Source organism: Neoarius graeffei, chromosome 24 (genome assembly GCF_027579695.1).
Source record: "Neoarius graeffei isolate fNeoGra1 chromosome 24, fNeoGra1.pri, whole genome shotgun sequence".
NCBI classification, from domain to species: Eukaryota; Metazoa; Chordata; class Actinopteri; order Siluriformes; family Ariidae; genus Neoarius; species Neoarius graeffei.
Window position 1 is genome coordinate 31493283 of NC_083592.1, and position 72089 is coordinate 31565371.

The 72089-nt window shown below is 41.1% G+C and overlaps 1 long non-coding RNA gene across 1 annotated transcript; it reads left to right on the forward strand.

Moving 5' to 3' along the window:
• Positions 1 to 19111: 19111 nt before the first annotated feature.
• On the forward strand, positions 19112 to 22136 carry LOC132872301 (uncharacterized). The gene is made up of 3 exons (XR_009651420.1): positions 19112 to 19229; positions 21542 to 21587; positions 22055 to 22136. It is a non-coding gene; the product is annotated as an uncharacterized LOC132872301 (long non-coding RNA).
• Positions 22137 to 72089: the final 49953 nt, after the last annotated feature.

Genomic DNA, 72089 nt, shown 5'->3' on the forward strand with positions numbered 1-72089 from the left:
ACCTTTGTAATTGTTAAACGAGGATTAAAGTTCAACTTTCAAGACGTTTCAAGTGGATTTATTGCAAGGCACACGGACACTGAGAGTGGAAACAGTTACTTTGGGACAGAGACTTCGTCAGCGTAAGCTATAGCACTTTTCTCAAGGTCTCACTACGAACGAGCCTCTACACATGCTATGTATTTGACAGTGAAGATGCAATATGAGCATTTGGAAGAATTACAATATTATTTTTGAAGGCTAATGGAAGTGAGACTTTTATAATAAAATAGCATAGCAGGTGATGAAATGGGGTGGCATGGTGGTGATGAAATGGGGGCAGCATAATTTACATAACAGGTATTTAGTAGCTGGGCGGCATGGTAGTGTAGTGGTTAGCACTGTCGCCTCACAGCAAGAAGGTTCTGGGTTCGAGCCCAGTGGTCGACGGGGGCCTTTCTGTGTGGAGTTTGCATGTTCTCCTCGTGTCTGTGTGGGTTTCCTCTGGGTGCTCCGGTTTCCCCCACAGTCCAAAGACATGCAGGTTAGGTTAATTGGTGGCTCTAAATTGACTGTAGGTGTGAATGTGAGTGTGAATGGTTGTTTGTGTCTATGTGTCAGCCCTGCAATGATTTGGCGGCTTGTCCAGGGTGTACCCCACCTCTCGCTCATAGTCAGCTGGGATAGGCTCCAGCTTGCCCGTGACCCTGCACAGGATAAGCAGTTACGGATAATGGATGGATGGTGATGAAATGGTCTAAGGTACAATTCATTATATGTGCGCAAGAGCAAGATAATTGAAGTGCTCACATCTGACCATGAGTCATTCAAACACTTCTCATTATAAGAAAGACAAAAACACAAGAGGTGTTTGATTTGAAATATCCCACTGTTTCTGCTTCTCCACAGAGTAGTGCATAGAATTATATAAAAGGAAATAGAGAGTCGTTGGGGAAAAAAAACATAGCTATATCTTCTGGTATGGGAAAAGCAATCTCTGTCACTCTCAAGGGCATGTTGAAAATGGAAAGCCATTCTTAGACAGTGCAAGGAATTTAAAGTGTGCTTAGTGAATAAACTTCACTGGCATTGTGCTGTGAGCAGCACTGGTGTGGTTATGAATTCAATTCACTGACACTTTCTTTACTCTGAGGAGAAAATTTTATAAGTTATAACTGACAAAGGAGCCTATGGGCAGAGCTATGTGTCAGTGCACTGTATCTTATCAAATCAATCACAGCTTAATTTTGTGTCATTATTGGGTATTTTTTCCTTTGTGAAAATCAATGTTTCCACAACATTTTTGCATTTTGTCACTGTCTCATCTGAGTTGTGCATTTGAGGAATCACCAGAGTCCTCATGGATGAGTCTGAAGGGTGACTTACCATTACTTGAAAACTTTGCCAAGCAACTAAAATACATAAAAAAGTCTTACTTACAGTATTACTCTGTGTGTGTGTGTGTGTGTGTGTGTGTGTGTGTGTGTGTGTGTGTGTGTGTGTGTGTGTGTGTGTGTAGATTAAATGGGTCCCAGTGGAGCAGTTTCAGTTCAAACAGAGAGGATAGTGGTGCTAAAACCTCGAGGTCCTGATGAGCTAAGCACTGGCTGAAAGAAATAAAAAGCTTCTTTTCGGTTTACATGCAAGCTGGATGCTAGAAGACAAGAGGATTAGGCTGAGGATTAAATTTTCAGCAGTAACGCTGACATTAATAGCTTCACCAAAATTCTCATGTAACAGCAATAGTAATAGTTTTGCATGATGTACTTTTCATAATGCTAATGAGTAGCTCTTAGCTTTCACTGAAAGCAACACTGACAGCCTATCCTGGTGCTGTGAAACTCCTTTGATGCCAATGTGATAGCATGATGAGTCAAACACAGGACGATGCTCTCTGATCATGTACCTTCTTGCCTGTAAAAGACTGAGATGTGCATTTGGGACATTTTGGCATCTAATAGCCTTTTGTGCTCACACGGTCTTTGGCTTTTTACCGGATTTGTCTGGATTGCAAGGTCATAATGAGTTGTAGTAAAATCGAGCTAAAAGCCAATTACAACACCCTTGCAATACACTCCTTTGTTAGACATGCTCAATTAACATATCTTCCGGGGAAAGTATATTTCATTGTGTGTATACAGTAGTAATGCATGTTTATAATATCCAGACACACCAGGCATTTGGACATTAAATCACCTTAATCTTGGCAAGTAAACAGAAACTAAGCTCCAGACTCAGTGAGCAACTTGCAATGTGAATTGAAAAACCTTGACTGCACAAAGATTAAGGATTTACACATTTGATCTTGGACTTTAACTAAAGAAAATGTGTTGGATGAGATTTCATGCATATTTCTTCCAGATACCATGTGCTACCTTTTGGAAAATAAAGTACACTCTACTATAGGAAGCAATGAAAATTAGACAAATAAATAAATCAAGTCAATTTTATTTTTATAGCGCTTTTAACAATAGATATTGTCACAAAGCAGCTTTACAGAAATTTAAAGACTTTAAACATGAACTAATTTTATCCCTAATCTATCCCCAATGAGCAAGCCTGTGGCAATGGTGGCAAGGAAAAACTCCCTCAGATGACATGAGGAAGAAACCTCGAGTGGAACCAGACTCAAAAGGGAACCCATCCTCATTTGGGTGATAATAGGGATTAATATTCTGACACTAAATTCTATGCATGTTTATGTAAATTTTACATAAAAAATAAGCCAAACAAAAGTTTCTCATACAAACTGAGAAGCTGGTGTCATTATAAAAGACGTTGCCATTGGTTGGGAAGACTTCATGGTAGTAGCAATCATGGTGAAGCTGGAGGAGCTTCCTGAAGTTCTCAGGGACAACATTATTAACAACATTTGAATGGATAAAGCTACAAAGCCATAGCAGAGAACTTAAAGACTGTACCTCTGTCAGTAGAATTGATATTCCATACAAGAATGCATTATGTAATTTCAGACTAATGATAAAGGAGGTAAGCGAGAAACCAGCAGTCACTCAAAAAAGAGTTGCAGGACTTCCTGAAAGCAGCAGGAGCAACAACTACTTTGATAGTGATAAGCAATGAACTACAGCACAATCGTCTCTTTTCATACACTTCATGCAAAACTCCTCTGCTAAAAAAGAATTACAGATACATGTGTTTAAATGCTTTTAGACAAACAATTAGAACATTTTTGGAGTACTCTACAAGTCCATCAGAGGATTCTTGTTCTAAGGCCCTGTCCACACAGCAACGGATTCAGGTGAATCCGATACAATTGTTTATCGTTTAGGCTTGGCGTCCACACGGCACTGGCGTTTTGGGTGCCCCAAAACGCAATCTTTTGAGAACGGGTTCCAGAGTGGAAAGATCTGGCAACGTTGCCGTTACGAAGTCGTCTGGATGAGTAGAATGGATTTGTTTGCGATGACGTCACAACCACATGACTGTGAGTGCTTCACGCCGGGTAGAAGTGTAACGAACTCGATGCGAGTTGTCAACAAATCCTATAACTTGGTTCATGAAACGCGCTTACAAAATATTTTCACTGTGAATATTTATTGTGTAATGGTGCAAAGTGAGAGAGAGAGAGAGAGAGAGAGAGAGAGAGAGAGAGAAAATAGCCCTTAGGGCAGAGTCAATCCCGCCAGCAAAAATAGGGAAAAAAAGGAGCGATCTCACCTCTTCAGATGTTGGTTTAAGTCCTACAATACGTTCCTCAAAAAGGGCGTAGAAGAACAAATTAATCCATCAACGTGTAGCATTCAATTTATTCCGGACCATTAAAGACGCCGCCTTCCGCGTAGAATCATACGGCATCCTCGCCGCCATATTGGATAGGTCAAAGCGGAGAATAAAGATTAGCTGCGTTTAACTGTACAACAGGTTTACCGTCCAAACGAGATCACATTCACATAGGATTACCTTTCACAGGTGAGACTGGAAAAATACTTTTCATTGTATTTGGTCATTATAACGTAATTTTACGAACAGATTTTCCTGACTTTGTAGCTAATATGACGTCTCGCGCATAATAGTTTATGCGCATGCGTCCTTACTTCTTCTATTGTTCTGGTGTCTCCGAAGGGACCGTCTTACAGCGCCCCTAGAGGTGTGGCATGTGTATTGCATCGTTTTCAGCAAGCGTTGCGTTGCCATATGGACCTGATATCTTACTGATCGTTGCCCATGTGGACACGATATTTTTTTAAATAACATCTCCTTGCCGTTGTCGTGTGGATGTAGCCTAAAATAACTACTTCTTACCATAGACATCTTGAAGCTATTATTGCTAATAACGGCTTTGCAACATCCATTGGCTGATCCATCAGGGTTGTGGGGAAAGCTGGAGCCAATCCCAGCTGACACCGGGTGAGAGGCGGGGTACACCCTGGACAGGTTGCCAATCACAGGGCTAACACAGAGACAAACAACCATTCACATTTTAGAGTAATTTAGAGTAGCCCGTTGACCTAATCCACATAAATTGAGCAACTTCAAACCTGGGTGGCAGGGAGGTGCAGTGGTTCGCACTGTCATCACACAGTAAACAGGTTCTGGCAAGTCGGCAGAATGTGGAGTTTGCCTGTGTTTCCACAGGGTGCACCAGTTTCCTCCCAGAGTCATGCAAATTAGGTCTACTGGCTACTCTAAGCCCATGTTTACATTAGACCGTATCAGCGGATCATCAGATTAACGTTTTTAAAACGATTAGTGTGCACACAGCAACACCAATACACGATTTGCGTGCACACAGCAATACCAATACACGGATACGCTCGGCTCCGCAGGCATCCTGCGCTCCAAATCACTCCACCCTGAACAGCGAGTGCCCTCTGGAGGGTGCGCACTCCGGCCTTGCGCAGCTCACAGAGCACGCAAGTGAAGTGAACAAGCTGTGATTCGGGACTGAGCCGCTGTGTGTGTGTGATCCCAGCGCATATCACTTACCACTTGCAAGTGGAAGGATGGCAAGCCTAAAGACAATCATAACTACACAATGGGCAGTATTTGCATCAGTATTTGCAGTATTTTCATACTTTTATACTCTTTAATGAAAGGTGATACAAGGCGGAAGTCCGCACCGTTTTTCAGCAGTCGCGTCACATGACCAACGCCAGCGAATCAGGAAGGTGGATGTCACAGTGACGTTGTTCAATGAGACGCCAGCTAGAGCTCAGCACAGCGTATCCGCGTATTCTGAATGTTTACACAGCACCGGAGCTGACACGATCTGGATTGAATACGTGGACGCTGGCGGATTCCCGTTTCCCGGCGTTTCCAGGCGGTTTAATGTAAACGGACAGTGCATCCGCAAAGAAAACGAGACAGATACGGTCTAATGTAAACGTAGCCTAAATTGCCCATAGGTGTGAATCTGACTGTCTGTTTCTCTCTTTTAAATTATATTACACTAGCAGGCCCAGAGATTTTCACTTCTGCTGCATGCCCCCTCCCCTCTGCAAAAATTGTGTATTCCTCTCAAGGTGCTGTCTCCATTGTATTGTGAACAGCCACTCCATCCCCCACTGAGGTTGCTGCCTGTAATGACAAAGGGCAAACTGCTGTTTGAATGAACTCTGATCAGCCCAACATACTGTGTGTTGAGTTGTGTGTGTTGTACTAAGAGTAACCATTTTTAATTTTATATTTTATTTAGCCAACAAACAGATGTACACATTCACCTTATTTTGTCAGTTGATCCGAGAAACACTTTTTATTTGTCATAAAAACAAATATGTTATATTTGTTATATTTTAATAATGGCCTGTCATTTTAGGAAGGGACATACTAAATCCTTCATGAATGGTAATTTGGTTGTACTGTAAGTTACACCCCAATTTCAATGTCACTTTACTTTGCCAAACTCACAATGTCAGAGGACAGAGGACTGGAATTAGTGCCCCAAAAAACACAATTTCAGCTTGGAAAAACTACAAACAGATGGTATAACTTCAGGAAGAAAATAAATGTTTATTTCACACTAAGAAAAGCAGGCTCACTACATATGGAGGCTATACAAAGCACAGAAATGTAACATACAGTTGTCCCATCTAGCAGTTTCCACATTCCCATGGTGAGTCTTTCCTACATTTGCCACAGGTGTATTTGCGGCAGCGTACACAAAGTTCGGTGTTTCTGTTATTATTGCAGAGTATGCGCACCTGGCACTGTGTCTTTTTCTTCTGAGAAACTCTCATCTCATGATGCTGCTGTTTGTGTTCTTCCCCTTGTGCCTTTTCCTGCAAAAGCCTGTTTTGAAGTTCCAGCATGAACAATTGGCGACTTTCTTTGGATCCTGTACATGCTGTGTACAAGACGTGCATTTGTGACAGCCATGCCAAGCAGGTTGTAAAACACAGCCATGGGCCATCTCCGTGTTCCTGCAGTAGTTGCATGATTTCTGGTCCATGATATCAACGCCGCATTTGAAATGGTTGTAATCAACAACAGTGTTTGGTTTTTGTTTTTGGATGTCCACAATTTCCACTTTCTGATGCATGGTGCTCAGAAGACAAACAGATTTTTTTTTTTTTGCAAACACCGTCAGCAAGGCATTTCCAGATGTGAACACCTGTGAGGAGTACAACTGGCGCCCCGAGATTTCCTTTGCAGTTGCTAGTAGCTCCCGACGATTTTTGTTGATGGTGCCAAGCAGAGTTGTTTTTCGTTGAAGAAGCCTGTTAGCCAAAGACAGAGAGGTGAAGAAATTGTCCATAGTTACAGTCCTTCCCTGGTCCATAAATGGTTCTATCAATTTCAAAACAACATTCTCTGACAGCCTCTCTCCCGTCGGACGAGTGGTATCTTTTCCCAAGTAAGGGATGGCATTACACATGTATTTTGTGTCCAGATCTGCTGCAATCCAAAACTTGATTCCAAACTTGTCAGGCTTGGATGCAATGTACTGCAGAAAGGGACAACGAACCTTTGAAGGAAATAACTGCTCATCCACGGTAATGTGTTGCCCTGGACTGTAGGACGACACACAATTCTGAACAAATCGCTGCCAGATGTCTGAAATTGCTGCAAATTTGTCCATTTATATGCGCTCCTTGTGGGTGTCCTTGTTGTCGAAGCAAAGGCACCGCTTTATTTCAAGAAAGCGGTTACGGGGCATTATGGCTTTGATATCTGGGTTGCCGAACCTATTGGCCCACATGAGTCGCATGTGACCAATGTAGCCCTTGGCAGCCCTTCGAAAAAGGATTGCGAGGAATGCCATCAGCTCGAAGACACTCATCTGCCAGCTGGGATTTGTTCTATGGCCCTCCTGGACTGTGCAGTCTCTGATGGTCAACAACATGCTGATATCCAACAAACACAGGAAGCTTTGAAGGCGACTTGTGATTTTGCGTGTTGCAAACTCTGTTGGCCCTCCAGAGCCATTGAATGCTGTCTGTGGAGTTTCATGAGCAGAAAAGTCTCCAACTTTGTGGTGGAACCACACAGTGCCATCTTTCGCCTTCTCTGTGGATCCAGGTGTTATGCCCACATCTGCAACTTTTTGTTTTTTATTACAAGGGGGGTTGACATGCATTGTGTCTTCCTCCTCATCTGACGTGGCCTCTGTGTCTGAACTGTCCTGCTCAATCACATACTTGACCACCCATCTCCTGGTGCATCTTTGGAGGGGAGGATTTACTGGTGCAAGAGCAGTCGCATCCTCATCACTTGACGAATCGGTGACAACGTTTTCATTCTGAAATGCGAGGTCCACATCTCCACCATCAGATTCACAGTCCGACATGCTCTGTAGAATTGCTAAAGCCTCCTGAGCACTGATCCTTCTTGGTTGCCTTGGTTGTGACATTGTGAAGTCTGGGTCTGCGTGCCAGGCATTCCCTATTTATGGTTGTTTCTCGCCCACAACATTCACACCTTTTACGACACTCCCTTCCCCTCCCTTCCTTCATCAAATCTAAATTGTATGATGCCCATTGAGTCTTACAAAAGGGCATATCAGAGGCTATTTCTCAGGTAACACAATCTATCTTATGCCCTTGTCAAATGCCAGCATGGTTTTTGTTACAAATGTTATAGTGGAAAAATGGCAAATATTTTGGTTATGTGCCTTTGGTATGTGCCTTTTATGGCCAGTAATTCTTACAGAAGGGCACATCAGAGTTGCTGGCCTGCAGAATATCCTGTGTGTGGAGGTGGGGTGCTGGCAGGGACACAGCTCAATAATTAGGCTTCTTTACACAACAATGGGAGGCAGTTAGTGGTATGTTATGGCCCTTTTCCACTACCCTTTTTCAGCTCACTTCAGCCTGACACAGCTCGCGTTTCGACTACCTTAGAGCAGCACGACTCAGCTCGCTTCAGCCCTGCTTAGCACCCAAAACTCGCACGGTTTTGGAGGGGGGCTGAAGCGAGCCAAACCAAGCCGATTGGGGCTAGGGGCGTGAGCAGACACTCCCCTGTGCACTGATTGGTGAGGAGGAGTGTCCTCACATGCCCACACACGCCCCGCGAGCACGCTGGGATCTGTAAACACCGTAAACCCGGAAGAAGAAGAATTACGAATTACGAGAATTTCTGAAGCCTTATGCGCCTCGCCTCATCTGTATAGGCTCTTGCCAGTATCTGTTGGCGTTGTCGGTGACAACAAGCCACAGCACCAAGACCAGCAACACTAACGACTCCATGTCCTCCATGTTTATTGTTTGCTCTCCGGGTCGTGAGACTACCGCTTAAAAGGTCACTGATGTCACTGTTTGCGCCGCCTAACGATATCACGTGACGTCCACCCACTTTCGCTAACTCCACCCAATGTGTCCACCCACTTCCAGCCAGCACGGTTCAGTGCGGTTGTAGTCGAAATGCAACTCCAACAGCCCCACTCAGCTCGACTCAGCCCGACTCAGCACGACACGGCTCAGCCCAACTCAGCCGCGTTGGTAGTGGAAAAGCGGCATTAGACTTATTCACACATTTGGGGGGGATTTCATTGCAGACTAAAGTCTGCACTTTGGGCCTTCTAGTTTAATGGCATTTAGCAGACACTCTTATCCAGAGCAAACTGGGGAGCAGTTGGGGGTTAGGTGTCTTGCTCAAGAGCACTTCAGCCATTCCTGCTGGTCCAGGGACTCAAACCATTGACCTTTTGGTCCCAAAGCTACTTCTCTATCCAGGCTTGTAGTACTCGAGTCCAGGACTTGGACTCGAGTCCGACTCGTGCCCTAATTTTAAGTACTCGTGACTCAACTTGGACTTGAACACTGATGACTCGGACTTGTACTCGGACTCATGCATTAACTGCATTAGGACTCATAAATTGGAGACAAGGACTCGGATTTTTTCTTTATTTTTTGTAACATGCCATAATAATTTGGCACAAGATATTTATATCTACATAAGTTTTTGTACTAATTTTGTGCAAGAGTGTCACACTTGCGCGCCTTGGCACGTGCATCAGATAGACTCCTGGGAGTGCTCCGGACAGCGCATGTGCCAACCGAACTCTGGCGCATGCCGTAAACGACTCGCGCCTCCACAGGATTAAGGCGCAATCAGCAGGCTTATATAAAAACTATGAAAACACACTTACTTTGCGAAGTATTGAGTCGCGTTGCTGACACATTACCAAGCCTTATTTCCCTGTTTGGGTTCCTGATCCCTAATTTCCTGTTTCTCGTCTTTGATTCTGCCGAGTCTACGATAGCCTGTTTGTGACCTATTGCCTGTTTCACCATTTTACAATTTTCCCTGCCATTCTGGATTGCTTACCTGTCTTGTATTAATAAACACACCTTCTGCACTTACATCCGTCTCCCAACCATCTCTGACAGAATACTTCACACTCCCTGACAAAGAGAATGCACATTCACCTGTTCATACGTCATGTTCAGGAACAAACTAATGTTAATGGCACTAAAACAACCACCATCAAATGGTGCAGTTGGAGTCTTGTTCTTGGATTCGACTTAGATCAATAGTGGACTTGACTCAAATTGTTTTAATGACTTGAACTTGAACACTGGTGACTCGCGAATGGACTCAAACGCAAGGTTTAGTGACTCGACTGCAACACTGTCTCTAGCCATCAGGCCATGGCTTCAGCCCTGCAATACAGTGGTGCTTGAAAATTTGTGAACCCTTTTGAATTTTCTATATTTCTGCATAAATATGACCTAAAACATCATCAGAGTTTCACACAAGTCCTAAAAGTAGATAAAGAGAACCCAGTTAAACAAATGAGACAAAAATATTATACTTGGTCATTTATTTATTGAGGAAAATAATGCAATACTCTGTGTGCAGAATTATTAGGCAAGTGAGTATTTTGACCACAACATCCTTTTAATGCATGTTGTCCCACTCCAAGCTGTTTAGGCTTGAAAGCCTACTACCAATTAAGTATATCAGGTGCTGTGCATCTGTGTAATGAGAGGGGGTGTGGTCTAATGACATCAACACCCTATATCAGGTGTGCATAATTATTAGGCAACCTCTTTTCCTCTGGCAAAACGGGTCAGAAGAGAGATCTGACAGACTTTGAAAAGTCTAAAATTGTGAGATGTCTTGCAGACGGATGCAGCACTCTTGAAATTGCGAAGATGTTGAAACGTGATCACCGAACAATCAAGCGTTTCATTGCAAATAGTCAACAGGGTCGAAAGAAGCGTGTGGAAAAAAAAAGGCGCAAAATAACTGCACATGATCTGCGGAAAATCAAGCGTGACGCTAATAAGCAGCCATTAGCATCCAGTTCTGCCATATTCCAGAGTTGCAACATTCCTGGAGTGTCAAAGAGTACAAGGTGTGCAATACTGAGGGACATGGCCAAGGTAAGGAAGGCTGAAAAACGACCACCACTGAGTAAGGCACACAAGATAAAACGTCAAGACTGGGCCAAGAAATATCTTAAGACTGATTTTTCTAAGGTGCTGTGGTCTGATGAGATGAGAGTGACTCTTGATGGGCCAGATGGATGGGCCTGTGGCTGGATCAGTAATGGGCACAGAGCTCCACTCCGACTCAGACGCCAGCAAGGTGGAGGTGGAGTACTGCTATGGGCTGGTATCATCAAAGACGAGCTTGTTGGACCTTTTCGAGTTGAGGATGGACTCAAACTCAACTCCCAGACCTACTGCCAGTTCCTGGAAGAAACCTTCTTCAAGCAGTGGTATAGGAAAAAGTCAGCATCTTTCAAGAAGAACATGATTTTCATGCAGGATAATGCTCCATCTCATGCATCCAAATACTCCACTGCGTGGCTAGCCAGTAAAGGTCTGAAAGGTGAAAAAATAATGACATGGCCCCCTTGTTCACCTGACCTAAACCCCATAGAGAACCTGTGGTCCATTATAAAACGTGAGGTCTACAAAGAGGGAAAACAGTACACCTCTCTGAACAGCGTCTGGGAGGCCGTGGTTGCTGCTGCACACAATGTTGGTCGTGAACAGATAAAGAAATTGACAGAATCTATGGATGGAAGGCTTTTGAGTGTCCTCATGAAGAAGGGTGGCTATATTGGTCACTGATTTGTTTTTGTTTTGTGTTTGAACGTCAGATATGTTTATTTGCAAATCTGGAGTTGTCATATCAGTGTACCTGGTGAAAATAAATAAGTGAAATGGCTACATATTTGGTTTTTATTAAGTTGCCTAATAATTCTGCACAGTGAAAGTTACCTGAACACATACATATTCTCCTAAAATGGCCAAAACTAAAAACGCCCCACTCTAACTTCCATACATATTCAGCTTTGATATTTATGAGTCTTTTTGGTTGATTGAGAACATAGTTGTTGTTCAATAATAAAACTAATCCTCAAAAATACAACTTGCCTAATAATTCTGCACTCAGTGTATTATGTATCTGTGAGTGGCAAAAGTATGTGAACCTCTAGGATTAACAGTTAATTTGAAGGTGAAATTAGCGTCAGGTGTTTTCAATCAATGGGATGACAATCAGTTGTGAGTGGGCACCCTGTTTGTTTGTTTGTTTGTTTGTTTGTTTGTTTGTTTGTTTGTTTGTTTGTTTGTTTGCTTGCTTGTTTGTTTGTTTGTTTGTTTCACCAGGGGAAACATATCGCCTACTGGCGTTTTTCAATGTGCCCTGGGGGGAAAACCCCCAGACATAAACTATCAACATCAAATGAAATGATACAATAAATAAATAGATAACAAAAAAAACAAGTAATATTAAAAATAACATGCTTCAAACTATACATAAAGTCATGTTACAAAATAAATAGTACAATGATATAACGTTAACATATGACATAAAAACATAAAAAATTAAAATCAAAATAGGATTTGCATACAGTATAAATATTCGGCAATCAAGTTCATATAGTTGTTTGAAACTTGCTAGAGTTCTAGTTGCTTTCAGATAATGTGGTAATGTGTTCCAAAGTGATGATGATGATAGTTTATTTCAAACATGTAAACAAACAATGAATAAATAAGCAGATAACAAGAAAAACAAAACAGCATTTGCAACAAGAACACGTAAAAAGCCACTAAATTAGAAAATAAACCTTAAATAATATAGGCAATAATAATATATCAAAATCAAAACAAAAGAAAACAAGACAAAAATACAAACAAGGACGCACTAAGCAGTTTTGAGTTTACATGTCCGAAAAGGAGTGGGCTGAAGTAAAAACTTATTTAATCCCACCCCTCTACTTTAGTCAATATAAGTTGATTATTGAGCTTCCTTATTGATTATCGAGCTTCCTTATATATATATATATATATATATATATATATATATATATATATATATATATATATATATACACTGTATATTACTTATTACTTCAACTATTCAGATATCAATTCTCTATGACTATATCATATAATTAATTAATTATATGTGTATATCCATGTCTACACACAGGTTTACTACAAATACCACACTCACAATGGAGAACAAAATAAAAACAAAACAAATAGATGAAGACTCAAAAAAGAAAAAAAGAAAATTTACACAGTAAACAGCCAGTTATGATTAATCCCCTTCATCCTTATACCTTGTGAAAATCAAATTGTTGTACATCTTTTTAAAACGCTTCATGTCTGGACATCCCTTGAGCTCCTCATTTAAACTGTTCCACCGCTTCACCCCACAAACAGAAATACAAAAACTTTTCTTGGTTGTGCACACCCTATAATTTTTACATTTAAATAAACCCCTTAAATTATAACTCCCATCTCTTTCAGTGAACAGTTTTTGAATATTATGTGGTAGTTGATTATTGTTTGCTTTGAATAATATTTGTGCAGTTTGATAGTCCACCAGATCTGCAAATTTCAGTATTTCTGACTGTAAGAATAATGTATTTGTATGATTCCGATAACCAGCCTTGTGTATAATCCTTATTGCTCTTTTTTGGAGAATGAATAATGAATGTATTGTATTTTTGTAATTATTGCCCCATACCTCAGCACAGTAACTTAAATAAGGTGAAACCAGGGAACAGTAAAGAATCCGGAGTGAATTGTGATCTAGAAACTGTTTAACTTTGTTTAATATTGCAATACTTCTTGATACTTTGGATTGTATGTTTTTTATATATGGTTTCCAGCTGAGTTTTTCATCAATAGTTGTTCCAAGAAATTTGATTTCCTTAACTCTTTCTATAATAACCCCATCTATTTGAATATTTATTTGTGTGTTTGTTTTGTTGTTACCAAATAACATTACTTTGGATTTGTTTGCCCCAGAGGATGAAAAGGTTCGTCTTCTGTATTCCAATTTAGTCTTGGGCAACTGAAGACTGCCTTGTACCCAGAGGCGGGTATAATGAGTGTGTACATGTGACAGTTGAGTGAACATTGCTGTGATGTAAGAAGGAGTCAAACCGTTAAGAGCCTAATAGACAAGAATAGCTTTACTTTTCCTGTGAATTTCGGCCACTGGGAGCCATCCTAATGTATTTAGAAGGGTTGAGGTAGAGATATACCAGTCACAGCCTCGAATTACCCTGCCTGCTCTATTTTATAGTTTTTGAAGATTTTCAAAGTATCCCTCCCCCCCGGTCCCAAATTGTACTACAGTAATGTACGTGTGGTATAAATAGTGTTGTATATATTAATTGAAGTGCCTGTCTGTTAAGGTATGGTTTGAGGTAATTAATTATACCGATCACCTGTGCAAGTTTCTTGTATATGTATTCAAAACGTGCACTCCACTTGAGTAAGTTGTCAATGGTGACCTCCAGGTATTTAAAAGTGGTTTCTTGTTCTAATTTGGCCCCATCTAGTATAAGATTAAGCTTGGTATTTGCCACATTCATTCCTGCTGAACCTATAAGCATTGTTTTGCATTTGCTGGGATTCAAAGAAAGTTTGTCTGCGGCAAACTACTGAGAAATCTGGGTTCAGTCACTTTGTATTGCCTTCTCAAGTGTGTCAATACTTTGTGCTGTGAAATATAGAATATATAAATATAGTTTTATTTAAAGAACAGGAATCTATCAAAGTCTGATCTTCACAACACATGTTTGTGGAAGTGTATCATGGTACGAACAAAGGAGATTTTTGAGGACCTCAGAAAAAGCGTTGTTGATGCTCATCAGGCTGGAAAAGGTTACAAAACCATCTCTAAAGAGTTTGGACTCCACCAATCCACAGTCAGACAGATTGTGTACAAATGGAGGAAATTCAACACCACTGTTACCCTCCCCAGGAGTGGTCGACCAACAAAGATCACTCCAATAGCAAGGCGTGTAATAGTCAGCAAGGTCACAAAGGACCCCAGGGTAACTTCTAAGCAACTGAAGGCCTCTCTCACATTAGCTAATGTTAATGTTCATGAGTCCACCATCAGGAGAACACTGAACAACAATGGTGTACATGGCAGGGTTGCAAGGAGAAAGCCACTGTTCTCCAAAAAGAACATTGCTGCTTGTCTGCAGTTTGCTAAAGATCACGTGGACAAGCCAGAAGGCTATTGGAAAAATGTTTTGTGGATGGATGAGACCAAAATAGAACTTTTTGGTTTAAATGAGAAGCGTTATGTTTGGAGAAAGGAAAACACTGCATTCCAGCATAAAAACCTTATCCCATCTGTGAAACATGGTGGTGATAGTATCATGGTTTGGGCCTGTTTTGCTGCATCTGGGTCAGGATGGCTTGCCATCATTGATGAAACAATGAATTCAGAATTATACCAGCGAATTCTAAAGGAAAATGTCAGGACATCTGTCCATGAACTGAATCTCAAAAGAAGGTGGGTCATGCAGCAAGACAACGAACCTAAGCACACAAGTTGTTCTACTAAAGAACGGTTAAAGAAGAATAAAGTTAATGTTTTGGAATGGCCAAGTCAAAATCCTGACCTTAATCCAATCGAAATGTTGTGGAAGGACCTGAAGCGAGCAGTTCATGTGAGGAAACCCACCAACATCCCAGAGGTGAAGCTGTTCTGTATGGAGGAATGGGTTAAAATTCCTCCAAGCCGGTGTGCAGGACTGATCAACAGTTACCGGAAACATTTAGTTGCAGTTATTGCTGCATAAGGGAGTCACACCAGATACTGAAGCAAAGGTCCACATACTTTTGCCACTCACAGATATGTAATACTGGATCATTTTTCTCAATAAATACATGACCAAGCATAATATTTTGTCTCATTTCTTTAACTGGGTTCTCTTTATCTACTTTTAGGACTTGTGTGAAAATCTGATGATGTTTTCGGTCATATTTATGCAGAAATATAGAAAATTCTAAAGGGTTCACAAACTTTCAAGCACCACTGTAGACTGGTCACCCGTCCAGGGTGTATCCTGCCTCTTACCCAATGTCAGCTGGATTTGGCTCCAGCCCACCTGTGCTCTGCAATGGAGAACCAATGAACTTTGAATATCCTGCAGAACACCATTAAAACCAATATTCAAACATGGAAGTAATATGGCACAATTGTGACTAGAGGACACCATCCACCAAAAGTTAGTGACGGGATAAAGAGGGAATTAGTCAGAGAAGCCTCTGAGGATTTTTCAGGAGACACTCTGGTAAAGCAAGGCAAGGCAAGGCAAGGCAAGGCAAGTTTATTTATATAGCACATTTCATACACAATGGCAGTTCAATGTGCTTTACAGAAGTAAAAACAAAAACAGTAAACAATAGAGAAATAAAATTACATAAAATAATTTTATCTTTATTCTAAAATAATTAATTAAAAGAATTAAAAGAAAATAATAAGAATTAAACAATAGTAGAAATAAAATATTAAAATGCCAAAAAGAAAAAGGAGAAAAAGAAAGAGAAAGAGAAAAAAAAAACCTAGCAGAATAAAATAGAATAAAGTTAAAATAAATTTAAAACATGCAGAGAAAAAGATTATTAAAAAAAATATTAATTATTTAACAGAAAGCATCTGAAAACAGCTTGGTCTTTAACCTAGATTTGAAGCTGCCAACAGCAGGAGCATTTTTGATGTCCTCTGGCAGTTGGTTCCATAGCTGTACTGCATAGTAGCTAAAAGCTGCTTCACCACACTTTGTTTTAACAACAGGCATTTGCAAAAGCAGCATTACTTTGGTCTAAACACAAGCAATATTACAATGAGATAATAATGTTTGATCATGTTTGAAGTATTTCAGTAGTTTAAAATAGATCTAGGATTTTCTTGTGCATAGAATTGTCTGGAATTTGCTGCAGAAAACACTAAGTGTGGCAGCGGGGGCGTGGTCAAGCGCCGGTCTGTGACAGGAGGGTGGAGCCAGGGAAGGTGAGTGGCAGAATCGCGACACCTGAGGGTAATTAACCTGTGTTGGTGCTCCACCTTAATCCCGGGTTTCGGCACCACTGTAGCGCGTATCGAGTGTGGGTGAAGCACAGAGGACGGCAGGACAGTGCTTGGAGGCAGATAAATCTATTTATTTTCACAACTTTTCAGTCTGAATACTTCCATACACACACACACACTTGTCTGGTCCCGGGTTGCGCTCCCTCTCCTCTCTCTCTGCCTCCTTAAATAGGGAGCGGTTACTGGGAAAACACACGCACAAACACAGGTTAATTACCCTCAGGTGTCGCGATTCTGCCACTCACCTTCCCTGGCTCCACCCTCCTGTCACAGACCGGCGCTTGACCACGCCCCCGCTGCCACACTAAGCTTTCTCTAGGGAACAGTTTCCCAAACCTGGTCATGGAGCCCCACATGTCCTGCACGTATATTTAACAATTATTCCATGAAATCGAGTCGTACATGAGCTGATAGCTGCTCTAAGCCGTAATGAGATTGTCTGGAATAATTGTTTTATTCTATTCACATTCATTGGATTTTGAGAAACAGAGCATTTTTATTTTTATTTTTTGCAAATTCGATAAATAAAAACTTTATACAACCCGTCTGACAAAATCATTTCTGCTTAGGTGGACTTCTTAAAAACCTATCAATAGCTGCACAAATTAACTTTAGTGCTGTTTTTTTTTTTTTGTAGAAAGTACCATCTTGCTGTTGTGCCTAGGTATAGAATAGCATTAGACATTTATTTAATTCTTCCTTGGACATATCAGTTCTGAAATTTTCAAACTTCTTTGAGCTTTTGAACCAGTCTAAAAAAAAATCAACAAATTTTAATGCTTAAAGATGAAGAATGTAAACAAACCGGCAAAATGACAGGAGCAATTTGTGAAAAAATGCTATAATAATAATAATAATAATAATAATCTCATTATCTGTAGCCGCTTTATCCTGTTCTACAGGGTCGCAGGCAAGCTGGAGCCTATCCCAGCTGACTACAGGCGAAAGGCGGGGTACACCCTGGACAAGTCGCCAGGTCATCACGGGACTGACACATAGACACAGACAACCATTCACACTCACATTCACACCTACGGTCAATTTAGAGTCACCAGTTAACCTAACCTGCATGTCTTTGGACTGTGGGGGAAACCGGAGCACCCGGAGGAAACCCACGCGGACACGGGGAGAACATGCAAACTCCGCACAGAAAGGCCCTCGCCGTAATAATAGTAATAATAATAAAAATAATAATAATTCTTGAAAAATAAAAAAGATACGTTCTTACTATCAAATACTTTCATTCCATACTTTGTTGCTTTTTTGTATTTTTTGGGTTTTTCTTTTCGAGTCGAGTTTTTATTTCATCCTCGGTTGGTTCAGCAACACGCTCCGCCATTTTGTTTTTCTCTACTCACGGTATATGAGCCGATATCCTAGTAGTAGAGTCACCAATCAGAGCGCGCGACTGCTCATATCCAGTGAATGTGCATAGAATATTCGCTGTTCTTGACATGTAATACCTTGTTCTCTTGGGTCGTGTCCATGGTAAAGCAAGTCCCAGAGTTCTCCAGAAGATGGCGCTATCAACTCTGAACCAGATGCCGAGCTTTTGAGGTGATCACAAACCTCACAACCTCACTCATATCCAGAGGTGACACAGCGGTTGAATCCTGAATGTTTCCCTGCTGGACAAATTTAGTGCACTTGAAGCATTTTTTTTTTTTTGTGAGTGTAGGGCACTTAGCTAGGGATTGGGGAGCAATTTGGGAGTCAAGCGACGCTCATCTAGAGAAGTGACAGCGGGCTAATCCTAAATGTCAGAATACAGGACACATGGTGCACTGCGTAAGGCGGATAAACCGCTATCTTTACACTAGATAGGGCGCTTATAAAGGGAGCGGGCAGTGGTTTGGGTTTCAGCCAGCGTCTTTTTTACCGCACTGAGAGGACGCTGGAGGAAGACCTTACGCTTTTATTTTATTTTTATTTCTCTACATGTAAAAAAAATATATATGAACAGATGAACAGCGACAAATCCTCGTGTATATTTGTTGTCCTGGATGTTTATGATAAAAACTTCTTCAAAAGCAAATAGGATATATTTACATATAGGCTTTATGGCTTTATGTATTTTTATTTTTATTTTCCAAGTCCACTACATGTAGTGCCCTGAATGACTTTGTGTAGCCCTTCAAAGCCATTAAATGAAAGCTGTGGGAAATGAAGGAAGGCGTTTTAACCGGTGATGATGAGCAGCTCGTGTTCACTCCACTGGGGTGAGAGAGAGAGAGAGAGAGAGAGAGAGAGAAAGATGCTGGATGCTGTATTAGACCCGGTGGGCTTGTGTAGCTTCTCCACTCAGGGTCGTCACCCACCCATTTCATGCATTCACTAAGATATCAAGACATAGAGAGGACACTACAATAGGAAGTCCACTGTGGACTCTTAAAGCTCGGGATTTGGAGGAAAATGTGCGGCGTTGGACTCGCCATCAGGACGCTTCTTTACAATGATGGGACCGCGCACTCAGCCCCAGCCAGGTAACATCTCACACACAGGCAGTCGCATCCCTTACAGAGCTCTCAGCTCATGGAGCCAAAAGCTCCAGACTACACATAACCTTTCCTCATTTAACGGATGCTTATTATTTTTATCATTCGTTTCATTATTATTATTATTATTATTATTTAATCCAAATCGACCTACTGTTCAGACCTGCTCTAACTGCCAATTTGTTAGTTAAGAGTCTTGCTCAAGCTTGACCCAGCAGTGGCAGCTTGGGGTTTGAACTCATAACCTTTCAATCAGCAACCCAAAGTCTTAAGCTACCTGTCTTCTCCATGGATGTGTTGATAGACACTGAGATGTTTTGCTATGGTAGACTAAAGAGCAGTCGTGCATCACTGGCATCATGAAACAGCACAGTACCATTATTATTTATTCTCCGGCTGTGCAGGAACCTGAAATCCACTCTAGAAACAGAACAGTGTACGCTGAATGAGGGGAGTCTTGATATTTTCCTCGATTAGTTTTCACACAGAACACTTTCAAAGATCATTTCTTATCACTGTACACTGAAAGGACTGACAGTTTTTTTTTTTAAAGACATTGACTTGGCAATGCTCCTGTTTTTAGAGTTGTTGAAGTAGTTTTCAGAGAATATCCTGGTGTTTTCCTGGTGCCCACATGATGATATGACTGCATTGGACTCATATAGCCTATACTCTGAGAAATTTCCTTGTCACTGGCGTGGTATCATCAAACATGCAACTATGGATATTACATAAAAATGATAAACAGCCTATTATATACAGTATAAATTATGCAAATTAGTCAGGACTTGTTTCGTGCACCCTGGTTGTGCCTGTGAAGCCACTATGTTTATTTGATATCATTTTGCATTTCCAGTTAAGTATTTCCCCCATCTGGGATCACTCCTTCTCACTTATTTAGTACATCGGCGTTCTTTTACCTGCAAACATGACGATAGAATATGTTTTAAACAATATTAGATGGACACTGGGCATTAAGGACCATCAATGTAACATTTAAACCTTTATTCTAAAAGCTAATTACAACACATGCACCTTCCCACGTAGAGAATACACACTAAAGTTGTGCAAAATTATACAAGTAAAAGTAGAGTAGAGTTTGGATCCTTTATTTCTGAGAGTGTAGATTTAGTTCATTTAATTTTAGTCTAGATTTTAGTTCATAATACTCAGGGGCTTTTTTTCCCCCAAAAAATACAGACAGGGTAGAATAACAGACCTCTCGGAGACAGGATCTAAGCTCAGAGTTAGGCTGTCACGACTTATTTCAACGGGTGGGGAATCGACTTCTTTGCCACACCCCTGTAATTTGTTTCCCCAGTCAACTATGGATATTACATAAAAATGATAAACAGCCTATGATAAATACATTATGCAAATTAGTCAGGACTTGTTTCATGCACCCTGGTTGTGCCTGTGAAGCCATTATGTTTATTTGATATCATTTTGCATTTCCAATTAAGTATTTCCCCCATCTGGGATCACTCCTTCTCACTTATTAAGACACACTGCATCAGGATTACTGCTTCGAAATTAAAAATATAACCTCTGCAGCACTTCTCAAAGCTATCCAATCGACCTGTTTTTAAAATGAATACCATATATCTGAGTGTTGACACTCAAGTATTTTTGTTACTGTGTGTGCTAAGGCATAAACACAATCCACACAGTGCCCTCAGCAACACGTTGCTCTTTTGTTTACACCTCTGCCATTAAAGTCACTCAGCACCCACGCCTCACGATTGCGCACTGCACACACACATACACAGACACACACATTCACCTGAGGCCATTCAGAGGAGAACATGCAGAGAACATTCTAGATATTACAGAGGAACTATTTTTCTCTAGTGTACCCTTTTGCCCCAAGGACAACATAATAACAATGAGAATTAGTCCTCAGATGTTCTGTTTGGTCGTAAGGTGTAATTCTAGGCTATTCCCTGTAAACGCTCTATTAAATGTGCTTCCAGAAATGACCTGTAATTATGTAAAAGGCAGGCTGTCTGTAAAAGTGTACCTGAAGGTGCTGCTTAGGAGATACACCAGGATGCTGCTTGGACGTAATTGCTAGTGATTCACCAGCTTCACATTTGAAGAGGCAGAGATGGAAATTATCACACATGACGTGGTGTACCTTGAATGAAAACTGGTTTAACAGTTTGACTAAATGTGGGAAAAATAGATCTTGAAGAGATCTGCTCGGATTTTACATTATAATGTCAGGTATTCATTCATAAAACAATGTCTGAATGGACTGTCTTTTTATGGGAATAACTAATGCTTCTCTCTGTTTCCAGAGGCAAGTATGATTCCACTACAGCACCCAGCCAATCCTGATGACAGGTACGCAATTACAATTTTAATCCTTTGCATAGTTTCTATGTTCAAATATCAAGGTTTTTTGGGGGGGTGGGCAGACATCTGTGGAAGAACCAGCATTATTTATTTATTTATTTATTTATTTTTAATGGCAATATCATTAAACACTGGTATATATTAAATCTACCCCCCCCCCCCCCCCCCAGGTGCCTATGGGCATCCAATTGTTAACAGGAGTCAGTATACATCTTAGTTAGCAATGCACATCCGAGCGTGTTTTTTTTTCATGCAGGACACCAGAAGAGAGCAGGCTGCTCCAGCAACATATTTACAAATTCTGCACCTCATATATCACTGTCCGACACTGTCAGTTACAGCTGTGTAGAATTTGCCAGTTGTTCCCTTTGGCAGATACTTCACCCCTGCTGGAATAGCTTCTGTATGACTTTTATATTATCTGTCAATATGTTTTTCATGTATTTCTCTGTCAGGCCACCTGCTGAAACAGTTAAAAAGAACAACATATGTACCACTGGACTGATTCTGGACAGCTCAGCGCTGAAGATGGCTGATGTGGACTCGGAGGTTCCTCCTCTCCCACCGCGCTACCGCTTCAGAGACCTGCTTTTAGGGGATCAGTCGTTTCAGAATGATGACAGGTAAAAGTGTTTCTACAGATCACACACAGTGTCCTGTGTTTCGAAAGCATTTATGAGGCCTGGATAAACACAGGCATTCTTAACACGTTTCCTGGAGTTTGTGAGCGTGTGATGAAATAAATATTGAAGGGAATCCTGCAACAAGCTGTTATGTGGGTGCTTTTAATACACATTTTTGCAAGACTTCATAATATTTGGATAACATTATTCGACGAGGGCTTATATTGTGCCTTCATAGCAAATTAACATCAGTTGCATACAACCAAAGACCTCATGTGACTTTATCTTGAAAAACATTGAAGTAAATTTGTAATTTTTCATCCTTATCTTTGAAGCAATAAGTTTGTTTCCACTAACCTTGAAGCATCCGTTCCATATCTGTCATATGGATTTCATATTTCTTTATAAGGTACAGTGTCTTGCAAAAGTATTCATCCCCCTTGGTGTTTGTCCTGTTTTGTCGCATTGCAAGATGGAATTAAAATGGATTTTTGGGGGGTTAGCACCATTTGATTTACACAGTATGCCTACAGTTTTAAAGTTGAAAATTGTTGTTTTATTGTGACACAAACAATAATTTAGATGAAAAAACAGAAATCTGGAGTGTGCATAGGTATTCACCCCCTTTCATATGAAACCCCTAAATAATAGCAGGTCCAAACAATTCACTTCATAAGTCACATAATTAGTTGACTAAGATCCACCTGTGTGCAATCAAAGTGTCACATGATCTGTCACATGATGTCTGTATAAAGCAACCTGTTCTGGAAGGACCCTGACTCTGTAACACTACTAAGCAAGCAACATAAAAACCAAGGAGCGCTCCAAACAGGTCAGAGACAAAGTTGTGGAGAAGTATAGATCAGGGTTGGGTCATAAAAAATATCCCAAACTTTCAATATCCCAGGGAGTACCATTAAATCCATTATAGCAAAATGGAAAGAATGTGGCACCACTACAAACCTGACAAGAGAAGGCCACACACCAAAACTCACAGACTGGGCAAGGGGGGCATTAATCAGAGATGCAACAAAGACACCAAAGATAACACTGAAGGAGCTGCAAAGATCCACAGTGGAGATGGGAGTATCTGTCCATAGGACCACTTTAAGCCATACACTCCACAGAGCGGGGCTTTATGGAAGAGTGGCCAGAAAAAAAGCCATTGCTTAAGAAAACACATTTGGAGTTTGCCCAACAGCATGTGGCAGACTCCCCAAACACATGGAAGAAGACTCTCTGGTCAAATGAGACTAAATTTGAACTTTTTGGCCATCATGGGAAATGCCATGTGTGTTGCAAACCCAACACCCTGAGAACACCATTCCTACAGTGAAGCATGGTGGTGGCAGCATCATGCTATGAGGATATTTTTCAACTGCAGGGACAGGAAAGCTGGTCAGGACTGAAGGAAAGATGGATGGCACTAAATACAGGGCAATTCTGGAGGAAAACCTGTTTGAGTCAGCCAGAGGTTTGAGACTGGGACAAAGGTTCATGTTCCAGCAGGACAATGACCCTAAATATACTGCTAAAGCTACACTGGAGTGGTTTAAATGGAAACATTTAAATGTCTTGGAATGGCCTAATCAAAGCCCAGACCTCAATCCAATTGAGAATCTGTGGCATAACTTGAAGACTGCTGTACACCAACGCAACCCATCTAATTTGAAGGAGTTGGAGCAGTTTTGCCTTGAGGAATGGGCAAAAACCCCAGTGGCTAGATGTGCTAAGCTAATATAGACATACCCCAAGAGACTTGCAGCTGTAATTGTAGCAAAAGGTGGCTCTATGAAGTATTGACTTTGGGTGGGGGGTGAATACCTATGCACACTCCAGATTTCTGTTTTTTTTTAATTAATTATTGTTTGTGTCACAATAAAAAACAATGTACACCTTTAAAGTGTTAGACATGTTGTGTAAATCAAATGGTGCTAACCTTCCAAAAATCCATTTTAATTCCAGCTTGTAATGCGACAAAACAGAACAAACACCAAAGGGGATGAATACTTTTGCAAGACACTGTAAATACAGCAAATGCTCTTCCATCAAAGTTATGACAGCAGGTACTGTATTTTTTATATAGAAAGTTTTCAAAATTTTCTAATTGTGCTGTTAGTAAATACAATTGAATATCTTGTACTGCATTGCTCATGAATGTGCTTATGAGTTGGCTTTTGTATAAAGAATTGCACAATGACAAAGAACATTTCTTCTTGCAAGTATCAGGCACAGCTCTTGACACACATTCTGTTGATATTTTGTGCCGTTGAAGCTGATCACATGCTCGGTGTGCTCATTATGGAGAGAACTGTGTGCTGGGGGAGCTGTCCTCAGCTCTGGTGCTGAAACAACAGTTTTTTTTGAAAGAGTGAAACAGTACATGGTGTCAAGGCTGAATAGATTAGGGTTTAATGATCATTCAGAATTTGCTAAACGACTCAATCTTTTATGATAGAGTCAAGGCTATCTCCTGTGCAAATCTCTTTTTCTGACTTTTTTTTCACTTTTTCAATGACAGAAAGCTGCTGCCTATAATTATACGCTTTGCATTTCAAATGAATGTTCCACATTTCTTACCATGAGCTGACATCTTTTGTACAGTTTAGCTTGGAGAGAAAATTTGTACTTGATATTGATATTAGTTTCTGTTTATGCCTTTGACACTTGGTCAAAGTGTTGTGTGTGATCTGGTGGTATTACTGTTATGGCAAAGAGATACAATAATAGATAGTAGTCTTGCAGAATGAAACATCATTTTTCTGACTTAAAATTGCACATATTGCAGAAGGTGAAAGAGTTAGACATTAAGCAAAGCAAAGTAAAGCAAAGTCTCCAAAAAGTAATAGCAAGTACCTGCACAAAAGTTTAGCTAACACTGGAGTGGTGGTGCACCATTTTACTGTGTGGTGTTGCTTGCACCAACATGATCTGTATGGAAGCGTCATACAGGAAACCTTACCTGTGACCTTATCAGAAATGTCAACATCTGAAGTATGCAAAACAACATCTAGATAAACCAGGGTCATTATGGTGCTGTGGAACAATAAAGTAAAAAAAAAAGTAAGCTGACGTATGGAAACAAAAAAGAAGGAGCATTTGATGAAAACAACAACTTTCCAACTGTTAAAGGAACAGTCCACCGTACTTCCATAATGAAATATGCTCTTATCTGAATTGAGACGAGCTGCTCTGTACCTGTCCGAGCTTTGCGTGACCTCCCAGTCAGTCAGACGCAGTCAGACGCGCTGTCACTCCTGTTAGTAATGTAGCTAGGCTCAGTATGGCCAATGGTATTTTTTGGGGCTGTAGTTAGATGCGACCAAACTCTTCCGCGTTTTTCCTGTTTACATAGGTTTATATGACCAGTGATATGAAACAAGTTCAGTTACACAAATTGAAACGTAGCGATTTTCTATGCTATGGAAAGTCCGCACTATAATGACAGGCGTATTAACACCTTCTGCGTGCTTCGGCAGCGCATTGATACGGAGCTCAGATATCAATGCGCTGCCAAAGCACGCAGAAGGTGTTAGTACGCCTGTCATTATAGTGCGGACTTTCCATAGCATAGAAAATCGCTATGTTTCAATTTGTGTAACTGAACTTGTTTCATATCACTGGTCATATAAACCTATGTAAACAGGAAAAACGCGGAAGAGTTTGGTCGCATCTAACTACAGCCCCAAAAAATACCATTGGCCATACTGAGCCTAGCTACATTGCTAACAGGAGTGACAGCGCGTCTGACTGTGTCTGACTGACTGGGAGGTCGCGCAAAGCTCGGACAGGTACGGAGCAGCTCGTCTCAATTCAGATAAGAGCATATTTCATTATGGAAGTACGGTGGACTGTTACTTTAAGAATGGGGGTGGGTTTCTTAAAATTTGGCTCTGTAGTTCAGTCACTGGCACAGGAAACACTGAACAGGTAGATGGAAGAATGCATTCCAGGAAATATCCACAAATTCTGTAAGCAAATGTGAGAGTCAGTTAAAAACAAATTAAATTAAATAAAAAATAAAAACCTCCTGAAGATTGGCTTGTACATCAGGGTAGTGATCCAAAACATACCTCAGAATCCACCATAAACTACTTCAAGAAATGCAAGCTAAAGCCAGACTTGGAATTCTCCTCACAGTCCCCTTTCTTCATCACTGACATCCTTCATCATTGTACTGTAGATCTTAAACTAAGCATGGTGTGTATTCAAGCTGGCCCACGAATAGCTTCGAATGAGAAAAGTTCTGTAAGAAAGAGAACATGGAAATGTTGTAGAATAGAAAGGGTCCTCGCTGGCTCCAAAAAGTGTTTGCAAGCTGTTTGCCAAAGAACGTAGTTTGTAGAGCATCCAAGTCTTTGCCACCATTACTATTATATCATTTTCTGTTTATCATCAATTATAATGTAACTATGCATTAACATTAAAAAAGTTTAATGCCTTGGACAGACTGATATATTAAAATCCATTCCAGTTGCTTTACTTTCAAAAGCTCAAAAAAACAAAACAAAAAAACAACTGACTGGACACATTAATTGGGTTAATCCTGTAAATGATGAATGTAAACAATGTGCATCCAAATTAAATAAAGAAATGAATAAATGAATAAATAAGCCAACAATGTATTCAACCAATCAGACACTGTTATTTTACATTGGGCCAGTTCACCAATATCACAGTCAAAATTCCATTCTCTATATACTCACCGGCCACTTTATTAAGAACTTGTTCTCGATTCTAAGATTCCTGTTCTTGGCTGATAGGAATGGAACCCAATGTGGTCTTCTACTGTTGTATACTGAGATGCTTTTTTATTCACCATGGCTGTAAAGAGTTGCTATGAGTTAGTATATCCTTCCTGGCAAAAAAGCTCAAACCAATCTGGCCATTTTCCTCTGACTTCTTTTATCAACAAGGCGTTTCCACCCATAGAACTCTCACTCACTCTGTGTTTTTATGTTTTTCGCACTATTCTGTGTAAACTCTAGAGACTGTTGTGTGTGAAAACCCCAGGAAATCAGCAGTTTCTGAAATACTAAAACCAACACCCATGCCACAGTGAAAGAAAGTCACACTTTGAGATCACAATTTTTCCATTCTGATGTTTGACATGGGGCGGCACGGTGGTGTAGTGGTTAGCACCGTCGCCTCACAGCAAGAGGGTCCTGGGTTCGAGCCCAGTGGCCAGCAAGGGCCTTTCTGTGCGGAGTTTGCATGTTCTCCCCGTGTCTGCGTGGGTTTCCTCCGAGTGCTCTGGTTTCCCCCACAGTCCAAAGACATGCAGGTTAGGTTAATTGGTGACTCTAAATTGACCGTAGGTGTGAATGGTTGTTTGTCTCTGTGTCAGCCCTACGATGACCTGGCGACTTGTCCATGGTGTACCCTGCCTTTCACCCATAGTCAGCTGGGATAGGCTCCAGCTTGCCTGTGACCCTGTAGAACAGGATAAGCGGCTACAGATAATGGATGAATGTTTGATGTGGACATTAACTGAAGCTCTTGATTTGTATCTGCATTATTTGAGACATTGTGCTGCCGTCAAGGGATTGACTGATTAGATAACTGCATCAAACCGCAGTTGTGTGGGTGTACCTTATAAAGTGGCCAGTAAGTGTCATCTCATCTCATTATCTCTAGCCACTTTATCCTGTCCTACAGGGTCGCAGGCAAGCTGGAGCCTATCCCAGCTGACTACGGGCAAAAGGCGGGGTACACCCTGGACAAGTCGCCAGGTCATCACAGGGCTGACACATAGACACAGACAACCATTCACACCTACGGTCAATTTAGAGTCACCAGTTAACCTAACCTGCATGTCTTTGGACTGTGGGGGAAACCGGAGCACCCGGAGGAAACCCACGCGGACAACATGCAAAGTCCGCACAGAAAGGCCCTCGCTGGCCACGGGGCTCAAACCCAGACCTTCTTGCTGTGAGGCAACAGCGCTAACCACTCCACCACCGTGCTGCCGCCAGTGAGTGTATTTAATTTAATTAAAAGCAGAATTTCAGGGTGTGTATATGATATCAATTTGCTTTTCAGGTTTAAATGGCCTCGGCAATGACCAGATTCCCTTCCAATCTCATTAGTTATGTCGGTGATAGCCATTTTACTGGACGGTAATATTTTATTACCAAACACAGGGTCATAAAGTCTCTGTTCTTTATGGCTGTTCTTAATAGAAATAAATTGCTGGCAGTAATATCTGTCTCCCTGCTTTAGTAGTAGTGCCATTTTATCTGCTCTGCTTGTTACTGTGACCAGAGAAACCTGGTGCAATATAACTTTGTGCCACCTGAAATCTTCTCAAGCTGAAATGTTCTCACTGGATCCAAAGTATTATGTTGAAACTCTGTTGTGATGATTTTAAGAAATGGATCCTGTCTTATCCTCGGCAGCTTTGTAAAGTTTATACAACATTCATTTTTGCTTCTATTGAATTTTTTTTGTGACATGCAGAACAATGGGCTAGAAATAGTAAAATAAGACACTAGAATGACTTAGAAAAGTTACAGAACATTATTTTATCATTGATGGTGATTTACTGTAGGTTGAATGCTCGCTTCTGATTAGTCAAAATGTGTTGAATTTTCTATAACAGCAGCACTGACCATAGTTAAATCTGCATTGTGTGTATTAATACAGCCATTGTAATATATTATGGCTTCTGTAGTAACAGTTTACACAGGGATTCAAGATTCAAGGAAAATTTGTCACATGCACATGTGTATGTGTGTGTTGTGCTGTGTGGGCCTGCCATATGAATATCAAAGGTAAACTATCAATTAAAAAAAATTCAAACACAAATATGTTATCTTTGAGAAAAATATTGGTGAATTGAACATACCACGACTCTGCTTGGGTCAGCTGATTGTTGTGATTTGTGGCGTTCCAAACATGTGTTGCCGAAATTGGAGTTGCAATGGTTGTTTGTCTCTATGTGTCAGCCCTGTGATGACCTGGCAATTTGTCCAGGGTGTACCCTGCCTCTCGCCCATAGTCAGCTGGGATAGGCTCCAGCTCGCCCATGACCCTGTACAGATAAGCGGCTACAGATAATGGATGGATGGATGGATGGAGTTGCAGTTTGACCTCTGGTGGACAATATTTGTAATGACAGCACTCATAACGTGGTTGAAGGATCCATATTACATATCTCCGTTTCTTTTTATCCTCTCGGCATATAATGTGGGGGGATATACAGTGGATATAAAAAGTGTACGCCCCGTTAAAATGATAGGTTTTTCTGATGTAAAAAAAAAAATGAGACCACGATAAATAATTTCAAAACTTTTCCAACCTTTAATGTGACCTATAACCTGTAAAATTCAATTGAAAAACAAACAATTCTGCTCAGGGGAAAAACATAAAAAATAAAAAACATACAATAAGCTGGTTGCATAAGTATGCACACCCTTAAACTAATACTTTGTTGAAGCACCTTTTGATATAGTTACAGCATTCAGTCTTTATGGGTCGGAGTCTATCAGCCTGCCACATCTAGACTTGGCAATATTTGCCCACTCTTCCTTGTAAAAGCGCTCCAAATCTGTCAGGTTGCGAGGGCATCTCTTGTGCACAGCCCTCTTCAGGTCACCCCACAGATTTTCAGTTGGATTTAGGTCTGGGCTCTGGCTGGGCCATTCCAAAACTTTTTTGGGGTTATTGTCATGCTGAAAGATGAGATTCCTCTTCATCTTCATCTTTCTAGCAGACGCCTGAAGGTTTTGAGCCAAAATTGACTGGTGTTTAGAACTGTTCATAATTCCCTCCACTTTGACTGAAGCCCCTGTTCCAGCTGAAGAAAAACAACCCCAAAACATGATGCTGCCACCACCATGCTTCACCGTAGGGATGGTATTCTTTTGGTGATGCGCAGTGTTGTTTTTGCGCCAAACATACCTTTTGGAATTGTGGCCAAAAAGTTCAACCTTGGTTTCATCAGACCATAACACATTTTCCCACATGCTTTTGGGAAAGTTGATGTATTTTTTTTTTTGGAAATTTAGCCGGACCTGGATGTTTTTCTTTGACCCTACCTCATAGTCCAGACATATGGAGAATACAAGAAATTGCTGTCACATGTAGTACACAACCAGTACTTGCCAGAAATTCCTGCAGCTCCTTCAGTGTTGCTGTAGGCCTCTCGGCAGCCTCCCTGACCAGTTTGCATCTCGTCTTTTCATCAATTTTGGAGGGATGTCCAGTTCTTGGTAATGTCACTGTTGTCCCATATTTTATCCACTTCTTGATGACGGTCCTCACTGTGCTCCATGGTATATCTAATGTTGTGGAAATGTTTTTGTCCCCTTCTCCTGACTGATACCTTTCAACAATGAGATCCCTTTGATGCTTTGTAAGCTCTGTGTGAACCCTGGCTTTTGCTGGAGGATGCAACTGAGTAAATGTCTGAACAAGCTTATTGTACGTTTTTCACTTTTTATATTTCCCCCCTAACAGATTTGTTTGTTTTTCAATTGAATTGTACAGGTTATAGGTCACATTAAAGGTGGGAAAAGTTTTGAAATCATTTATCGTGGTCTCATTTTTTTACATCAGAAAAACTCATCATTTTATTGTGGTGTGTACACTTTTTATATCCACTGTAGCTATCGCTCTGTCCATCTGTCCGTCTGTCTGTCTCTCCGTCTGTAAACATTTTAGTTTCCGGAGCATAACTCAAAAACTGTGAGGAATTTTTTTCACAAAACCTGGCAGTTATGTTAAGTAACTCTAGGAGTTGTGCCTTTTGGCATTTTGATATTTCTGTGGTTTTTATTTTTTCCGTATTTCCATGGCAACCAATTCAAATTATGAAAATTTGGATTGGGGTTTCATGTGGGGGCCGGGGGGATATGTCATCTCCTGATGACTCTTGTTTAATTGTTATTTATTGGTCATTGTAAACGCTGATACTGATTTATCTGTAATTAGCTCATATAGGCCAATAATATCGGCTCACTGATATGGGATGGGATCCTTTAAAACCGTTCCTGCTCTGGTCCTGTATTGCATGTTGTAGATGTCCTGTGGGCTGGGCAGAACTGAACTGGTAATCCGTTCAGCAGACCTCCCTACCCTCTGCAGGGCCTTGTGGTCCTTAGCACTGCAGTTCCTGTCCCAGGCACCAATGTTCCCAGTGAGGAGCCTATCTGTAGTGGTGTTCTAGGACTTCCGGATAGCTGTGGAGATGCAAAAGACACTGTATTGCTTTTCGTATTGTAGTAGAAGTATTTGTATGGTGGACTCTCCACATATCTAAATTCAAGCATGTAATTGTTGTTATGGTGAAGTTTTCTGTGAGGAGATATTCATTTAATTTATGGAAAAAACAACAACAACAACAACAACAACAACATTTTTTTCATGGGAGAGTAGCTACTGTTTTTCAAGTATCCATACTTGATTAAAGTATCTTCAATTTTGCAGATACTCTAACTCTGCTACATTTCAAAGCTTATCGTCCTACTTTCACTCCATTACATTCTGCACTCTGTCATGCATTACTTATTACTCTGAAATAGGACAGAACTGGATTAGCTAAAACAGCTAAATATGACACACATTGCAGAACACCTTTTAATTGACTTTGGAAGAGAGCTAGCGGGAAGCAATCAATATCATACAGCCCTGAGCTTCAAAAGCAGAAATACAGTATTGTGCAAAAGTCTTAGGCACCCTATTTTTTTTCATACAAACTTTGTTATAAATTTCTATTTTATGACTTCTACATTATCGAGTCAGTACAAAAACATTTCAGAGTCCCAAATGTTCATTTTTAAGAACGAAATGAAATGTTACAGAAAAAAAGTTTGTATCTGAGCAGCATATTCCATAAGAGTGCACTTTTCAGATTAAAAAAGAAAACATAATGAAGGCTACTGGGTTTTGGTGCAAAATGAAGAAGCAAGTGTGACAGTCAAAGTGTCCAGAAGAACTGTGGTTGGTTCTGTAAGATGCTCAGTAAAACCTACAGCTCATTTCCTTATCAAACTGCACTCATTGTACCTGAGACTACTATATACAGTTAGGTCCATATATATTTGGACACTGACACAAATTTTGTTTTTTTTACCTGTTTACTGAAACATATTCAAGTTGTAGTTATATAATGGACATGGACATAAAGTCCAGACTTTCAGCTTTCATTTGAGGGTATCCACATTAAAATTGGATGAAGGGTTTAGGAGTTTCAGCTCCTTAACATATGCCACCCTGTTTTTAAAGGGACCAAAAGTAATTGGACAATTGACTCAAAGGCTATTTCATGGGCAGGTGTGGGCAATTCCTTCGTTATGTCATTCTCAGTTAAGCAGATAAAAGGCCTGGAGTTGATTTGAGGTGTGGTACTTGCATTTGGAAGATTTTGCTGTGAAGAAAACATGCGGTCAAAGGAGCTCTCCATGCAGGTGAAACAAGCCATCCTTAAGCTGCGAAAACAGAAAAAAACCATCCAAGAAATTGCTACAATATTAGGAGTGGCAAAATCTACAGTTTGATACATCCTGAGAAAGAAAGAAAGAAAGCACTGGTGAACTCATCAATGCAAAAAGACCTGGACATTCACAGAAGACAACAGTAGTGGATGATCGCAGAATAATTTCCATGGTGAAGAGAAATCCCTTCACAACAGCCAACCAAGTGAACAACACGCTCCAGGAGGTAGGCGTATCAATGTCCAAATCTACCATAAAGAGAAGACTGCATGAAAGTAAATACAGAGGGTTCATTGCACGGTGCAAGCCACTCATAAGCCTCAAGAATAAAAAGGCTAGATTGGACTTTGCTAAGAAACATCTAAAAAAGCCAGCACAGTTCTGGAAGAACATTCTTTGGACAGATGAAACCAAGATCAACCTCTACCAGAATGATGGAAAGAAAAAAGTATGGCGAAGGTGTGGTACAGCTCATGATCCAAAGCATACCACATCATCTGTAAAACACGACGGAGGCAGTGTAATGGCTTGGACATGCATGGCTGCCAGTGGCACTGGGTCACTAGTGTTTATTGATGATGTGACACAGGACAGAAGCAGCCGGATGAATTCTGAGGTATTCAGAGACATACTGTGTGCTCAAATCCAGCCAAACTGATTGGTCGGCATTTCATAATACAGATGGACAATGACCCAAAACATAAAGCCAAAGCAACCCAGGAGTTTATCAAAGCAAAGAAGTGGAATATTCTTGAATGGCCAAGTCAGTCACCTGATCTTAACCCAATTGAGCATGCATTTCATTTGTTAAAGACTAAACTTCAGACAGAAAGGCCCACAAACAAACAGCAACTGAAAACCGCTGCAGTAAAGGCCTGGCAGAGCATTAAAAAGGAGGAAACACAGCATCTGGTGATGTCCATGAGTTCAAGACTTCAGGCAGTCATTGCCAACAAAGGGTTTTCAACCAAGTATTAGAAATGAACATTTTATTTACAATTATTTAATTTGATCAATTACTTTTGAGCCCCTGAAACGAAGGGATTGTGTTTAAAAAATGCTTTAGTTCCTCACATTTTTATGCAATCATTTTGTTCAACCCACTGAATTAAAGCTGAAAGTCTGAACTTCAACTGCATCTGAATAGTTTTGTTCACAATTCATTGTGGTAGTGTACAGAACCAAAATTAGAAAAATGTTGCCTCTGTCCAAATATTTATGGACCTAACTGTATATGTATATATATTCAGTGGGGCAAAAAAGTATTTAGTCAGTCATCAATTGTGCAAGTTCTCCCACTTAAAAAGATGAGAGAGGCCTGTAATTTTCATCCTGGGTATACCTCAACTATGAGAGACAAAATGAGAAAAAAAAATCCAGAAAATCACATTGTCTGATTTTTAAAGAATTTATTTGCAAATTCTCATCTCATCTCATTATCTCTAGCCGCTTTATCCTTCTACAGGGTCGCAGGCAAGCTGGGGCCTATCCCAGCTGACTACGGGCGAAAGGCGGGGTACACCCTGGACAAGTCGCCAGGTCATCACAGGGCTGACACATAGACACAGACAACCATTCACACTCACACCTACGGTCAATTTAGAGTCACCAGTTAACCTAACCTGCATGTCTTTGGACTGTGGGGGAAACCGGAGCACCCGGAGGAAACCCACGCAGACAACATGCAAACTCCACACAGAAAGGCCCTCGCCGGCCCCGGGGCTCAAACCCAGGACCTTCTTGCTGTGAGGCGACAGCGCTAACCACTACACCACCGTGCCACCTATTTGCAAATTATGGTGGAAAATAAGTATTTGGTCAATAACAAAAGTTCATCTCAATACTTTGTTATATACCCTTTGTTGGCAATGACAGAGGTCAAATGTTTTCTGTAAGTCTTCACAAGGTTTTCACACACTGTTGCTGGTATTTTGGCCCATTCCTCCATGCAGATCTCCTCTAGAGCAGTGATGTTTTGGGGCTGTTGCTGGGCAACACGGACTTTCAACTCCCTCCAAAGATTTTCTATGGGGTTGAGATCTGGAGACTGGCTAGGCCACTCCAGGGCCTTGAAAATACTTCTTATGAAGCCACTCCTTCGTTGCCCGGGCGGTGTGTTTGGAATCATTGTCATGCTGAAAGACCCAGCCATGTTTCATCTTCAATGCCCTTGCTGATGGAAGGAGGTTTTCACTCAAAATCTCACAAAACATGGCCCCATTCATTCTTTCCTTTACACGGATCAGTCGTCCTGGTCCCTTTGCAGAAAAATAGCCCCAAAGCATGATGTTTCCACCCCCATGCTTCACAGTAGGTATGGTGTTCTTTGGATGCAACTCAGCATTCTTTCTCCTCCAAACACGACAAGTTGAGTTTTTACCAAAAAGTTCTATTTTGGTTTCATCTGACCATAGCAAACTTCAGACGGGCCTGGACATGTACTGGCTTAAGCAAGGGGACACGTCTGGCACTGCAGGATTTGAGTCCCTGGCGGCGGCGTGTGTTACTGATGCTAGCCTTTGTTACTTTGGTCCCAGCTCTCTGCAGGTCATTCACTAGGTCCCCCCGTGTGGTTCTGGGATTTTTGCTCACCGTTCTTGTGATCATTTTGACCCCACGGGGTGAGATCTTGCGTGGAGCCCCAGATCGAGGGAGATTATCAGTGGTCTTGTATATCTTCCGTTTTCTAATATTTGCTTCCACAGTTGATTTCTTCACACCAAGCTGCTTACCTATTGCAGATTCAGTCTTCCCAGCCTGGTGCAGGTCTACAATTTTGTTTCTGGTGTCCTTTGATAGCTCTTTGGTCTTGGCCATAGTGGAGTTTGGAGTGTGACTGTTTGAGGTTGTGGACAGGTGTCTTTTATACTGATAACGAGTTCAAACAGGTGCTATTAATACAGGTAACAAGTGGAGGACAGAGGAGCCTCTTAAAGAAGAAGTTACAGGTCTGTGAGAGCCAGAAATCTTGCTTGTTTGTAGGTGACCAAATACTTATTTTACTGAGGAATTTACCAATTAATTCATTAAAAATCCTACAATGTGATTTCCTGGATTCTTTCCCCCCATTCTGTCTCTCATAGTTGAAGTGTACCTATGATGAAAATTATAGGCCTCTCTCATCTTTTTAAGTGGGAGAACTTGCACACTTGGTGGCTGACTAAATACTTTTTTGCCCCACTGTATACATATATATATTTTTTAAAGCAAAGGGTCGTCTCACACCAAATATTGACTTTGTTTCATTTATTATGGCTTACTGATTACTGTTTATAGTATTTTTTAATGTTGAAATATTTCATTTCATTATTTTTAAGCCATTTTTGGTCTACAGCATTTCTTTACATGTGCCTAAGACTTTTGCACAGTACTGTATTTCTGATGGATCAAACAAGACTGGGGCAGTGCAACACCCCTGGCCTTATCTAAGAGATATGTTTGAAATATTGGAATAGAAGAATGGCTTTTTTCCTCACTGTGTGCTGTGTCTCCTTGGTGTACAGATAGATGATCTCTGCATTCAAAATCCATCCATCCACCCATCCATCTGTTATCCATAACCTCTTATCCTGTGCAGGGTCACAGGTAAGCTGGAGCCTATCCCAGCTGACTATGGGCGAGAAGCAGGGTACACCCTGGACAAGTCGGCAGATTATTGCAGGGTTGACACATACCGGTAGAGACAAACAACCATTCACACTCACATTCACACCTACGGTCAATTTAGAGCCACCAGTTAGCCTAACCTGCATGTCTTTGGACTGTGGGGGAAACCGGAGCACCCGGAGGAAACCCACGCAGACATGGGGAGAACATGCAAACTCCACACAGAAAGGCCCCCGTCAGCCACTGGGCTCGAACCCAGAACCTTCTTCCTGTGAGGCGACAGTGCTAACCACTACACCACCGTGCCACCCCCACTTAAGTACAGTTAAAGATAAAGGTGCTTTTGTACTTTAAAGGGCATATCACGGGTAAATTCAGGAGCAAGATCAAACTTTGGTCAAATATCTGTAACATTCTGCATTCTCTGCAATTTTTTTACCTTACGCAATACTAGAAAAATTCAGTTGAAATCAAGCCATTTGAGGCGAATTGGTCTGCCTCTGAAAAACTTGCCATTTGAATTTCCTGGCAAACATTGATTTTCGTGACATCACGTGCGGGACGCCTCCCTCTGAATCCTACATCAGCGCTGGTTTGTTTATGAGAAAACGACCTGGTGGTTTTCTGCAAATTTCTTCAACGTTATCACGTAATTATTAAAATGGTTAACAGATGTATCGTAGGAGGGTGTAGCAACACCAATCTTGATGGGATTAGTACTCATCGTTTTCCAAAAGACCAGACAATGAGAGAGAAATGGGAGCGCTTGGTCTACACAGGCTGTGCACTTAAACCATGCAAGCTCTCTCAGCCTGCTGGCGTTTCTGCAGATAACGTCATGAATCTGGCTCCAGACTCCCTTGGGATTTTTCCAGACGTGTTTTGTTATTTTATTTTTTTCTGCTGTAGACAGATGGCCTTGTGCAAAATTACCCTTCTGGATGAGTGTGTAAAGGGACACAATTTCATATAAAAAAAACCCCACTAAATTGGTCCAGGATATGGCCTTTAACTCAAGTAGAAATGTAAATAGAAGATTTCTACTTTTATAAAAGTAGCATGTTGAATGAATGAATGAATGAATGAATGAATTTATTTATTTATTTCGAACATGTATAAAAAATGTATGTAACTATTTGTACGGTACATACAAAAGAAAGAAAATGAGAAATTAAAAAAATATAATAAAATAACATAAATAGCTAAGACATTACAAAACACCACACATTGTTCGAAAAAGGAGTGGGAAGAAGTACAATACTTTTTTAATTTCCCACCCCTTTTTAACTACCCCGAAATCCAAACTACATTAATACACCTATAAAAATATATACCATATATACACTTCATGAATATCTATATAAATATATAATTACAAAAATAAATATATACTACATACCATATATACACTTCATAAATATCTATATAAATATATAACTACAAAAATATATATATACTATATACCATATATACACTTCATAAATATCTATATAAATATATCATTACAAAATAAATATATACTACATACATATCCCTGTAAATATAAATATATAAACTATCCCATAAATAAATATATACCATATATACCATATACTAAGTTAGTTCTAATATAACAATCAACCCTATTCTATTTATAGATTTATCCCTCATCATCCTCCGTTAACATACTTCCTCTTCCATATACTTGTTTAAAAATATTTTTGTACCTTTTTTAAACAGATTTATATTTGCACTTTGTTTTATTTCTGTCTCCAGTCTGTTCCATAAAGTCACCCCACAGCTCGATACGCACATGCTTTTCATATTTGTTCGACCCTTTAGTTTTTTAAAATTTAGGTCTCCCCTTAGATTATATCCCCCCTCTCTCTCACTAAACATTCCTTGTATATTTTTTGGCAATAGATTATTTCTCGCTTTGTACATTATTTGTGCTGTTCTGAATTTGACCAGATCCATAAATTTCAACATGTGTCATTTTATAAATAGTGAGTTTGTGTGATCTCTGTATCCTGTTTTGTTTATTGTCCTTATTGCTCTTTCCTGTATTGTACATATCAGCTGCAGAGTGGTTTTGTAGGTGTTTCCCCAGACTTCGACACAGTAAGTCAGATATGGCAAAAATAACGAGTAATATAGAGTATGCAAAGATTTGCAATCAAGAATATGTTTTGTTTTCCACAGAATTGCCGAGCACTTTGCCAGTTTTGCTCGTATGTATCCTACATGAGGTTTCCAGCAGACTTTATGATCCAAAATCACACCAAGAAATTTAATTTCCTGTACCATTTCTATCTTAGTATTGTCTATCATCAATTCTACATTACAATCTATTTTGTGTCTCCCAAACAACATGATCTTTGTTTTGCTTAGATTTAATGATAATTTATTTTTGTCAAACCATAGTTTTAGTTTATTTATTTCAGTTGTGATTGTCTCCAAAGTCTGCTGCAAATTCTCACCGGAACAAAAAATATTGGTGTCGTCTGCAAACAAAACAAATTTCAGTACTTGCGAAACTCTACATATGTCATTGATATATAATATGAATAATTTCGGACCTAATATTGACCCCTGTGGTACCCCGCATGTAATGTTCATGAAATCAGATTTATGGTCACCTATCTGCACAAACTGTTGCCTGTTTCTTAGATAGCTCGACAGCCAGCTCCACCCAACTCCCCTAACACCACACTTTTCTAGTTTACTTAATAATATACTGTGATTAATGGTATCGAATGCTTTTTTTTAGGTCCACAAATACTCCAATTGCTATTTTTTATTGTCTATACAGTTTGTGATTTCCTCTATTAGTTCCATTAGTGCCATCGATGTTGATCTGTCCGTTCTGAATCCATATTGACTGTCTGTAAGGAGGTTGTGTTTTTCAATGAATTTGTCCAGTCTATCTGAAAAAAGTTTTTCGAGTATTTTGGAGAATTGGGGGAGTAAAGAAACAGGCCTGTAGTTTGTGAAATGGTGTCTATCTCCGATTTTAAACAGTGGTATCTCATCTCATCTCATTATCTCTAGCCGCTTTATCCTTCTACAGGGTCGCAGGCAAGCTGGAGCCTATCCCAGCTGACTACGGGCGAAAGGCGGGGTACACCCTGGACAAGTCGCCAGGTCATCACAGGGCTGACACATAGACACAGACAACCATTCACACTCACATTCACACCTACAGTCAATTTAGAGTCACCAGTTAACCTAACCTGCATGTCTTTGGACTGTGGGGGAAACCGGAGCACCCGGAGGAAACCCACGCGGACACGGGGAGAACATGCAAACTCCGCACAGAAAGGCCCTTGCCGGCCCCGGGGCTCGAACCCAGGACCTTCTTGCTGTGAGGCGACAGCGCTAACCACTACACCACCGTGCCGCCCAACAGTGATATCACTTTTGCAATTTTCATTTTGTCTGGAAATGTACCTGATTGAAAAGATAAATTGCAGATGTGGGTGAGTGTTTTCACAATTCCCTCAATAACTGTCTTTACTGTTAACATGTCTATATCATTCCAGTCTGCAGAGGTTTTGTTTTTACATTTTCTTACAATTTGCATAATTTCTTCATCATCAGTTGCAGTTAGAAAAATTGTACTTGGATTTCTGTCCCCCATATCTTCTATGTCCCCACATTGTGTTGTCTCGGGTTCCTTTATTTTTGCCGCTAAATCTAGTCCCACATTTACAAAGAATTGGTTAAAACCATTCACCACATCCTCCATATTATTTATGGTCTTGTCATTTTCAGTGTAGTACTCCGGGTAATTTGTAGTTTTGGATCCATTTCTCACAATATCATTTAGTACAGGCCATATACCTTTAATATTGTTTTTATTTTTCTCCACTAATTTATTATAATAGTCTTTCTTACATATCCTCATAATATTAGTTAATTTATTTTTATATTTTTTATATTTTTCCTCTGCCTCTATAGTTTGATGCTTTAAGAATTGTCTGTATAATATATTTTTCTTTTTGCAGGCATTTTGTAGCCCCTTGGTGACCCACGGACTATTTGTATATTTATGTATATTACTGTATTTCTTTATAGGACAATTTTTATTATATAGTTCATTGAATATTATTAAAAATTCCTCATATGCTTTATCAACATCTTTTTCTTTATAAACTACATTCCATTCCTGTAACATTAAGTCATTTTTAGTGCAATCATGGTTTCTTCAGTTTTCACTCTTATATATTTATAATTTTTAGTATCCTTTTTCTTGCTATAATTACAGTAATATACATTAAAAATAGGTAGGTGGTCACTGATGTCTGTTAATAGTAGTCCACTCTCTGTATTATTTTCCAGGATATTAGTAAATATATTATCTATTAAAGTGGTGCTGTGAGAAGTGATCCTGCTTGGTCTGGTAATAGTTGGATACAGTCCCATACTGAACATTGAGTTAATTAACTCTTCTGTCATTTTATGTTTCTTATGATTTAAGAGGTCGATGTTAAAATCACCACAGATGTACATGACCTTCTGTGTTGATTTTTGTGACAGTTCGGATGGGTGGGTGGAGCACAGAAGGAGGGCAGGCCAGAACTGAGTTCACAAAACTCTTTTATTTTCACTTTTCAGTGCAACTTTGTCTCTCCCAGCCACACATGCACACACACACATAAGTCGTCTCGTTGGGGAGAGAGCTCCCTCTGCTCTCGCTCTCTCTCCTTAAATAGGGCGTGGTCACTGGGGTAGACACACAAACACATTAATTAACATCAGGTGCAGTGATTCTGCCACTTACCTTCCCTGACTCCACCCTCCGGTCACAGACCGACGCTTGACCACGCCTCCGCTGCCACATACCCCCACCGCCCGACTCAGGCCGGGCGGCTGTCCGGCCTGCAGCCGACTCCCCCCCCCCGACGGGAGAGGAAGTCCGCCACGACCATCTGCGCCCCCAGCTTGTGGATCACCTTGAAGTTAAAGGGTTGGAGTGCCAGATACCAACGGGTGATCCGTGCGTTGGCATCCTTCATGCGGTGGAGCCACTGGAGGGGCGCGTGGTCCAAACAGAGGGTGAAAGGGCATCCCAGCAGGTAGTAACGGAGGGTGAGGACTGCCCACTTGATTGCTAGGCACTCCTTTTCAATGGTGCTGTAGCGCCCCTCACGCACCGACAGCTTCCTACTGATATACAGCACTGGGCGATCCTCCCCCTCTACCTCCTGGGACAAAACAGCCCCCAGCCCTCTGTCTGATGCATCCGTCTGTAACATAAAGGGGAGAGAAAAGTCAGGGGAGTGTAACAGTGGCCCCCCACACAGTGCAGCCTTTACCTCAGAAAAAGCCCGCTGGCATTGTTCCGTCCACTGGACCAGATCTGGTGCCCCCTTTTTAGTCAGATCAGTCAGCGGGCTGGTGACGTCCAAATAATTAGGTATAAACCTACGATAATAGCCAGCCAGCCCCAGGAACTGTCTCACCCCCGTTTTGGTCTTGGGCCTCGGGCAGGCCGCAATTGCTGCTGTCTTGTTAATTTGGGGACGCACCTGCCCGTTGCCCAAGTGGAAGCCCAGATACCGTACTTCCACCCGCCCAGTTGCACACTTCTTCAGGTTGGCTGTGAGACCCGCTCGCCTCAGTGACCTAAGGACGACCCTCAGATGTTGGAGGTGCCTCGGCCAGTCATTACTATAGATAATGATGTCGTCGAGGTAGGCGGCCACATAGGTGGCATGGGGGCGGAGGACCCTATCCATCAGCCGCTGAAACGTAGCGGGCACCCCAAACAGCCCAAAAGGAAGTGTGACAAACTGGTGTAAGCCAAACGGTGTGGAAAAGGCCGTTTTTTCTCAGGATAATGGAATCAAGGGGATCTGCCAATAACCCTTTGTTAAATCCAGTGTCGAGTAAAAGCGAGCTGTGCCTAGTCGATCGAGCAACTCATCAGTACGAGGCATTGGGTACGCGTCAAATTTAGACACGGTGTTGACTTTTCTATAGTCTACACAGAACCGGGCTGACCCGTTGGCCTTGGGTACCAAGACCACCGGGCTGCTCCAGTCACTGTGGGACTCCTCGACGATGCCCATTTTGAGCATGGCCTCGAGTTCTTCCCAAACCACTTTTTTCTTGTGTTTGGGCAGCCTGTAAGGGCGGCTATGCACTACCACCCCGGGGGGCGTCTCAATGTGGTGCTCTATGAGGTTGGTGTGGCCGGGCAGGGGCGAGAACACGTCCGAAAACTCGGTCTGCAACTGGGCAACCTCCGCGAGTTGGGTCAGGGAGAGGTGGTCTCCACAGGGGACCCGAGAGGTAAGTGATGCCAATGTTCCCTTTTGAACCTCCGGCCCCAGCTCTGCCTTCTCCGGAACCACCGACACCAATGCCACGGGGACCTCCTCGTTCCAGAGTTTGAGCAGATTGAGGTGGTAAACCTGTAGCGCCCCACCCCTGTCCGTTCACCTCACCTCATAGTCAACGTCCTCGACTCGCCGTGTGACCTCAAAGGGTCCTTGCCACTTGGCGACCAATTTGGAGCTCGATGTGGGCAACAGTACAAGTACTTTATCTCCCAGTGCAAACTCCCTAAGGCACGTACCCTTGTCGTACAGGCAGGTTTGTCATTCTTGGGCCTGCCGCAAATTCTCCTGGGTTAGGTGTGTGAGTGTGTGGAGTTTTGCGCACAGGTCAATAACGTATTGGATTTAATTTTTACTTGGTGAAGGTCCCTCCTCCCAATTTTCCCACAGCACATCTAGAATGCCGCGTGGCTTACGCCCATATAACAATTCAAATGGGGAGAACCCCGTGGAAGCTTGGGGGACCTCTCGCACTGCAAATAACAAGGGTTCGAGCCATTTATCCCAATTACGTGTGTCCTCACTTACGAATTTTTAAATTATATTCTTGAGGGTGCGATTGAACCGTTCAACTAAACCGTCTGTTTGTGGGTGATACACGCTGGTGCGGATCAGCTTAATACCCAACAACCCATACAGTTCGTTCAGTGTACGTGACATAAACGAGGTGCCTTGGTCAGTCAGAATCTCTTTCGAGATTCCAACTCGGGAGATGACGCTGAAGAGCGCTTCCGCAATACTGCGTGCTGAGATATTGTGAAGAGGCACCGCTTCCAGGTACTGCGTTGCATAGTCCACCAGAACTAATATAAAGCGGTACCCTCGTGTTGACCGATCTAATGGCCTGACGAGATCCATCCCAATTCTTTCAAATGGGGTCTTGATTAATGGGAGAGGGCGCAAAGGCACTTTTGGAATGGCCACTGGATTTACTAACGGGCATTCGCGGCATGCCGTACACCACCTACAGACATCGCCGCGAATCCCTGGCCAATAGAACCGAGCCATTATTCGGGCTAGTGTTTTATCCTGCCCTAAGTGTCCAGCCATGGGATTAAAGTGAGCCGCCTGGAATACCAATTCCTGGCGGCTCTTCGGAATCAAAAGCTGCATGACTCGCTCTTTAGTCTGAGTGTTCTGCGTCACTCGGTATAATCTATCCTTCATAATTGTGAAGTAGGGGAAGGACGGGGTGGCGTTTGGCTGGAGCGTTTGACTATCGATTACTCTCACTTGATCAAACGCATACTGCAGAGTCTCGTCTCGCAACTGCTCTAATGGACAATCCGCGAGGGATTCCCCAATAGAGAGAGGAGGAGCCGGCGGCTCCTCACTCTGACGCTGAGATGACGTAGATGGCTCTGTGACAGCTGCTAATGCCAACGCGACACCAGGACCTCCCCCTGTTAAACTATGGCAGGACCCACTCTTCACTAGATGACTCATTAATTCCCCAAATCCCGCCCAATCAGTCCCCAAAATTATCGAGTGGGTAAGGCGAGGATTAACCACCGCCTTTACTATAAATTTTTCCCCTCGAAAAAGAATGTGGACCAACACTAGAGGGTAGTTGTGAACATCCCCGTGCACACACAACACCTTCACCAATTGTGCTCCCCCCAATGCCTCATCTTGCACCAGGCTTTGGTGGATTGAGGTCTGATTACAACCAGAATCCACCAACGCCTGATATGTATCCCCTTGGACACTCACCGGTATGCGATATGCTCCGGCCTGATCGAGGGCGGCTCCTGGCGCGTCGGGGATCCGAACCACCGCGCCCACCTCCATTACCGAGCACTGCTGTTGGAGGTGGCCCGGCTCCCCACAGCGCTAGCAAACCGGCCTGGGCTTCCTCTCTGCACTAGTGCTCTGGGGCTCACTCACCTGAGGGGGGGGAGAGACAGACACAGAAGGGAGAAACGGGAGGGCACCGCGGGTGCGGCGGGCCGGCTGGGGTGGCACCGGCCCCCGCCTCCGCGGTGGGGGAACGGGGCGAGGATGAGACACAGGAGGAGGGGGAGAGAGAGAGAGGAGAGAAGAGGTTGTCTGCTGTCCTGCCGTCGGGACAGCCGCCAAATGGTCCTCCGCCAGCTCGATTGCCTGATCCAGTGACGCCGGGCGGTGGCACTGGACCCACTCTGCGGTTCCTGCTGGTAAACGCACAATGAACTGCTCCAGTACCGCCTGGTCGATGATTCCCTCGGCGTCGCGGTTGTCGGCCCTCAACCACCGCCAGCAGGCATCCCGGAGTTGCTGGCCAAATGCGAATGGCCGGCTGACTTCCTCCAAGTGCAAAGCACTGACGTTGTTGCTCGGGGGTGCACCCCACACGCTGGAGTACGGCCCGGCGAAGGTCCGCGTAGGCCAGCCGGCGGTCGGTGGGGAGCTGTAGCGCGGCCAGCTGCGCATCTCCCATTAGCAGGGGGAGGAGGTGCACTGCGCGCTGTTCCACTGGCCACCCCAAGGTCTCTGCTACCTGCTCAAAGAGCGTGAAGAAGGCCTCGGGGTCGTCCTGTGGGCCCATCTTCGTTAGGGTGAGGGGGGAAGGGCCCGCGGCGGTGGAGTTGGTGGACCCCACCGACGAGAGGAGGTGCCGGAACGCCTGTCGATCTTCCTGCTGAGCCAACACCAGGGCCTCGAACCGTTGTTCCTGCTCCTTCCGGAGGGCGACTAGCACCTGGTGCTGGCTTTGCTGGGCCGTGGCGAGGGCGTGGACCAGGTCGGCGAAAGGGGAGGACTCCATGGGGCTGTTCTGCTTCTGCGCTCCAAGGTCCCGGGTTTCGGCACCACTGTGACAGTTCGGATGGGTGGGTGGAGCACAGAAGGACGGCAGGCCAGAACTGAGTTCACAAAACTCTTTTATTTTCACTTTTCAGTGCAACTTTGTCTCTCCCAGCCACACACGCACGCACACACAAGTCGTCTCGTTGGGGAGAGAGCTCCCTCTGCTCTCGCTCTCTCTCCTTAAATAGGGCGCGGTCACTGGGGAAGACACACAAACACATTAATTAACATCAGGTGCAGTGATTCTGCCACTTACCTTCCCTGACTCCGCCCTCTGGTCACAGACCAACGCTTGACCACGCCCCCACTGCCACAATTTTATAAACATACTTTCCATCCAATCTATAAAAACTTCTGTGCTTGATCCAGGAGATCTGTATATACAGCTCACTGTTATATTTTTCATTTTTTAACAACATATTTCTACTGTAATACACTCCATCCAATCATCAACAGCTACCGTCATTTTATTAGTAATTTTATATTCCAAACTATTATCAACATACGGTATATTGCCACTCCCCCTCCTCTTTTGTTCTTTCTGTTGATATAATTAAGTTCATACCCGTTTAGCTCAAAATCTACTCCCATCTCATCATTGATCCAAGTTTCTGATATGGCTATTATATTGAATGGAGTATTGAACTGACTGAGATATTCCTTCATTTTATGGAAATTGGCATACAGACTTCTGGTATTGAAATGAATAATTGATATCTTATTTCCTTCTCTGATCGTTGCATTGTATTCATTTTCAGTGTAATACCGGCAGCTGATATTGATGTTGCTGAAAAGATTATTTTCCGGATCAATATTATTTTTCATATCTTGTGTTTTATGCTCAGTATAAAGGAAAGTGTCCCGTCCTTGTGTCTTGATTGTACTGTAAGTTGCTTTGATTGGCTCCCTCAGAATTTGTCCAGTTCCCCAGTATCTCAGATGACCAGGATCTTGGCCTCTTCTGGAGATCCCTTCAGCTTTATGAATATTTCGCAGTTTTGTGTCCAAGTGTTTTGGATTTTCCCCTGTTTCCTCAGGAGTCTCACCTTTCTTGCAATGTCTACATTTTTTTTGGTTAAGTGCTCATTTAAAGAAATGTCTGAGCCTTTCAGTTTCCTCCCTTGCTTTAACAGTTGCATTTTATACTTTCTGTTGGCAAATCTTATTATTAAAGCCGGTTTGTCTGTGTTGCTTCTCCGTGGGAGAGGGTGACATGCTTCGATGTTAGTACTTTTTACCTCTATCCCTTTGGAGTGCAGGATTGCTAACACCTGTTGCTCCACAGAGTTAGCATCCTCCTCGTTCTGCTCCTCTCCGTCTCCTCTCGCCACTGCTCCAGCATATGACCGGGGTTTAATCTGCAGTCCGGTCACAATGATGTTATTTATCCGGGTGTATTGCTCCAGATCCTCCACTCGGTTCTCGAGAAAGGCGATCCTCTTTGCCTTCTCCGTGTTCTGCAGCCGCAGAACTTTGACCTCTTCCACCAGGTCCAGGATGGTCTTCTGCTGCATCCTGACAGCAGAGATTTCCTCACCCAGAAAGTCAAGGGATTTTTTGATGTCCTCAATCTCCTCGACCGTAGGAACTCTCTTCAGGGGCATTGCGTTTGTTGTTGTTATGCAGCCCGCAGGTAGCTCTCGGCGCGCTCCCGCGCAGCCTCTCAGCCTGCTCTCGCACAGCCTCGCTCCCGCGCAGCGTTACTGGTTATCAGTGTTACCAAAAGTGTCTCTACTTTCATTTAAGTAAAGGAGTTTTTTACTTTGTCCACTGCTGAACATAATTAAAAATATCGGCTGGTGAGGGAATTACTGTTTATAGCTGTTATATCATAAGTGGAAGCAGGAACTGACTTGTATTGTGGGAATTCTGCAACATCAAAAATAACTATAAACAGATAAAAGTATTCAGTTCAATTCAATTTTATTTGTAGAGCACTTTTAACAATGGACATTGTCACAAAGCACCTTTACAGAAATATATCAATTCCAGATATAAATTTTAAACACATGAATTTATAAAATGCATCCCTAATGAGCAAGCCTGAAAACTAGATGGCCTTTCCATTTCATAAAATCGGTGAAATTTAATTCCCTCTGAAATTTGATCATTGTGATATATGTTTATTTCTGTCATGTCTAAAAAACATCCCATGCCATTCTATGGCTAGGAAGTTATTTAATTTGAGGGGATTCCCGAGCAAATAATGTGCATGAAATCACTCGCTTCACGCAGTCAAGAAGACAGAGGAAGTCCGTCTGCGCATGCACAGGTTTATCTGCTTCTTCTTCTTTTTTCCTTCTTCTGTTGGGTTTTCCATCATGCAGCATCCAGTGTTGCATTACTGCCATCTACAGGTTTAGAATAGAATAGAATGCCTTTGTCACTATACACGTACAATGAGATTAAAGCATCTCCAATAACAGTGCAAACAGCGTGGAGAGAGAGAGAGAGAGAGAGAGAGAGAGAGAGAGAGGAGGGGGGTAAGGGGGGGAGTGTGTAAGGGGGGTAAGGTGCACAGTCCTGAGGTGTATGTGTTGTGTTACACATTATGGAGTGAGGTATTGCTCATTGCACATATAAAGTATTGCACAGAGAGAGTCACATTATAAATTATTGCACGAGAGAGTCACATTATAAAATAAAATATTACACATTTGTGAAGTATTGCAAGGTAAGGTAAGGTAAGGTAGGTGCACAGACTTGAGGTGTATGTGCTGTGTGTAAGGTGCACAGTCCTGAGGTGAGGTGAGTGAGGTGAATGTGTTGTGTTTCACATTATGGAGTGAGGTATTGCACATTGTAAAAGTATTGCACAGAGAGAGTCACCTTATAAAGTACTGCACATTATAAATTATTGCACGAAGAGAGTCACATAGTAAAATAGACTATAAAGTCAGAGCATATCCGAGTTCAGGGCGGTTATGGCTTTTGGAAAGAAGCTGTTTTTGAATCAGTTTGTCTTTGTCCTGATGCACCTGTAGTGCCTCCCTGAGGGCAACAGGTCAAACAGATCAAAGCCAGGGTGGGAGCTGTCCTTGATAATGTTCTTAGCTCTGCTAAGGCAGCGGGAGGTGTAAATGTCCATCAGAGAGGGGAGAGGGCAGCCAATGATCTTCTGTGCTGCCTTAACTACCCTCTGGAGCCTCTCCCTGTCTACAGCAGTGCAGCTGCCGTACCATACTGTAATACAGTACGTCAGCAGGTTCTCGATGGATGAGTGGTAGAAGGTCAGCAGCAGGTTGGAGTTTAGGTTGTACTTCCTGAGGACTCTCAGGAAGTGTAGCCGCTGCTGAGCCTTCTTAATGACTGCTGTAATGTTTACTGACCAGGAAATGTCGGCAGAGATGAGGACGCCGAGAAACCGGAAGGTGTGGACCCTCTCCACATACACATTGTTGATTTAGACATTTACCTTGACCGTGCACTGACAGTTACATCATTTTGTCACTAAACGAACAGCTGATCACACCAAGGTGCTCGCTGACCACTGATATTTATTAGTTTGGTCCTGGGTTTCCTTTCCTTCCCAACATAATGTCTTTTCTTCTCACTTTCCATTATTGTAGTTGCTTTCACGTTTCATTCGCACACTCACGTCCTCCATTTTTCTCTCCTGTTTCAAATTTGTATCCCACAATGCCTTGCGCAAACAGAGAAAGCCCACCACATGATGCATGACATAGTATCTTGAATTGGGTCACGGTGAAGCAGGAAAAAATAACGGAGAATTTAGGGCCACATGGCCTTAAATTCATTAATTGTTCTATTTAAAAAACTAATAAAATTGGAAGTCTGAGATTCAAATTCATTAACTTTCAACCCACTAAACAAAAATAATTGGGTGTCAGGGACAATTCTTTTTATGACCTACACTTGAAAAATCTGAAAGGCGGTCTACGTTTAAGGCAGCAGTAGCAAAGAAAAACTCTGAGCCGACTTGAGGAGGAAACCTTGACAGGAACCAAACTCAAAAGGCAACCCATCCTCATCTGGGTGACACTGAATAGTGTGATTATAAATAATTCACTTCCATAACTGTGTTCTGTATGGTCAAATAGTGCAATCATGTAACCAGGAAATTCATTATAGTTTTAACATGAAGTCTATTTTGATGACATGATCAGCTATTCACTGATGGAGTCTTGAGTGCAAGACTGGTCATGGCAACTGCACTCCTAAAGTTATCATGGCAAATGTAATCCTAAGCCATCATAGCAGTATGGCATTTCTGTTATATACACTCACTGGCCACTTTATTACAACCCCGATTCCAAAAAAGTTGGGACAAAGTACAAATTGTAAATAAAAACAGAATGCAATGATGTGGAAGGTTCAAAATTCCATATTTTATTCAGAATAGAACATAGATTACATATCAAATGTTTAAACTGAGAAAATGTATCATTTAAAGAGAAAAATTTGGTGATTTTAAATTTCATGACAACAACACATCTCAAAAAAGTTGGGACAAGGCCATGTTTACCACTGTGAGACATCCCCTTTTCTCTTTACAACAGTCTGTAAATGTCTGGGGACTGAGGAGACAAGTTGCTCATGTTTAGGGACAGGAATGTTAACCCATTCTTGTCTAATGCAGGATTCTAGTTGCTCAACTGTCTTAGGTCTTTTTTGTCGTATCTTCCGTTTTATGATGCGCCAAATGTCTTCTATGGGTGAAAGATCTGGACTGCAGGCTGGCCAGTTCAGTACCCGGACCCTTCTTCTACGCAGCCATGATGCTGTAATTGATGCAGTATGTGGTTTGGCATTGTCATGTTGGAAAATGCAAGGTCTTCCCTGAAAGAGATGTCATCTGGATGGGAGCATATGTTGCTCTAGAACCTGGATATACCTTTCTGCATTGATGGTGTCTTTCCAGATGTGTAAGCTGCCCATGCCACACACACATATGCAACCCCATACCATCAGAGATGCAGGCTTCTGAACTGAGCGCTGATAACAACTTGGGTCGTCCTTCTCCTCTTTAGTCCGAATGACACTGAGTTCCATAAAGAACTTCAAATTTTGATTTGTCTGACCACAGAACAGTTTTCCACTTTGCCACAGTCCATTTTAAATGAGCCTTGGCCCAGAGAAGACATCTGCGCTTCTGGATCATGTTTAGATACGGCTTCTTCTTTGAACTATAGAGTTTTAGCTGGCAACGGCGGATGGCACGGTGAATTGTGTTCACAGATAATGTTCTCTGGAAATATTCCTGAGCCCATTTTGTGATTTCCAATACAGAAGCATGCCTGTATGTGATGCAGTGCTGTCTAAGGGCCCGAAGATCACGGGCACCCAGTATGGTTTTCCGGCCTTGACCCTTACGCACAGAGATTCTTCCAGATTCTCTGAATCTTTTGATGATATTATGCACTGTAGATGATGATATGTTCAAACTCTTTGCAATTTTACACTGTCAAACTCCTTTCTGATATTGCTCCACTATTTGTCGGGGCAGAATTAGGGGGATTGGTGATCCTCTTCCCATCTTTACTTCTGAGAGCCGCTGCCTACTCCAAGATGCTCTTTTTATACCCAGTCATGTTAATGTCCTATTGCCAATTGACCTAATGAGTTGCAATTTGGTCCTCCAGCTGTTCCTTTTTTGTACCTTTAACTTTTCCAGCCTCTTATTGCCCCTGTCCCAACTTTTTTGAGATGTGTTGCTGTCATGAAATTTCATATGAGCCAATATTTGGCATGAAATTTCAAAATGTCTCATTTCGACATTTGATATGTTGTCTATGTTCTATTGTGAATACAATATCAGTTTTTGAGATTTGTAAATTATTGCATGCTGTTTTTATTTACAATTTGTACTTTGTCCCAACTTTTTTGGAATCAGGGTTGTAGATACACCCATACACCTGCTGTTTTATGTAGGTCTCTAATCAGCCGATCCCTTGACAGCAGCACAATGCATCAAATCATGCAGATACAAATCAAGAGCTTCAGTTAATGTTCACTTCAGTCATCAGAATGGGAAAAATTGGGATCTCAAAGCGTGACTTTCACTGTGGCATGGGTGTTGGTTTGAGTATTTCAGAAACTGCTGATCTCCTGGGGTTTTCACATACAACAGTCTCTAGAGTTTACACAGAATGGAGCAAAAAAACAACACTGAGTGAGCGACAGTTCTGTGGGTGGAAACACCTTGTTGATAAGAGAGGTCAGAGGAAAATGGAGAGATTGGTTTGAGCTGCCAGGAAGGATATAGTAACTCATAGCAACTCTTTACAACCGCAGTGAGCAGAAAAGCATCTCAGCATGCAACAGCATAAGACCACATTGGGTTCCACTCCTGCCAGCCAAGAACAGGAATCTTAGAATCAAGAACAAGTTCCTATTAAAGTGGCTGGTGAGTGTAAGAGGAATAAAACAGTTGCTGTTATAGGAAAATAAACCACAATCTAAGCGATAATGTACAGTAAGATCATTATGGTGAAATAAACCCTGACAGGGTTATGCAGGACCTTGACTCTGAAAGAGTTTATTTCACAATAATGAGCAGCCTGCTGTACATTATTCTGCTTATTACAAGGCTAGTTACTAAAGAAATCAATAATTTGACAGAGATATTGATGTAAAATTGATTGCATCGATTTAAAAATTATTTTATTATCTCCATGAATGACGTGGTCCACAGCAATGGTCTGTTTTACAGAAATAACCTGCTGAATACTGGAATTGATCAATCATAGTCTAGTATTCAAATGAGCTGTGTAATACTGTAATTTCATATAACAGCATGGAGTGTCATGTTTATTTATTCCTTGCATATTTAATTCTTATCAGATTTTATTTTCAGTTTCAACATTTGAACGCTGTATACAGAGACTACTTTTTGAATTGAATGACTAAAGCAGTAAACAAGAGATTTGTTTCATATGTTTATGTGATCACAGAAATAGTGATTAGTTTCACTCTTGGTCCTGTTTATATCTGAGAGCAATGGTTTTCACCACTATAACATGGTGATTAGTGAATGGTATTGTGTGCTATCTGTAAGACCACACACACACACACACACAAAAAAAAGATTTCGCTCTCAGCTGTATGTTATCAGACCTGCTGTTATCACCACTCTGCTTTGAAGTGGATAAATAATGGACACTGTCTTAAAATAGGTAGCGAGAGACAGAGATTTGACTTCCTCTCCAGAGACACGGACCAGTTTAAAGTTCTGTGTTAAAGGACAGCAAAGTGACATTGCAAAAAAGAGTAGTAAATGTAGTAAAAAACAAAGTAGACTATTTATTACTTGGGATTGCACATATTCATATGAATGCAGCGATGTGTGTGCGCGCGCGCGTGTGTGTGTGTGTCTTCTTGTGTGTGTATGAATCAGAGGGAAATCATCAGGGCCTTCTAGGCCTTCAGAGAAGGCCCAAACATAGCATTTCAAATGTTATATTTAATTTCTTTCATTCTTTAATTGCTTTCATTCTTTCATAATTTCATTATAATTATTCTCTTCTAATTCTAATTTGGCCTAATTTTCTATCAAATTTGCTTCAGAAATGAAAGAGTTACTGTCCTGAAAACATTAAAATCGAGTTATCCAACAATGAGATCTTTTTGTTTGTTGTCTCTCGGCTGAGAAGAGTTTAGAGCTGGCTCACTCATTGGTTCGGACTTCATTGCCAGGACAGAAGGCCATGGCAGTGTGTGTTTATGTAGGAAGTAACAGATGAATTAACCAATCAGATTTTGATTTATTGTGAGAGGGACCAAAAATTTATCACCCTAGACGTTCTTGAAGGCCAACACAAGCTTAACTGCAAGTCGGTGCCATCAGTGCAGCAGTGAAGTCACCTTCCAGCCGGTGTAGCGTTCATCAGTAGTGTTAGCGAATGCTAATAAAGCGGTCAAGCCAGTACTATCGAGAGCAAGTAGCACATGCTCACGACCGAGAAACTAAGATTTCTGTTTCCAGACTCTTCTTCCACGCACATACGCTACAGTATTTTTCACTCAGACTTAAGTATTCATTTTCCTATGTAATTTACTTAGTTACTTTTAAACTCAACATCGACAACTACACACAACGGAGCAACTTGGCAGCCTGCCACTAATCCCTTACAAAACCCTTTGCCCTATTGCTTTTTGGTGTGTCTGGCTAAGTTTTGGCTGAGCTGAAGTCCCAGCTCTAATAGTAATGATTCGCCACTGCTATGAATGTATAAGTGTGTATCTTTTGTGTTGTATATGTACTATAGCCAGAGGGAGTTTGATATAAATAAGATGCTTTGTTAAGTCTTTTCATAAACCTCAAGGTCAAAAGAGGCAATACGGACAAACACAGCGTAGGCAGGAAACACAATCCAGGTCACAACTGGAAAATAGTAAGAATCAAGAACACAGTCAGGGGTTGAGAGTAACTTGGGAGCAAGTAGGAAAACACTAGGACTGTTTAATACAGGCTATGATTAGGGCTGTGGGATATTAACAAAAAACTAGATTGTGGTTATGAGTGTAGTAGACCTGGTTATATGTTAAAAACACACAGAGGAACCCCTAATCTGATACTATATGGGCTGGTTCACAATCATGGCAGTCTTTTTGAATAACACCAACTAACTCCTGCAACTCGGTCCGGTGTATATGCTGGAGTTTCTTATACATTATTTTACAGGGACACACCAGCCCTACCTCCAGCAGTCATGTCTCTTATAAGTTCTTATAAATATGTTTGTAAGAGTCAAATGTGGGCTCAGTTTTGACCTTGTGATCATTTCATTTAATTCTACTTTAATTATTACACAATTATTACACTGGTTAAATTCAGAATTGCATTTTAACACTAACTAGGTTTTACTTTGGCATGTATACTGTATTTTCATTTACAACAGAAAGGTATGTAAGTGGAAGATACTTTTTTTTTTTGTAAACTAAGTGCCTCCGACAGGATCCTTTGTCCTCTCCAGAAAACACTCACCATATGATGAGGTTGTAAATGATTTTTTTCAGAAAATATTTGTCTCTTTTGAAGCAGAATGCTCTGTTGTTGCACAGTGAAAAACAGGACTTGAAACAGATGTGAGACACTTTCGCAGCAGAGCTTCACATGTGGTTGAAATGTGTGTCTGTCCAAAAGTGTCCTCTCTGGAAAACCACAAGGATCATCACCACTTCAGTTGTTATTCCACTTACCACCATGTACAAACATCGCTGCACAGAACTTGAAAATTTGTACTTAAAATCACAAACATTTCAACAGTTTTTCACTTTGTAGTGTGGACAATAAGAAAGTGGGTCACTTTTAGAAATACACTATATGCTGCTGTCTTCTCACCACAAGTAACACACCCAGTATATGATCTATAGCTCTGAAATTTTATGCAGTTAATTTTCATCTCAAAAGGTAATTTTTGGCAACAGAGAAACACAACAATCTGAGGTTCGATTTTTGGACTATTGTGGATCCGGAACGTATACATACCCTGATTGTGAACCAGCTCAAGTGAAATTTTAAAAAACGACTTGCATTATTTTTTTGCCAAACTTACTGACCAGTGTCACTTACTAATATACACATCTGGATTAGACCTGCTGTGTTTTCATTAAAGAACCACACGGCATACTTTTTATCTGTTTCGAGTTACAAGAGGTGGATAAAGTACCCAACTTCATTACTTAAGTCAAAGTGCAGGTCCCACTGGTCAAATGTTACTCCGATACAAATGAAAGTTGTCCAGTCAAATTTTTACTTAAGTTAAAGTACTGAAGTTCTAGCTTTTAAAAATACTTAAGTATTAAAAGTACATTTTCTGTCAACACATTGTTATATTATTGTCACAACGCTTATAATACCTCATGCCTCTGAAGCGACCGACTAGATTATTTTGTGAATTCACAAAATGAACGCATGCTGTGCCATCATGGTGGTTTAACGTTAAGCTAGCTAGTCAGTGAAACTCCACCTGACATACCAGCAAACTCTTTTCAAACTCAAAATCATATTGGGTAGCTAATGCTACTAGAAAAGAAAGATTTCTACATTCTGTTTATTTGGCAAGATTTTGCTAAAACATATTTCTGAAAGGTCTTCAGATAAGTTAATGATATTCATGTTAGCATAACTCTGTTTTAACATGCTAACTAACAGTGTCCAAGTTAACTAGCTATGTGTTAATGTTAGCCGTGGACAAGGCTATGGCAACTCAGCGGGCAAATCCATATTTGACTAACCAGACTGTATAGCTATTGCAACATTATCGCTAGTTCTAAAAGCACAGACAATTCATTGCAAGCTTTCTCTTGGAATAAATCATTTACATCCCTCAATATGCTTCCGCAGGTTGGACGGTGAGTTTTTGTAGGCTGTGATGTGGTTCGTTTTCAGCAAACAAAGCAAACATTTAAAACAAAACGACTCTTTATTCCTTTCAGAAAACTGAAACATGGGTTCTAGGTATAGCCATGGGTGTGTGCATTCCCCAGAGGAACCACCTCCTTCCATTCTGCCATCAACTGAACGTGTTCAAATAATGCTGCTGATAAATCACTGAACTTGATTTTATACAGTCTATGGATGTGACATGACCCTAGTGTTTACTGATACGCTGTCTCAGTGTCACCTGCAATAAAACCAGTCACGTTTTAGAAAAGAAAAGAAAAAACATCCACTTTCAAAGCTGCTTCATAGTAATGAGTAATGAGGACCTTGATAGAAATGTAGTGGAGTGAAAAGTACGATATTTGCCTTTCAAATGTAGTGATTTTAAAGTCATAAGTTTCCAAAAAAATAATACTCAAGTAAAGTACAGATACTCAAAAAGTGTACTTAATAGGGCTTAGCGGTCACATGCGTGGACAGCACTTTATGGAAATTCGGAACAAGAATCCACATATGTGGACATACTTTTTCTCTAAAAGTACATCTTATCAAAAGATGATGCTTAGTTTTTATTCTAATCAGGTTCTAATAAGCCCAAATAGCAAAGAGAAATAAAAAATGCATGTAAAAAAAAAACAGCTTGGGCCTTAGGAGGTTAAGTACAGTACTCAAGTAAATGTACTTTGTTTCTGTCCACCTCTGCGAGGTACAAGGAACACGTTGGTTTCTGTTATCATTTATTATATACAATCTATCAATGACCAAGTACCAGCATCTTCTTGAAGGTAATAAAACAAACAAGTAAACAAAAAAAATCAGCTTTTCATTTTACCAAGAAATAGCACAGTGCAACGTCCTCTGACTTTTTCTGAGTGGGAAAATAGAACAGCTTTACCTGTGACTGTTTCACTGACACTGGAGACTCCTGTTATAGAAAATGAACCAACACCTTCTGACCAATCAGAATTCAGAACTCAGTGGTGCTGTGGTATAAGGACAAACACTTTACCATTAGGCTGTATAGTGAAATGACTTACAGTTTATCAAGAAAACTCAGTGAGCCTTGACCTGTCACAGGTAAGGGCAGGCCTGCGTTTATTTTTTGTGTCACTTCAATCTTCCATGCCATGATTTATTGAAACAGCTACAGAAAACACATCTGGAACTTGTGAAGTGGGTTAGAATGTGAAACTAGCCACTCCCCCAAACACATATAAGTGTAAGAGGGGATGGTTTCAGATTGACAGACTTCCCTTTTGGGATTAGTTGGATGCTGGTGGGGTTTATTGTTGTTGTTGTTGTTGTTGTTTTCTCCTCCTGTGTACAGAACCCAATGTGTCACAAAGAGCTCTTTTTGTCATTTTAATGACAGCTGCTAGAATGTGATGAGCAAAATATTGCAAATTATTATACATACAGGACACTTTCTCAATGGAACAAAAACGTGTTCTATTCCCTTCTAGCGGGTTTCATTAATTTGGTTTGATAGCATGCAATATTGTTAGCATATCACTTATCCTACGTGTATTACGGCACTCTACCCAGTGTAGAATTAGCGTTGAATATGGTTTACGATATTGCATGGTTGTCAAGACAACATGACGTCACACACTGGTGATGTAAAACTTCCACGCTAGCGAATGACCGTGACAATTTGTAAAAAAAACATGGCTGCCAGGTTCGCTTCGTTAAATATGGAAGATTTTGAGAGAATTTTGAAAGAGAAAGACGTATTGAACACTTGAAAGGAATGTGTAATAATAATAATAATAATAATAATAATAATAATATTGGCGGCACGGTGGTGTAGTGGTTAGCACTGTCGCCTCACAGCAAGAAGGTCCTGGGTTCGAGCCCCGGGGCCGGCGAGGGCCTTTCTGTGTGGAGTTTGCATGTTCTCCCCGTGTCTGCGTGGGTTTCCTCCGGGTGCTCCGGTTTCCCCCACAGTCCAAAGACATGCAGGTTAGGTTAACTGGTGACTCTAAATTGACCGTGAGTGTGAATGTGAGTGCGAATGGTTGTCTGTGTCTATGTGTCAGCCCTGTGATGACCTGGCGACTTGTCCAGGGTGTACCCTGCCTTTCGCCCGTAGTCAGCTGGGATAGGCTCCAGCTTGCCTGCGACCCTGTAGAACAGGATAAAGCGGCTAGAGAGAATGAGATGAGATGAGATAATAATATTGGCTGGCTTTTTTTGTGGTATATCAGATATATTCCATTCAGCTAACATGATAGCTAGCTGAATGGAATATATCTGATATACCATGAAAAAAAGCCAGCCAATATTATTTAAATGTTATATACTGATTCCACAAGACATCAGATTGTGTCCAGGCAGGAAATAAAGCTGTCCTTTTCACTTTCTGCCACAGAAAGATCATGTGTTTATATATATGCCAACACACAGGCTGATTATGCCTGGTTCCATGTGACTTATAGCAAAATGGTAACTATGGAAAATGCTAATGCTGTAATGCTAATCAGTGTCATGTCTATGTTTATAGCCAGTCCTTCGGAAAATATCATTTAGCCAGATAATAGATAGCATTCTAACTTAAAGATTGCTGGCCCCACTTTTAATATAATAATAATACGTATGTGTATCCTGTATGTGTGTGATTTGAACTGCCTAGTGAGTGTTACAAAAGCTGAAGATTGACAAACATTTTATTTTTGTGCCAAGAGATGCCACCTGTAGTTGTAGTTGAGGGGAAAACAGGATCGAATTGAATTTGTATTGAGTTGGACTGAATTTATATAGACATGTAAAATTGATAGCCTACTTATTATAGCAGTGGTAGTTCTTTTATCCTTTTTTCCCCTCAGAATTTGATCGCCGTTTCACTTGTTACCTGAGTCATTTTTTAGTACAGTGTTTGACTGCTCTATCCACCTCTGCTTGGTCACAGAGTGTGGGCGTTCAGAGAGGGAATCTCTACATGCTTCATTATGCCAAGGGGTGTGTGCGTGTGTGTGTTTGCAAAAAAGTGGGAGCTGTCTGACTATAAGGGATGAGCAATGGGTGTGTGTGTGTGTTTACAGGTGTCGTTCTTGCACTGTGATTATCTCCAGGGATGTGTTCCAAATTCGAGTGGTTTCAGGTCTTTCCTTCTTTTTCTCAGTTGTGTGTGTGTGTGTGTGTCCATATGTATGTGTGTCTGCATTTAAGTGTGTGGGAGCTGGAGAGCCACATAACTGACAAGTGGAAAGGGAAAAAAAATCACTCATGGCAGAACGACTCCAGCGCACCAGCACTTTTTCTGTGCTTCTTGTTACAGCCAGTCACATCAATCTTCTGCTTTTTTTTTTTTTTTTGATCCACTGAACCGAAACATCATTTCAGTAGAGAGAATACATTGTTTTTCTGCTCAGTAGAGACAGGATTGTGGTGCCACTATGACATAAGTGGCACAGACGTCTCTAATGTAGGCCTGGTACCTGAATTACGCACTGAGTAATGCGATCTAAAAATGCTTTTGTTCTAGTTTTTTATTCCTTAGTATTCAAATCTGCGTGACTAATTCTGCCTAGAAGCAATTGCTTTTTTGTGATAAAACTACAGGGCTAAATGTAACTGTACAATACTATAAAGTTTCCGATAACATTATAGTCTGGATGTTGTGCGTCTGAGCCCTCATGTTTTAAGACATGACACGTTTTCTTGAAGCAATCATCTACTGAATCAAAATCCCCACACGAGTTTCAGGAGCCATGACTTACTGCTGTAAGACTTTCAGCTTTAATAACAATAATATTGGAATTAAAGCCATTATTTACATAGGCCCTCCATTTTCACGGTCTCAAAAGTAATCGGACAATATAACATAATTATAAATATAAGCATTATTTTAATAGTGGAGCTCCCCACACAGAGCTCCATACTTAAGAGAATATGGTAAGGCATCCACCTGATTTTTGATGGCTTTTGCGACCGTACAATGTCTGAACGTTTGTATGTACGTACGTACAAACATGTAGCACCACAGGGAACCCGATCGTAAGTGCAAGGCAACGTATCTCATAAACACTTGACCACCGGACAACAAAATGTGTATTTTTATTTATATAAGATAGATGGGTTTTTATCCATGGCTTATTTTTAATTTGCTTTGTAAAAAATAATGTGGGATTATTTACCAAGACATTTTACAGAAAATATTGATGGAAAAAGATAGGGTTTTTTTTCATAGCTGTCAACGTATCTTTGCATTGTATGCTTTTTTTTTTTTTTTACCTGAACAATTTCTTACTCTGAACACTCGTGTAAATATAATTATTGTATAGTCCCACGGCTCGATATCAATTAGTTCTTATGACCGATAATATGTGATTGTAACTATATAGTAATGATGTAAATTGAAAGCACTCATTCACTGCTGGCCACCAGGCACCCAGCAGAGTCACACCATAATAAATGTCATGGTGTTGTTTCTGGTGCATGGCATGCGGTGTCAAAGAAAGGAATAAATATGTAACTGTGATGTGTATCTCATTATTGGTCTCACTGTCATAAGACAATGCAGCAATTTATTGATACGAAATACACTACACTACCCAATCTGATGGCTCATCTGTAATAAGATTATTATTCTATTCAGGTTGATTTTGTGCCCTTACAAATATTTTGCTCATATACTCATCAGGAGCTGTGCTTTTAGGCATTGTCTAAATATATATAATATCCATATTCACTGGATATGAGTAATTGCATGCTCTGCTTGGCTACTCTACTACTAGGATATCAGCTCATATACCGTGAGTAGAGAGAAACAAAATGGCAGAGCGTGTTGCTGAACCAACTGAGGACGAAATAAAAACTCTACTTGAAAACAAAACCCCCAAAATACAAAAAGCAAAATATGTAATAAAATTATTTGATGGTAAGAACATATCTTGTTTTTATTTTTCAAAAATTATTATTATCGCATTTTTCACAAATTGCTACTGTCATTTCGCTGGTTTGTTTACATTCTAAGCAGAAATGATTTTGTTGGACGTTTTGTATAAAGATTTTATTTATCAAATTTGCAAAAAATAAAAATAAAAATGCTCTGTTTCTCAAAATCCAGTGAACGTGCATAGAATAAAACAGTTATTCCCTTCAATCTCATAATACATGGCTTATAGCCAACTTGGTGCTACACACCTCGTAAGCTATCAGCTCATGTACGACTTGATTTCGTGGAATAACTGTTAAATACATCACATGGATGTAAATCCTTGGCAGTCACTGACCACCTGAAGTCTGGAACCTATGTGCATTATCAAATGCTGAGTTTCCTCCCTTGAGATATTTTGCCAAACTTTTCTGCACCCACCTTCAGTCACTGCTTGTTTGTGGCTCTTTCTGTCTTCTGTTTCTGTCTTCTGTCTGGCACCCCCCAAGGGTGTGCGCTCTCCCCACTGCTCTTCTCCCTTTATACCAACGACTGCACCTCAAGAGACCCGTCTGTTAAACTCCTGAAATTTGCAGACGATACAACGGTCATCGGCCTCATCCAGGACGGTGACAAGTCTGCATACAGACGGGAGGTTGAACGGCTGGTCTGGTGGTGCGGTCAGAACAATCTGGAGCTGAACATGCTCAAAACTGTGGAGATGACAGTGGACTTTAGGAGGAGCCCCCCCCACTCTGCTGCCCATCACCATCACCAACAACACTGTGACTGCCGTTGAAAGCTTCAGGTTTCTGGGTTCCACAATCTCTCAGGACTTGAAGTGGGAGACAAACACAGTCACTGTCATCAAAAAGGCTCAGCAGAGGTTGTACTTTCTGCGCCAGCTCAGGAAGCTCAACCTGCCTAAGGAGCTGCTGACACAATTCTACTCTGCCATCATTCAGTCTGTTCTTTGCTCTTCCATCACTGTTTGGTTTGGATCGGTCACCAAACAGGAGAAGAACAGACTGCAACGGATAATAAGGTCTGCAGAGAAAATTATTGGTGTCAACCTGCCCTCCATCCAGGACTTATACTTGTCCAGAGTCAGGAAAAGGGCAGGTAACATCTCTGCGGACCCATCACACCCTGGTCACAATCTGTTTAATCTTCTTCCCTCAGGGAGGCGATATAGATCTCTATATGCAAAAACAACCAGACATAAGAACAGTTTCTTCCCTCAGGCTGTCTCTGTGATGAACAGCTAAAATCCAGATTCTATATCAGTAATATCACTTGCAAAATATCTGCACACTCATACTGTCATTCTGTGCTCACTGTTACTTATATTTATACTTATTTAAATTTACTATTCATCTTTGCGCTATGCACCATATTGCACCAAAAGGGAAATCCTTTCTGTGATGAACAGCTAAAATCCAGATTCATATATCAGTAATATCACTTGTAAAATATCTGAACACTTATACCGTCATTCTATGCACACTGTATACTTTATATTTATTTAACTATTCCATACTTGACTTACCTGGATTACTTTGCACTATGCACCTATTTTTGTTGTTGTTGTTGTTTGCTTGTTTGTTTGTTTTGTGTCTACGCTTTTTTTTTATCTGTTTTGTACTATGAGAGCTAAGTGAACCAGAGTCAAATTCCTCGTGTGTGTCCACATACCTGGCAATTAAAGTGTTTCTGTTCTGTTCTGTTTTTTCTTCAGTCAGTGAAAAGCAGCTCAGTTGGGTTGACTAACTCAGCCATTTAAGAACATTTGATTTATTTGCCTTAAGAAACTCTTGGGTTGCTTTTGCATTATGTTTTGTGTAATTTTCCATCTGTACCGTGAAATGCCACCCTATCAGTTTTGCAGCTTTTGACTGAATCTGAGCAAAAAGTATAGCCCTATATACTGTAGAATTCATCCTGCTACTTCTGTACTTCTATTTTGACTGGAGTTAGTACAACCCCGATTCCAAAAAAGTTGGGACAAAGTACAAATTGTAAATAAAAATGGAATGCAATGATGTGGAAGTTTCAAAATTCCATATTTTATTCAGAATAGAACATAGATGACATATCAAATGTCTAAACTGAGAAAATGTATCATTTAAAGAGAAAATTAGGTGATTTTAAATTTCATGACAACAACACATCTCAAAAAAGTTGGGACAAGGCTATGTTTACCACTGTGACACATCCCCTTTTCTCTTTACAACAGTCTGTAAACGTCTGGGGACTGAGGAGACAAGTTGCTCAAGTTTAGGGATAGGAATGTTAACCCATTCTTGTCTAATGCAGGATTCTAGTTGCTCAACTGTGTAGGTATATTCAGTCCGTCTCTTTAAGAAACTGCATTTCCCATCAGCCAACTTCCGTGTTGACCTGCGTCACGCGGGGGCGGGATCACCAACGTCACATCCCCCATGAAAGCATAAGAAACCCAGAAACTCCTAGCTCCTCCTCTTTCGGCGTCGTGAATCCAACATGGACACAGGGAGGATCGTTTGCTCCGCCAAGCAAACCCCAGAAAGACGTCTTTTCTTTTCCTCAAGAATCAGAGTTTCGCGCTTTCACCTTTGGCCACGGTAGATTCTCGGATCGCGTGATTTTAAACTCAGCTTGAGTTACAACCGGTTTATTCATTATCAGTACATACGGACTGCAGCCCAACAGTTCAATTAAAAATTAGGAGCGACGGAATTCCTCCTAATTAAACAGCTGTGCACATTATTCTGATCAGAGACTCTCTTCTCATCACGAGCGACCATGCGTTGAACCAAGGGATCCTCTGCTCCACGGAATCGATTCACGGAGACCTCCACAACGGTGAAACTCCAAAGTCTCGGAACATCTCTTCATAATTTTGCTAAAGGCAAGATACTGAGTAAGACAGTATACAGATAAACCAGATAAACCTAGTCTTGGGAATGGGCAGATAAACCTAGTCTTGGGAATTAGCTTTTATTGAAGTAGTGTGAATTTAACCTCAGGAACGTTTTGTTACACTGTAAACACACAGCGTGTTGAATTGATTATTGTTTTGTTTTAATCTCTCAGTTGTTTAATAGATAGGCTGTGCATGCTTCTCTTTATTCCTTACTAACATACTTAATTTCCTTATCACATCTTGACCACATCAAGATTTCAGTGGATTCAGTATTGTTATGAGCTAGTGGGTTAGCTATCAGCTAGTCCTTTGTTACTTAGAAACACGTGGTCACAGGCCTCAACAGGCCTCACAAACACACCTTAGCTAGCTTTCCTTTGCCTTAGCTAAACACAAGGCTAATCTAGGCCTACACAAACACGTGGCCTCTCACAAACACACCTTAGCTAGCATTCCTTTGTCTTAGCTTAGCCACACGAGGTTAATCTAGGCCTACACGAACACGTGGTCACAGGCTTCACCTGGCCTCACAAACACACCTCAGTTAGCATCCCACGCTAGCTTCTTTTGCTAGGCCATAGGCCTTACCACGTGGTCAACTCCTCCCCCACAAACACACGTGGAGTTAGCTACCAGAGCTAATTCTTTTGTGTAGACCACACACACAAACACATCTTAATTAGCACACAAAGCTAATCTTTTGCCTTCACCACAACATGCACACACTTTCACACACACACACTACATGTTTAATGTTTAATTTCTTTTCACACACACACACTACATGTTTAATGTTTAATTTCTTTTAACCCACAAACACACACACACATACTCAAGTATATGACCATATCATCATATTTGTATATATCTGCTGACATTATCCATTTTTTATCTTTGTTATAATAAATTAATTTATTATTGAAACTGTGTGTTTATTTGTGTTCCAATATCTCTGAAGTCCCCAATCTCCAAAGAATTCTAAAAGGTGCATATGATTTATGTAATATGGTAAGTGATCATAATAATTTGGAATATACCATAATTTAGCTGTTTGGTAATTTATTATTAAGCACCAAAATTAATGGTATTAATTAATGAGACTGATTAATGAGACTGATTCCATGAGTGATTTAATGATAACATGAGACTGATTCAGTGAAAATTATTCACTGAAAACAATTCATATGAGACTGATTCAATTTAATTATTAACTTTCAGATTTAATGAGATTGATCACTCAATTACCCAAATGCACCCACAACTGTCTTAGGTCTTTTTTGTCGTATCTTCCGTTTTATGATGCGCCAAATGTTTTCTATGGGTGAAAGATCTGGACTGCAGGCTGGCCAGTTCAGTACCCGGACCCTTCTTCTACGCAGCCATGATGCTGTAATTGATGCAGTATGTGGTTTGGCATTGTCATGTTGGAAAATGCAAGGTCTTCCCTGAAAGAGACATCGTCTGGATGGGAGCATATGTTGCTCTAGAACCTGGATATACCTTTCAGCATTGATGGTGTCTTTCCAGATGTGTAAGCTGCCCATGCCACACGCACTAATGCAACCCCATACCATCAGAGATGCAGGCTTCTGAACTGAGCGCTGATAACAACTTGGGTCGTCCTTCTCCTCTTTAGTCCGAATGGCACGGCGTCCCTGATTTCCATAAAGAACTTCAAATTTTGATTTGTCTGACCACAGAACAGTTTTCCACTTTGCCACAGTCCATTTTAAATGAGTCTTGGCCCAGAGAAGACGTCTGTGCTTCTGGATCATGTTTAGATATGGCTTCTTCTTTGAACTATAGAGTTTTAGCTGGCAATGGCGGATGGCACGGTGAATTGTGTTCAGAGAATTGTGTTCAGATAATGTTCTCTGGAAATATTCATGAGCCCATTTTGTGATTTCCAATACAGAAGCATGCCTGTATGTGATGCAGTGCCGTCTAAGGGCCCGAAGATCACGGGCACCCAGTATGGTTTTCCGGCCTTGACCCTTACGCACAGAGATTCTTCCAGATTCTCTGAATCTTTTGATGATATTATGCACTGTAGATGATGATATGTTCAAACTCTTTGCAATTTTACACTGTCAAACTCCTTTCTGATATTGCTCCACTATTTGTCGGCACAGAATTAGGGGGATTGGTGATCCTCTTCCCATCTTTACTTCTGAGAGCCGCTGCCACTCCAAGATGCTCTTTTTATACCCAGTCATGTTAATGACCTATTGCCAATTGACCTAATGAGCTGCAATTTGGTCCTCAAGCTGTTCCTTTTTTGTACCTTTAACTTTTCCAGCCTCTTATTGCCCCTGTCCTAACTTTTTTGAGATGTGCTGCTGTCATGAAATTTCAAATGAGCCAATATTTGGCATGAAATTTCAAAATGTCTCACTTTCGACATTTGATACACAGCAAATTCCCCAGTGTTGAATTAATACTTTCAGAGTTCATTTGTGTCCAATTGGACACATATAAATACAGTAGGGTGTTAAATCAACACTCTGGGTGTTAATGCAACACTGGGGATTTTGCTGTGTATGTTGTCTATGTTCTATTGTGAATACAATATCAGTTTTTGAGATTTGTAAATTATTGCATGCCATTTTTATTTACAATTTGTACTTTGTCCCAACTTTTTTGGAATCGGGGTTGTAGTTACTGCATAAAAAATGCTCATTACAGTACCCTTCATACATCACTGCTGACTCAAATCACATTTGTTTTTATGCAACTTTGTTGTGTAAGGGCCAGTATCATTTATCACAAGGAATCTAAATATCAGGAAGATTGATGACTCTGCTAAATATTTGAGGAATAAACATTAACTTTATCTATTGTTCACATTAGTTCCACAACTTCATGAGTTTAAAGGTATATTTGGGTGGCATGGTGGTATAGAGGTTAGCACTGTCCCCTCACAGCAAGAAGGTTCTGGGTTTGAGTCCAGTGGCCAACAGGGGCCTTTCTGTGTGGAGTTTGCATGTTCTCCCCATGTCTACGTGCATTTCCTCCAGGTGCTCCGGTTTCCCCCACAGTCCAAAGACATGCAGTTAGGTTAACATGGGGCAGCCATTGCCTGAGGTTGGGCTGAAGTGCCCTTGAGCAAGGCACCTAACACCCATCTGCTCCCCGGGCACTGTGGCATAGCTGCCCTTAGGTGTGTGTTTTCACTGCTTCAGATGAGTTAAATGCAGAGGTTAAATTTCACTATGTGCTTAAGTCTGTGCTTGAGTGTATGTGTGATAATTAAAGGCTTCTTGGCTTATTTTAAAGATTCTGTAAATGGTAAAACATCACACAACCTAATGAATGTGATGAAGTGATTTTGCATAAAAGTCAATATAAATACTGTATAATGTATCATTATAATTATATACAACTTATTTCAGTAAAGTCCACTGTACAGTGCCGTAACAATTCTATGCACTGCATGAGGGAAAAGCTTATTAAACCCGGATTCATCATGATAATCAAGATAATGTCGAGGGGCGGGGGTTTGAAATGCACTCTGTGCACAATGGTGAAATCTGTGAACAATGGTGCTCTGATTGTTCAGGATACATCTTTTAATAATGATCAGCCTGTGCGTCATGATTTAATCTCGGTCTGATGAAGCAGTGTTTTGTTCCAGATTTTAAAGATGTGATGAGAGACCTGATAAAGAAACCTTATAACAAAACAGACAAAAATGTCTGCATTTAGCACTTGATTACATCTTAGAGAAAAAGTTCAACATTTTTTCATCAAATAGTATATCCACAGTATAATATATACAGTACCAGTCAAAAGCTTGGACAGATCTGTCTCCCACTGAAAACATTCGGCATTATTAAACGCAAAAATACGGCAAATATACATACAGTACCAGTCGATAGTTTGTACATGCTGACTCATTCATAGTTTTTTCTGTATTTTGACTATTTTCTACATTGTAGAACAACACTGAAGACATCAAAACAACAGTGGGGTCATTACATGCCAAATCAACAAGAGGTTATGCTCGACCATCTCAGATTTCAATGAAATTTGGAGGGCTCAGAGATACTATTAAAAGAAGTTAATCCCCAAAACTTGAGCTACCTATCACCAATAGTTTCAGAGATACAGGCATTTGAATTTTTCAATTTTTTTGTTTTTTGCTCAAAACATACATATTTCAAAGTGCAATATAATCTTTATTATGCAAGATAGAAACCTAAAATTTTGCACAGAGAGACTCAATGTCTTGTACTACAAGGTTCAACTTAGAATTTCAATGGTCATTGTATATTAGATGGTGATTTTAACAAGGAAATTAAAAAGACAAATTTGCATTTTTTGCATTTTTAACTCATTCTGAAAGCTTGCCTGTGGCAGTAATGCTTAAACTAAGAATGTTATTCAAATCTACACAGAAATATCTACCAATTTCAGTTTTACCAAGTCTCCACTATTCCTAGTTTGTCTGTAATAGGGTTTTGAAATTCGCCGATTTCTAAAATATGCCATTTTCAGTCGCAAGAAATCCAATGTGGGATAGCAGTTAGGAACTTGTAAAATTTTTTCAGTAATCCCCAAGATGGTTGAGCATAAATTTGTCAGATATTTGTTGATTTGGCATGGAATGACCCAGTGGTGTAGTGGTTAGCGCTGTTGCCTCACAGGAACAAGGTTCTGGGTTCGACTCCAGAGGCCAGCGGGGGCCTTTCTGTGTAGAGTTTGCATATTCTCCCCATGTCTGTGTGTGTTCCCTTCGGGTGCTCCGGTTTCTCCCACAGTCCAAAGATATATGGTTAGGTTAACATGAGGCAGCCATGGCCTGAGGTTGGGCTGAAGTGCCCTTGAGCAAGGCACCTAACCCACAACTGCTCCCTGGGTGCTGTAACATAGTTGCCTACTGCTCTGGGTATATGTGTGTGTGCTCATTTCTCACTTGTGTGTGTGTGTTTACTGCTTCAGATGGGTTAAATGCAGAAGAAACATTTCACTGTGTTTACAGTAAGTCTGTGCTTGAGTGTACGTGTGATAAATAACATCTGGAGCATATGTGGAATTATGTGGTTGACAAAAAAAGTGCTAAAAAATAAGCAAAAACATGTTTCATATTTTAGATTCTTCGATGTAGCCACCATTTACCTTGATGATGCTTTACACATTATTGGCATTATCTTAACCAGCTTCATGAGGTCATCACCTGGAATGCTTTTCAATTAAGAACTGTGCCTCGTCAAAAGTTAATTAGTGCAATTTCTTGCCTTCTTAATGTGTTTGAGATCAAACAGTAAATAATAAATCATAAAAATACAGTACAGTAAATAGCCCTATTCAACACCACAACTGTAGTAATCCATATTATGTCAAGAACCGCTCAACTAAGTAAAGAGAAACAACATCCGTCATTACTTTAAGACATGAAGTGTCTTTTAATGAATAAAAATAAAGAAAAAACAAAACACTGAATTAGAAGGTGTGTCCAAACTTTTGACTGGTACTGTATATCCACAGTGAATGTTTTATTATCCACAGTATATTGTGTAACGCTTCAAAACAAAGCACCACGTGTAATTTATAACACAAGCGATACTGCACTCTCAAAGGCCAAATGTCCAATAGTGAATGCTTTGTTAACAAAATGTCATTTGGTTATTGTGTAAAATGGGAATTTTATTACCATGTCCTTTTGTATGCAGAAGGCTGTGCATCTGTGGGTACATCAAAGTAAACATACACTCTCAGGAAATAAATCACATTATTGTACCTTTGGGGTATGGCAGCTGGTCATTAGGGCAGTACCCTCTAAGGTATGGATTTGTAACCTTTATGTACTGCTCAGGAACATTTATGTAGCTTTTTGGCCCTAAAAAGGTACACATAGTAGTCCAGTAATGAGGTCCAGTAATGAGCCCTCAGGGGGTACAATAGTGTAGATTGTACCTTGGGGGATAGAAATTGAGTCCTTGACAGAAATTGAGGAGGTTTCTGTCAAGGATGATTTCAAGTACTTGGGCTTGTGCATTGGTTCATCAGGGAAGGATATTGGTGTGAGAAAGGCCCAGGCCTGGTGCACACTCCATAAGCTGAAGAACATCTGGCATTCATATATGGCAATCAGGTTAAAAAAGCATATCTTTGTGGCTTCAGTGGAATCTATTCTCACCTACGGATGTGAAGCCTGGACACTGATGGTCCGGGAGGAATTGAGACTAGATGGTTGCTACACACGCATGCTCCAAAAAGTCCACAACATCACCTGGCAGGACAGAATTCCAAATGAAGCGCTATATGGAGATTTACCACTACTCTCTTTAAAAATAAGATCAAGATGATTGCTTTTGGCGAGGCACTGTGTCCGCCACAGCGATGAGGCAGCTCACACCTTGGTTCTGTAGGAACCATACCATGGTCAGGCTTCCCGGGGTGGACAGCGCCTGACATATGTCAACCAGCTGATGCGTGATACTGGTCTTACTTCAGTAGATGAAATCAGAACTGTTATGGGTCACAAGCCATCCTGGCATGCCATCGCCAGTCATTCCCGAGGAGACTCGACTTAGTAGTATTGAGTCCTACTGTCCCCCTATTTCTGACAGTGTGCATATCTAAACTAGGATCTAAGGGAATGTAAAGGGTTTAAACTACTGACTAGGAAACAACATAAGCAAGACACACAGCATGAACAAACTGGGCTCAATAGTCCAGCCATTTATGATGTCTTCTAAGTACATGTAGTTTACGAGTCTATCCAAGAGTAACATGGGATAGTAAAAGCAAAATACTGATCATTACTAACTTCTAGCTTCTAGATGTAGTTAAATTGCAGTCCTTGTCCTTGGTTAGGCTTTTATGATAAGCATTTATAGAATTATTTACGAGGCGGCACGGTGGTGTAGTGGTTAGCGCTGTCGCCTCACAGCAAGAAGGTCCTGGGTTCGAGCCCTGGGGCCGGCGAGGGCCTTTCTGTGTGGAGTTTGCATGTTCTCCCCGTGTCCGCGTGGGTTTCCTCCGGGTGCTCCGGTTTCCCCCACAGTCCAAAGACATGCAGGTTAGGTTAACTGGTGACTCTAAATTGACTGTAGGTGTGAATGTGAGTGTGAATGGTTGTCTGTGTCTATGTGTCAGCCCTGTGATGACCTGGCGACTTGTCCAGGGTGTACCCCGCCTTTCGCCCGTAGTCAGCTGGGATAGGCTCCAGCTTGCCTGCGACCCTGTAGAAGGATAAAGCGGCTAGAGATAATGAGATGAGATGAGAATTATTTACAGTATTAAACATCATATTCAAGTGCGTGTAAAAATAAAAATAAAAAAATTAAAAAGAGCATATAATTGCAGATATTATAAAGGAGAACAAATACAGTATTAATCTATCAAGCTTCATGCAATTATAGTCAATGAAAAAAAATACTATATGAATATAGAACATTGCCTTGTCTTTTTCTGATCTTTAGCTGTCCAATTTTGATGAGTCTGTGCCCACTGCCTCAGATTCCTCTTCTTGGCTTACAGGAGTGGAAGCCGATGTGTTCTTTTGCTGTGCTGGTGTAGCCCAACTGCTTGAAGGTTTGACGTGTTGTGCATTCTAAAATGCTTTTCTATTGATTACGGTTGCCAAGTATGATTAAATGTGATTAAATGCTGGTATTGATAATCAGGAGAGGTGGGGGGTTGGATGCACGTATGCTGCCGGAGCAGCCAGATCTGGATCTGTAAGTAAAACCTAAAGCAGAACGGTCTTTAGTAGTACTGACGATTAGTACTGTACATGCATATCACACTTACAGTACACAAGCAAGAAATACTGTACTAGCAACGTTAATCTGTGTTTGTTCTCCCTTATAACATAAGAAAATTAAATTTTTGATTTTTGTCTATATGCACTTGTTAATCTGGAGGTGTTTAGCCTTGCTCTCATGTCTGTATGAGTCTGGAGGTGTTTAATGAGCGCGTGTGAGTGTGATGGCTGATAGGAGGTGAGTGCTCAGCTAGCTGCGGAGGGCACTTTGAGTGGTTCGTCATCCGCTACAGTCTAGACTAAAGGCCACATTAGTCACTGATGTACTGTACAGCAAGTGGGCGGGCAGCAGAAAGCCTTGCCATCAGGAAAAGAGGAAAAAAAAAGAGCACAATCATGTAACGAGGATGTTCTCTCAAATGATTAAATCAACACACTGTCATCAAGGCAGGTCTCCTCCCCGAAATCTAATTTAATAGACTTCATGTGGTTTGGACATTGGGGTTGTCCCATCACTGCCTGGATTATTTTAACTCACTGTTACCATGACTGTAAAAATCATCTCATCTTTAAAGTTTTTCTGCACTATAGGCTTCATTCAAAAGTCAATATTATACACCCACCAACCACTTAGGAACGTAAGCACTTCTGTACACTTATTCATTCATTCAGTTGTCTGTTCAGCCAATCATATGGCAGCAGCGCAGTACATAAAATCATGCAGATAAAGTACAAGAGCTTCAGTTAATGTTCAAATCAAACCTCAGAATGGAGACATCAAGTGCTACTTCTGTCAACCAAGAACAGGAAGTTGAGGCTCAAGTGTGCACAGAAACTGCAGAGTCGATGATTGTAGAAACGATGCAATTTCAGTG